Here is a 72,089-nt window from a genome sequence, read left to right as displayed (position 1 = left end):
ACCAATGCCATCCTGAGCTTCAACAACACGGTCACGAAGCTCAAACTCATCTTCTAAACCTACATCTGCTCTGACCACACAGGTGACAGTGTGCACTGATGTGATGCACATGAAATGTCTGTGGCCTGTCGGATGCAGCACTCCGAGCAGATCACCTTGACTCTTCCTATGCTCATCAGGCCTCTGTTGTGTTTCAAGGTTAGCGGGTGGTAGCTATATCAAAATGATGCTGGTACAGCCTCGCAAACCAAACTGTTAAAGCATGCAGTGCATCACATGAAAGCTGCTTCGTGACCTGCCTGACAACAAAACCTGCAATATAAACAGAGCAGTCTTAGTTTGGCAGCCAAAGCTAGTTGGCAGGTAGCTGTGGTCCAATGTCACGCAAACGACATTCCTCAAATGGAGAGCATGCAACGAGTCCTCAGCTGACAAAGTCACAGTGTCAGCCTGTGCTCGGACACTGAGAAATACCGCAGCGGAGCATGAGACGGCAGAAGTGAACCACGTTGGGTTGTTCCATCCACCTGGAATTTATACAAGTGATAACTTAGTCATGTGTTGTTGTTTTCAACCTAAATTTAAAATGGGAGCCTTGTCTCTTAACAGAATCGTGCTCTTAAACATCAGCTCTTACCTGAGGCCTTGATAGAATTTAAGAGCAGCTTCAAACAGCTCTGGCCGAAGCGGTATGTGCACACACAGCCTTATGGTATTAGACAGTTTTAAAGTAAATATTGCATGATTTGAATAAGGACATATAAATCAAACATGAGAGAAAACTGAACCCTGTTGAGAAGTGCCATGAAGTGGCCAACGTTTTCCAACTCCTGCACTGGACCAAGGTGCACAAAGAATACCACAGTGCAACAGAAAGCAGTGAGCTTGTTGCAGAAAATGAATCAAACGCAGAAATCAGCACCATATTATTATTTCATGTTGTCTCACTCGTCAAAGTTTACTGAATGTAAATATCTCTAATAAACTGTTCTTCTTATTCTTATTCTTCTTTCCTTGTTGTCATGTTTTTTGAAACATTTCCGGTTGTCATTATTAGAATATTAATATATAGTGTGGAGGGTATTGAAAAAAAAAAAAAGTCAGGATTCTGTTCATGAATCAGCTCATTTCAGTTAATGTAGCTCAATTCATGGATAACACACTTGTTGTAATGAAGGTACAAATAATAAATGTAGCAAAGTTTAATGTACAGGCCCAAAAATATAATACTTGAGTAAAAAGTAGTTTTAAAGGAACATGAAAAGTTTATGTTCCTAACTAAAAAAAAAAACTTTTTTTTTTACTCGTCTGCATTATATGTAAAGAGTTACTATCCACCCTGTCATCATATCATAGTTTAATCTAGCTGCTGAGAAAGCTCTGAGATGTTTGAAGCTAGAGAAGTGAAACATTCACCAACATGGAAAATCAACTCTGTAAATATTTCTCCTGGCACCAACTGGTGCTGATATTTAGGAAGATCTTTGCAGTATATTTAAGATTGTGACAGGCATCATAGTCATATTTACCTTAACTTACTTACTTACTTACTTACTTACTTACTTACTTGGATTTCTGCTGTTCATCACATCAGCCAAACACTTCGCACAAACAATGAAGTTACACACTTGCATTTTTACTTTGGAGACCTGCACACAAAACAAGTCTTCTGAACAGCACAGTGCAGTTCTGCATGCTTTGGTTGTTAATGCCGTGAAACAGATTGAACGATTTAGAAGAAAATGTAGGATTACACAGTAAAATACTGTAAAACAGCTCCTCACCTGTGAAATGTTTGGCTTTTTTTTTTTCATTAGGACATCCAAAAGCAGCACAAAAGTTTGGCAGTTTATAATATTTAAACTGAACAGAAGCCCGGAGCAAGACAGCAGTGACAGAGATGCATCTCACAAGCCAAAATGCAACATCTACAGTATATATCTATGATGAGGAAGCAGCTAATATGCCATGAATACTAAACACGAGCAAGTAGCTGACATGACTATATATCTAACGCGAGAAAGTTGCAGACATGACATAAAAAGAACAAACATTGTTTGAGGGTTTCTTTGAAGAAAGGAGGAAAAATGATGATCTGACTTTCATACTGGTCATAACTGAACTCCACAGAAGCTGGAGAGTCCAAACTTTGTCCCATCAAACCCAAACAAGTTTGCTTTTTGCTGGTGTAGTCGATATAGTGACAGTAATAATGAATGGCACATTGTCAACAAAGACAGAGTACATTCCTGTGTGGGTATTGCAGTTACTCATGCTGGTCCATGTGCACACATGTGCTTGTGTCGCCCCGTGTACCGGCCTGCCTCACGTACTCACTGCTGGAAGAGCTGATGAAACACTGACGTGGCAGACAGGAAACAAATCATGTCAACCCAGAAACTCAATGACAGACATGAAGCTGTCACACTCTAATGACTGCTAAAAAAAAATAGACTCCATGTCACAATTTCCTCTGAGAAGCTTTTTTTTTCCCATAGAACTGTGAGTACTGTTACTCTGCTGTTAGGAGAAAGGAGTCTGATGATGATGATGATGATGATGATGATGATAAAGACAAGTTCTTTAATAACTATGAATGTATTATTATTGAGTTTGGCACTTTTCCACAGGTATTACTCCAACACAATGAGATCAGACTACAAAACGTTAGCATGCTATTGTTAGCCCTCACACTGTCGGTGATGGGTTTCGCACACTGGAAGTGATTTATGAATGCTGACTGAGTGCATCATATTCTGTCAGAGTCTGGAGTGGTTGCAGACCGCAGCATCAGCTGGACACATAGAATATTAATGAAAAGATAAATGGCGACATAATGCCTGTCGCAGCCATGTGAGAGATGTGCATTAATATTACCACCTTTTCTCACACACTTTTACTATTTTATCATATTACTGTTCAAGAAATACTTTCTATTTTTCTTTGGACACACTGTTGTGTACAGCTAACCTGTACGGGTATCCTTGGGCAAGATACTGAACATCAAATCGCTCCTGATGTTGTGCCATCGGCGTGTGACTGTGTGCGAATGGTTAAAAGCACGTAATGAGCAGGTGGCCTAGCCACCATCATATGGACGTGTGTGTGAATGGTTGAATGCAGACTTGTGTTGTAGAAGGCGCTTTGAGTGTGCTGCAGCCTGCAGGCTGCTCCATTTAGGAATTCATAGCTGTAACAGTTGAGAATCCAAGCTACTTTTTCCTTTTAAGCCAATGGGAAGAATATCTAATACTGAAAAAAAAAACCATTTATGATATGATTTATTCTATTAGCAATTTAACCTTGTTGTAAGAACCAGATAGCAGGTATGTATGTGGCTGTAATGAGTAAAATAAGTTGCCTGGTTATCATAACTGACAAAGGCTCAGTCCTTTCTCTAGAAACAGACCATGGGGACCACTATGTGCGTGTGTTTGTGTGTGTGTGGGTGGATGGTTTGTGTAACAACTCCAAAGACAATGTATTTGTACAGGCATTACAAGCCCAAACAGTGTCGTGTAGATGGAACAGCTGCCAACAAACAAGCAGCTCTAACCTCATTCTCTGTATCCTTCTCTCCACAGCAACAGTCCTCGCCAAGACGATTGTGGGTGAAGGTGAAGGAGTCTCAGTGCATCGGCCAAACTTAACGTTCAAACCAGCGCCTCGCCAGACAGAGCAAGCAGCCGAGGCCGAATCTGAACAAATGAGACGTGGAGCAGGAACATGTTTCAGAAAAGCATGTCTTCATCAGAGTTATGCCAGGGACACACAGGGTGCCTGCTAATAGTGGGTACAGCTTACAGCATTATGAGATCCAATACAAAAACAACACACACACACATATATATATATATATATATATACACACACACACGCACAGCAAAGTGTGTGAGCAGTAGCCTGGCTGCTCAAACTAGAAGCGCATTTCTCCCCACTCCTCTGCTCTTTTCCAGTCACATGTACAGCTAATCAGTATCAGTATCAGTATAATAATCTCATGAATTTATGACATAAAGTTTTTCATATCCTATCCAGGATAAGTGATGCGTTCCCTCTTCTGCAGCTATGAAGTTAAAAGATCATCACATATGATGATGTGTGGAGAGAGGAGCTTCTCTCCTGTGTGTGTGTTTGTGTGAGTGTGCATGTGTGTCTGCTCATCTCTCTCACTCTCTGTTTAGGAACAATAATAAGCAATAATAAGTATGTCATTTACAAAACTCAATCACAAACAGCCATGATGCTATTTCTAATAACGGGCTAATTTTGATATTGAGAAGGGCAGGAAAATCAAAACAGCAGGCCAGCGTGGGATGTTTCATCATTCATCAGAGGCAGATCATTTAAATCATATGTACCGTTTCGAATAGAGTGTGTGTTTCTCTGCCAGGTTTGCAGGTTCTGGAAAGAACAGACCAGGCGCCGAAACTATCTCTGAAGATCTGGAGCTAGCTGCAGAGCTCTGCACCGCGGTGTGCTCTGTCTGAACAGCCCGACTGGTTAACATGGGCTCCAAAAGACAGCAGGCAGCACTTCAGCGTGTCCCTGTCTGCAAATATGGGATAGCGTAAACATTCATGTTTTATGTGTGTTTTTCTCCATGGAATAAATCTTCATATGACGATGATAACATCTGCAATTATGTTCCTGTGCACAAGACAGTCAAAACATTAGATACATCTCACAGCATATAATGAGATCCAATACAAAAACAACACACACACACACACACACACACACACACACACTACTCTTCAAGAGCTGAATTAACCCCGATGCTTCACAAAGATGCTATTCACAGCTTGTCTGTGGCTCACAAAGGTCTTGATGATATTGTGACCACCCCCAGTTATTGACACCTTCCGTTCCAGACTGTAAGTCATTGGAACTCCCTCTGTCTCATCCCTGGCTAAACGAGCCATTGTCCTCTCCATCACCTTTTATATGTCTGCCGTGTCATTTCCTGTAAACAAATTCATCCCCTGCCGCTGCCTCTAAGGGACTCTGCATTTTATGTAAAAAGCAGCAACGCCAGGACAGGAGCAGGGAGGGGGTGGCTCTTGAAATGTGCAAATGGAGGGAACTGGGCCTGCAGTCACACACACACGCACACGCACACACACACACACACACACACACATATATATATATACATGCATACAAGGAGACAAATGCTACACACACAGTGCCTCCCCCTCAGAGCCTGGCCTTACTCTCTATCACGATTCACCACCAGCCTGTGTGGGTTGTATCCTTTTCTAGTCTTTTCTTTCATTCCACCACCTGTCTCTGGTTCCCATTTCTCTCCCTCTAATTTCTCTTGCGTCCTCTCACTCAACTCTTTGCTCCTCTTTTTTTTTATCCATTGTCTTTCTCTCCAGTGCTGTGATCTGTTCTCACCTGTCTCTACCTTGCTCTTCTTTTTAATTTTCTTTCTTCTTTTCTTCTTTTTTGCATCACTGTGCTACCCAGTCCCTATCATTTGACTGTGCAAACAGACATTTCTCTTTAAACTTTTTCTGCTTCAACTGAACAGAAGACCAGCAGGATTAAGTTTTCCCAAAGGTAAATGGACAAAATTCAGCTAAGAAAGTATTCTTGTGTGTCTAAGTATCATCTAATCAATAGGTCGGACTGAAACCCAAAATAACAACTTAAAGCTGACAATCAGCAGCAAATGACCAACCATCCTACTACAGCTAAAACAGAAGCAGCAGTAGAAGTTGTTAGGAGCAGTTATGTTATTAATCATGTAAGTCATCTTACAACCTCTACGGCTGTGTCATGCTTATCCACATCCGCCAGTTTTGTGGCCACTGTGCAGTAGCTTTCTCATGGGTGCAGCTTAGTAGCTAGCTAGCTATGAAGAAAGATGCACCATTCTTTTCACTGGCAGAGATTTCTAGGCATGGAATCAGACTAAGACTTCATGACACTACTTTATTTAACCTATGCACAAAGGGAAGAGGATTGAAGAGAGATATTGGAAACAGAGTCGCTAACTTTAGGTACCTGGCCAGAGTGAGCTTTTGATAGCATATGTATATGTATGTGAACACGCATTTAACCACATGCACATATTTGGACTCACCATCAGCATGTAAAAAATATGCAGCTTCCAAATGTGGCGAGAGCGGGAGCTAAGGTCTAATGTAAGGATGTAGCCGGACGGGCCCACCCCAGGATTTCCACCCAAAGAAATATTCACAGTATTAGACATACACTAAGCCAATAAACAAGAAACAAACAAAGACAAGAAGCTATCCTACTGCAGACAAATAGCCAACACATGAACACATGCATACACACACATACAGCCAAATCTACACAGGACCACCCTTACTCACTTAGCCAAATATACATGAACACTCACTCACTCACTGCAGGCCCCCAGGAAGTGAGCCGTGCATCGAAGCCAATTTGACAAAGTGGCCAAACGGTGCAATTATGTCACAGGGCCATAAACTTCCCCGTGGACTGACTGGCCGCGGGAAAAAACACTTTGGCAGACATAACCCTAATATAGCACTGATATGTTTGCCTGTTCATCTCTGTTTCTGTCACAAAGTTTTGCCATGTGATTAGTTTGGGCAGCATGAGGAACAAATAACAAAAACTGGAGCTTCTGTTAAGTTTTGAGATCAGTGAAAGTCACACAAATACAACACACAGACACACTCCACAAACAAGGTCCGTGCATACATTGCTAGCTAGGTACAGCCTGCACCTATGAAGTCAGAGCATTTGGCTGTTTGTGGGAAATAAACAGACACTGCACAAACATTCCAGTGGTCACAAAAAAGAAGAGTGCGCAAATCAATGGGTAATTGAGTCATTCAGGCTTTTAAAGCTTTCCTGTCAAATTTCCAAACAGCACATATGAACTACTAGCTATGTACTAGGTGGAGCAATGAGTGATGACTGACGAGATGTGATACTGGGTCAGCATGGCAAATTAACCGACCCACCTTGTCATTTTCAACTACTTGTGGTTTCTAACAAGATCTCTGCCACATCGGCTTGGTCTTTGCTTTTCCCCATTATAACAATCAAAACTTCAGGTTCAAATTGAAAACTTGCTCGGGGTAAGGTAAGGTAAGTGCAAATATCCGGCCTTACCCAATTGACACTCATGATTTAAAGCAGAAGAAAGGTTGGCTGCTCCTGCTGTCAGGGAGCTTTTTCCGTTCCTTAATGAGAACATCTGAGGGAGAGGCAGACAGAGAGAGGGAGAGAGAGGGAGAGAGAGGGAGAGAGAGAGAGAGCATCACTGCATGCTTGTGGGCCCAACAGCTGGTATCACTAAGTACGGCAGCTCAGTTAGGCAGCATTGATGCTTCCTCCGTAACAAGACTAGAATAACGAGCTACTCCACCTTCTGCCCCCAATTCTCACAGTGTGAAAGTTAACACTCTTGTCCCCACGGAAATATTGTAAAAGTCCTCCTGTAGTCATCTTGAATTCAATCTCAGTAAATGCTTTATTTTTTATATATACAGATGTCTATGATTTCTTCTGAAAAATTGAAATGTGAATTGCCCTTTCTGTCACAGTGGGTGTGTTAGTTTTTAATTTACATATTTTGATGGGTTTGACACTATATGTTTACCACAAATTAACAATCATATGGTGTTTTTTTTATTTGTTTGTTTGTTTGATTTTTTTAAAGAGATAGGTTGTCTCTTTAAGGAAAGGAATGAACCCTGGGCACTTGTCAGACGTACAGGGGATCGAATCTACTGGACACCTAAGAAACATGTGTACAGCTGCAGTTATGGCTGCCAAGTCAACATATTATCTGGACTTAATTGAAAAATCATATTTGGACCTGGCCAACCCGGCAGTCAAAAACTCCTCGTCCTCCAAGTCTCAAACTTAATGGTTGCTTAGTGTCAGAACTGAATAGATATCTGTTCAGCTTTTAATAAACGTTTTGCTGCCACTGCCCACTCACTTAAGGATCGACCTATTGGGACCCCTTCCACAATTAATGATTGTCGGTTAGCCCAGAGATCTTGTTCTCCATTCAGCCTTTCCACATCAATCTTCTTCTAAAAACATTGCAGGCCATTGAAGTCAGTTGGTGAGGACAACTTCAATCCATTTTTCTTAAGATTGTCTGCACCTCTTAGTAAGGAACACATCACATATATTCAGTCTTCCTATCTCGTCAGGAATAGTCCAATAGTCACCAGTATATATTGCCCCACATGGTCCCTATGCACAGAAGTGGAGATGGTAATGATATTAACAACTATTTAACCCAATTTTAAAGTTGTCCTGTCCTGGAATCATCAGTGAAGAACTAGCTGAAATCATTCATCTTCAAGCATTCAATCAAATTCCACATCAATCTGCTTTGAGAGCTAATCGCAGCACCACCTCAGCTTTCACACAACTATTAAACAACCTGATTACTGGTTTAGACAGCAGAAAACATTGTGCTGCTAAATTCAAAGACTTAGCAAAAGCATTTTATACAGTTGATCATGCTCTACTTACAGATAGACTGCTCATTGCTGCCTTTGACAGGGATGCTTGCAGCTGGTTTCAGAATTACTTATGTGATAGAGATCTCTGTGTGGGGATGGGTGGAGCCCAGTCTGCATTTCTGCCAGTTACAAACGGTGTCCCGCAGGGATCTATTCTGGGCCCTGTCTTATTCACTGTTTATTTCAGTGAAATGATCTCTCTTGGTGGTCAAATTCATGTGTATGGAGACAATGCTATTTTGTACTGATTCTGTCCAATTAGACATCAAGAAACTGCAACTCTCCTTTCATACATTGCAACATTCTCAAAGTAACCTTCAGCTGATATGTAATGCATAGAAATTAAATTCATGGTTTTTCTCAAGATCCAAAATAGATCAATTGTTTAAATATTATAGAATACAAGTACCTTGGCATCTGGCTTGATGCCATAAATTTACATTTACAAACACAAATTATGACAAAAGATTATCTTTTATACAGATATAAAACCAGCTTTCCTTTGATTATACAAAAAGATATGTTGAAGTTGAATCAGCTTTAGTATTGGTTCTGGACAGTGGGGATGTAATGTGAAGACAGTGAGCCTCATGTTGAAGCTGAGTCCTGTTTGCAATGGCCTTTTTCATTTTTATCATATTTAATCAATTTTAAGTTGACTAAACACTGGACATTTTAGTCTTATCTTCGTCAAAAGAAAATTGTAACTATTTTAGTCTAGTTCATCTGTCAAACTCATTTTGATGGTAATGTGAAGTACAAATAAACACAGCATTTGCATGTCACTAAAACATGTCATACATACATCACTTAGTGAGCAGCTTAGGTGTTAGGTGCATGCTAGGCTGTTGTTTAGGATTGCAAGACATATGGCTTCTAGCAAGTTAGCTTGCTAGTTTTAGACTAATATCACTTTTACAACAAAATTAGCACATATATGCAGGTTTTTTAACAGCTGGTAGAACTGCTAAAAACAGGCAGTTGACTGCTTTCCCTTTGCCAGTAGGCGAGTTTGACTTTCTGCTTTTTTTCTGCTGTGTCAGGTTCTACATCATGTACAGAAAACAGAAAACAGTAGAAAGCAGCACAGCTGCTAATTATGGAGGTCAATCTGTGTTTTTCATCAGACAGTGATAAGCTTATGTGAAAAGCTTTGGCTGCAAGGACAAAAAATTATTGGTTTTGGTTAGACAAAATGTTCAATGTAATCTGATGACTAAAAAAGACTAAAATGTAACGGTAGACACAGTTTTCTTTAATTAAGATGAGACTAAACTACCAGACTTTTATTCAACTAAAACTTGACTTAAAAAATATACAAAAACACAGGATGACAAGTTGACTAAATATGATTAAAAATGAAGTACATTTGGCACAGGACTAAGACTAAGACTAAATAGGAAAGTAGCTGACTAATTAACACTGTTATATTGTAGCTGTAAACTGTAAAGCTACAATATAATAGTGGGATGTCCAGTTGAGACTCAAAAAACCCAGTGTGATTTAGATACATTTGAGCATAGGGGTTATGTTGTGTAAAGCTGAGTGCTGCTTTGGTGTGTTGCAGTAGCTCTCTCTAGCATCGTGTTTGTTGTAGTCTGCCACCTGTACGTCCTGTGTGCCACCTCACGCATGCTGAGGTGATCTTTTCTCAGTAAGTGAGAGTGCCATTCCTCTTCTTATAATCTTTCAAGGTTGGATAATGTAAGTTTTGTCTTCCGTTGTCTTGCCAACCTTACACCTGAAACTGACTCATCTGGTTTGTCATAGTTGCTGTGTGGTGTGTGGGTTTTTAATTTCAATGTCTTTGCTTATTCAGTGACGTTGATGTACTTCCATTATTCTTGCAATTTTTTGGTTGTATTCACATGGTTGAATGTACTTCTTGTAAGCTGCTTTGGATAAAACCACCAGCTAAACAAATGTATTGTAACAAAATGAAAAGGAGACTGAAAACTCCAGAATGCCTGTCCCCGCTGTTGAGCTTTTGATGGTCATTTATTTCTGCCTCAGGATGACACAGTCAGAAAAGTTCTGTTTCCCATCTTCACTTGCTGTGTCCTCACATCAGCAGCCCCTCTCTCATCCACTCTCTAGCTCTCTCAACTGCCGCTCCCCCTCTTAGTCATTTGGTCTTTACGTAACATTGTTTTTGAAGTTGTCATTTTAATGTTAAAAATATGCGACAGTTTGTAAATGCTAGTCCATGTTTTTCACTGACTGACGTCAAACAAAATCCAAATTTTGATTTCATATGGCTTTAAGAGAATTCCAATGGAAGAAGCAACAATTTTGCCGCATTGTCTGTCATGTGCAACATTATAAGTCTGTAAACTGACAGAAATATTCTGCCAGCAGAATCTATAAAAACCTTTGAGCTTCAGGTCAGCATTTTCTGTCTGTGATTAAACATGTGGGAGAGATTTCCCAGTGGCTTGAAGCATCACTGTTTTGTACTCATTGATGAAATTTTACTGACCCTTGTCTGCTTCAAATTTGACAGCTCATTCATACTGTCTGTAGATCTGTAGACTCAGATCCTGTGCATGTAATGTCTCTTTTTAATCAGCAGCGTTGTGATAACGAAAGATGTTGTGTTTCACTGCAGTGAATATGGAAGACTGTTAAGGTGGCAGTGCACCAAAAGAAGTATACTGTGAAAAGAACAGTCATGCTGTTCTTCTGAGGCTTAAAATTCCTTAATCCTTCCCCCCCACAAAATATCACATCTTCCTTCATTCAGCATCACTGGCAAAATAATTACAGATGAGTCTGCGCCAGGTGATTAGCATACAGCCCTAAAGCTGAATTGCAGCAGTCCAGCCGTTATGGCATTGTAAAATGGCGATCTGTGAGCTGCAGGTTGCAGCTTCTTGTGTGAGGATTTTACCGTATGGCGAGGGACTGTGCAGCGCACCCTTGAGAAAAGTATTTAACCTTTAACTGCTTCCCTTAATGTCACCCTGTCCCTGATAAGGGCCAAAACAGAGGGGAGGGTAAAATACTGTGGAGCTGTGCTACCCCCATCTGGTGACACTGAGAACAACACTGCCAAAAATGTTGCCAGGTCTTATAATGATGCTTTGCTTTGTTGCAGGAAATTAAAAATGTTATGACAAAAAAAAAAAAAAAAAAAAACAATCAGAGCTAAAATTCCGGTAATCTGCAGTAAAATGTAATGAACTATAAGAAAATTAAGGTACTGTTTCCAAGGAATGGACCAAACAGTTGAGGAGCCACTGTGTTAAGAAGCATATGAATAAGATTTATAGAAGGTGGTAAGTAACTAACTAAGTAAAACTTTATTTATATGGCACTTTTTAAAACAAATAAAACAGCACAATGAGAGAAGGACCAGACAGCAAAAACACAGAAAGATAAACAAAGCCCAGAGTGGAGATCTATAAAAAGGTTTGCCAAATAAAATTGCATTTTAGAAGCTGCTGGAAACAGTCCAAAAATTCAGCAAATCTGATCGAAGGGGAACACGGGTTGGGGCTAAAATAGCAATGGCATGAGTACTTTTTGATTTGCAGTTAGAGCAGGGGATGGATAAAAGGCCAATATTAGAGGACTGGAGTGTTTGAGAAGTGGAGAATGTAATGATGAAGTCAGAAATATATCTGGTGGAAAGGTCATCCAGCACTTTATAAGTAATCTCCAGGACCAGTTGTAATGTGGGACTATTGGCTAGTTCCGGCAAACAGCCTGGCAGCTGCATTCTGGGCTAACTGTAAATGGTTTACGGCAGCTCTACAAAGACACATGTAGGAGGAATTACAATAATCAAGGGAAGAGAAAATGCATGAGTGAATCATCTGTTCAACATCTGCAGATGACAACATACATCTTATTTTTGTGATACTTCTTAGCTGAAGAAAACTGGACTGAGCAAGCTTACTGATCAAAGATGATAAGATTCTTAGCAGTAGATTTGATGTTAGTGTGAAATGGACCAATAAACTGACCAACTGCAGTGGAAAAGTTATCAGGATCAATAAAAATAATTTCTGTTTTGTCAGGGTTTAGGTGGAGGAAATTAAGAGACATCAATACTTTGGTGGCAGCTCAGCAATCACGGAGGGAGGGCAGTTGAGTCAGGTTATCGGATTTAGCTGGAATTTGAACTGTGTATCATCAGCATAGCAGTGATATCACACGTCCTGAAAGCAGGTATACAAGTGACCCCGTGGAAGCATGTGCAATGAAAAAGGATTGGTCTGACCCTTGAGGGACACCACACAGCAGGAGAGTTGAGCAGGAGAGTTTGATGTCTGCTGATACAGACATCAAAATATCTATTTGCCAAATGGGATCAAAACCATTGTAAAGCTGTACCAGAAATGACAACACAGTTATGCAACCCATTAAATAAAATGACATGATCGATGGTGTCAAAGGCAGCAGTCAAAGCTAGTAGGATGAGAAGGGAGTGCTCACCTTTGTCTTCATGCATAAGAACATCATTGTTACTCTCAGTAAAGTAGTGTCAGCGACATGCTTGTCAGTCAGAAATGTTATGACCCTCAACCAACTTCAGGAGTTGATCAGTGACAATGTTTTTGAGGATTTTGGATAAAAAGAGTAGCTTGGAGATTGATCATTCTCTTTCTGGCCTGGGTCTAGAGAAGGCTTTTGAAGGAGTGGCTGAACACTGGCAATTCTAAAAAGTGTGGGACAGACCTGGATGTGAGAGAGCGGTTGAAAATAGAGAGCAAGCTGGGACCTAAGACAGGAAAGATGGATTTTAGGAATTTTGTAGGCAATTCTAGCGCATGGATTAGAGGAGGGAGGCCACAGTGTTTATAAGGATCGGCAGAGAGACAGGAGCAAATTCAGACCATAAGGTTGGACAGCTGAATGCTGTTGTTGTGTATAAATGATGCAGCGATGAAGTGAAGATGATGAAGAAGTTCTCTGCCGATACTGTCTTGTTCATATATAAAAAGGTTTATTAAAGCAAGTACAGCATCTCAGACAGCATGCTATGTCTGGGTGGTTTCAGCCAATAGAATCAACACACACATACAGCATCTCAGACTTGAATTATATAGGGGAGTTGTGTTCATACAGCTAACACAGAAGGGTTGAAGAAGACCTAATATGGTTATGGCAGAGCATATACTGCAAAACAAGAGAGGGCCCAATACGGTCATGGCCTCTCAACGTTTATGTTAAAGGTTTACATTATATACGAGTGGAAAGATCCTCAAGCCCAGGAGGTAAGAGTTTCCTGCAGAAGAGCAGATACTACACTGTGAATGGTAAAACAGAGTGAAAAACTGGACATCCCAGGCCACAAAAGCTTGATTGCTCACTCTCCTTGTTTCTCATTCCTGAAATACAGACAATTGCCACTAGCCTACAACCCTCTTCCGATTCATTCTTGAGATTAAAACTTTCACCGTGCAGATCTCCATCAGCGGAATTAAGTTCCTCATAAAATCATCCACAGGGGTGTCATGTCCCTTCTTGTCCCACTCTCACATCAGCTCATTAAGCAAAAGTCTCTGCTAGGCCAACCATGCCAATGCCTCAACGTTTGCCCCTCATGTCAGACCTCCTTGCTCATTGCAACAATACTCTTCACTCAAGGTATCTGTCTCTGTTCATAGACAAAGTCTCAGAATCCATGCTCCTACTGGCATTCTTTGACTTTCTACGCTGCTCAGACTTCACGGCCACTATCACAAAGCTACCTTCTGCTATCCTGAAGTCCTAGTCCCACTCCCACATCAGCACGTTAATCAAAGGTCTCTGCAAAGCCAAACCATGTTTACACCTAAACCTTTGCCCCTCACTTCAGACCTCTTTGCTTGCTGAAACACTGCAGTCTGCTCAGGTTATCTGTCTCTGTTCATACGTTTCCACTGGCATTCTTTGGCTTTTTATGCTGCTCAGACTTCACGGCCACTATCCTCTCCTACCAACCACCTTGACCCACAGCCATGTCTCCACAATTTCATCCATTCCTCTGACTCTTTCATACCACCTCTTATGCAGTAGGACTAACCAGTCCACTTTAATTCAATCCATCCACCTCTTTCGCATAGATTCATTCCTACATCAACACAAACTGATCAATGACTACATGAACAAAGACAAGCTAGTCAAGCTTCCCCCAACATCCTCTGAGGGTCTTAGAAATAGAAGCAGAGACAGCTGCCCCCACCCAGAGTCTCAACTCCCCCAGTTCCATCCCGTCTCCACACCGGCAGCTCACACTGGTCCATCACTGCACTCCATCCATTCATCCATGACCTGGATATCTCCCCTCATCCTCTCATCCCTCACCCTTCATCCCTGCCCACTTCATCCCTCGCTCTTCATTTCCTCATCCCTTCATCCCTACTTCTCTTCACCCCTTGACACTCATCTCTTCATCTCTCACCCCTCATCCCTCACTCCTCATCCTTCCTTCCCTACATCCCACTTTTTCTTCATCCCTCAACCCTCATCCTAAGATACTATCCATTATAAATCTGTATCTTATTGGCGTGGTATTTGTTAGTGGTGAACTTGGTCATGCATATTAATGAAGTGAGTTGGCCAATTGGCCACACTAGAAGAGTTGCTGGAAAAATGTGACTGCAGACTGCTCATTAAAGATGTAAGAGTGGATTGAATGTTTATGGATTATTGTAACAGGTACAAACCGTAATACATTTGTGGTCAGAGACAAAGTTGAGTTTAAAATGACTTTCAAAGATTTAAAAACATTTAAAAAATCTGTGGCAAACACGTGGGAGGACTTGTCAGTGTGAATGTTGTAGTGCTCTGCTAAAGGGGAGCAGGTTTAAGTCAGGTCTAAGGATCAGGTCTCCTGCAGTGGTGGTCGAACTAGACCAGGAGAGAGTGACGTCATTGGGTGCAACAGAGACTGAGCACCTGGTGAACTGGCTGGTGCCTTGTTGCAGGAGGACCCCAACAGAGAGTTGTCTGGCTTGGGCAGTAGTTACAGTTGAAAACCCCAGGATGGGCTCATCTTTGTCTCTGAGATGCTGCTTCAGCCGTCTGATGTCATCTTGCAACTGTGGGTATGGTGGCAGGCAGTGTCCACAAACAGCCATGATGAAGTTAACCTGTTTCAGAGACCAGCGACAGTAATAGCAACCAGGCTAAAAACAAATCTGGAGCTAGTTAAACTAGCCAGGCGAAGGAGCTGTAACTCACTGAAAAACAGTCCTGACTCAAGACTTCAGGAAGGAATCAATGGAAACGAAACAAAGGTTCAGTTTCAGCAGTGATCAGCCCTTATTATGTGGGTATACCCCAAGTCTTTTATTGGATATTTCCTTGCTCCTTTCTTGTGCCCTAAGTCATTCTGGTCTGCCATCTTGAATGCTGTCTGAAAGCTCTTATTTCTGCTCTGGAGAGTGAGAAGGGATCTCTGAGGAGCCATGGGCGAGGATACACAAGAACAGCTTTCACAGAAATGTTTTAGCAGCCAACATGCCCCCTTATTAAATATCAGTTACTGATTGGATGCTGCGGCTGACTGATGTGATGCATCACAGCATCACTGGAGTTTCATCCCAGAGTGGAGACAAATAACAGATAAAACTCAACTGTGTAATTCCCAAGTTTTCTATTTCATCTCTTTTCTGGTTCGCCGTCGAGTTACAAAACTGCTAATTGCAGGTCAGAACAACAAAATACCACAAACAACTTTCTCCACTGATGAGAAAGATTCTTGTTTTCATGTTCTGTTATTTCCTCCATTAACTTTTACTATGGATGCAGTTAAAGTCAGAGAGGGTAGGAGGGTCTGTCAGTCAGGAAGAAACACTTCTTATATCATTTATCATCATTTCCATTCAGTCACATGAGGCTAATGAGCATCTGGGATATGGGTGACATAATGTCAATTTCCCTGCAATATGTATCCTAATAAATGATTTCAAGTTCAAAAGACACCATACTCAAAGTCTGGTGTTAGTAAATAATGAATTCACACTCAGAATATCAATATAAATGATGTAAATCATGAATAAATAATATAAACACATTCTGCCAGTAGAAATGGTTCCTGTGCCTCTGAGCAGGACACAGTATAAATCCAGAATGCAGGTTGTTATTCATGTGCAGCTGTTTGTTAAACAGGTAACAAGCTGCAGAGAGAAAACACTGCTGCTCTGATAGCTGTGTGCTGTTACCAGTATGAGAACAGTGCACATGTGGAGACACCAATTCATCAAACATCTCCACAACTGTTAAAGCTGACTGACAGATGATCCAGCTGTGATCAGCAGCCGCCTCCATCTGAACCGGACGCAGATTTTACGTGACGCTTCAGAGGAAAGGACATTTCATTTCTCTAAAAGCATATTTCCTCCTCTCTCCTCTCCTCACATGCTTTCCTGCATCTCTCCATGCGTCATCACTGGGAGGGACTAAGACACAAGGAAAACATGCAAGTGAGGGATTCTGTTTGAATCATGTTTGTATAAATACATTTTTCTTTTCGCATGATACAATATGTCAATCGATCCAACCTGTCTTTTCGCCTGCTTTTACATCGAATTGCTCTTGGCAGAGTGCATGTGCTATTGGCAGTCAGCGATAACAAGTGAGAACAGAGCGTTTCTCACATCAAAAATCATTATAAGCTGCGTGCATACACTGGCCCTTAGTCACTACATGGTGAGATATCTCACATTCTGCAGCTTATTTCACACCAAGGTTAACAGTCCCTGTTCGGAAACACTCTCATGGAGCAGATATGATTTACGGTGGCACAGCCTGCAGCAATTTCAGCTCTGCACAGAAAGCTTATTGCAGCTTTCAATGGCAGCCCTATTAGTATCACAGCCCTGTTCAATAGAAGTGACTGAGGAATTCGAGCCTAGATGCAAACCGAGTTTCAGAATGCCAGACGTTGAGCCAGAGCAGACACATCAATATGACAGTTACAACAAAACCTGGCCAAACTTCTTTTATCAGCGGCACAACATTTCCCAAAGTTCACCTCAGTTAAAGTCATCACACCGGAAATATCTGAGCTCCCATGAACTGCTCTGAAGCCAAAAAAAAAAAAAAAAACTTTTAATTGATTTTTCCTTTACTCCATTCCCAGTTAAGACATACTGTGGCTTCCTGTGCACAGGGTCAAGCTCCACTGTGTTGGTTTGATTTGACAGAAATCAGTTATTTATCCAGTTCTAGCCTGGAAAGTGGTTTTCTACAAAACAGTACCCACTGACGTTTCAAATGATTGGCGCTAGACAGGAAATCTGAAATCCACTCTTTTGTTTCAAACTCTCCTATTAAAGAACAGTTTAAGGAAGGGAATGTTTCACTTGTCCCAAAAACGTAGTTCAATTTCATTTATTTCCTCCTCTTTCATTTAAATCAGTCAAGAGAAATTTTCTAAATTTTTCTTCCTCCTGTTCTTCTTCCTCTTGTTATTGAGCTGTCATTGTGGTCTTCTTCTTCTTTTGTATTTAGAATATGAATAACAGGGAGCAGGGATTTTTTAGGAGACTCAAGCTAAGACATATTAAAAAAGGTGATATGATGTGGCTTTTTCAGGTGCTGAACAACAATTATAACTATAACAATAAGAATTTGATCACTTAATTGATTACTTGATCACCAAAAAGTAGTCAACAATTTTAATGAATGATTCTCATTTATCAGAAAAACATTCCCTAACTGTGAGGATTTGATGTAAATAGATATAAAAATAAATAAATAACTAATGAATATGGATCACCAGAACTTCATTCCCAAAATAAAGAATAAATAACAATATTGACACATACAGTAGGCTGTGAGGGACAAGTTTACCACCAGATCTGCAATGCATAGACACACAAAATGCTGTCAAACCTTCCCAACTCCACAGCTGCAAAGATCTCTTGTGGCAGAACGAAAGTCAGCAGCATCGCGGAGTGTGTTTCAACCAGGAGGCACAGGAAGTCCTACTAAAACATTTACAAACCGTCTAGTTATTTTCTATTGGATTTGACATATGCAACAAAGGAAATGAAAATGCAGTCCACCTACCTTTGCCGTTCACCAGCTGAGAGAATTAAACAGGCTTGTTGCGTGTTTATGAAGATGACAACCAGACAAGCGAGGCTGCTGCGACGCACATCAGTGGAATTTTCAATGACAGTGATCTTGAAATAGACGATGTGTCTCCTTGTTTGGCTGACAGTGTGTCTGCAATCTTTGATAAACAAAAGAATCCCAAAACAGTGTAAAAGCTTTAGCTTTTGATGGAAAAACAGGTTCTACAAATGAAGCAATTATCCACAATAGTGCAGGTCTGCCAGAAATGGACCTTGTAACTTTTAATAGAAATGTTATTTTTGTCTTTTAAAGAAGGCTTTAATGGTCTGATATTTGACCTCAGTTCAATTCCCGTGTCTTCCAGAGAATATTAACCAAAGTACGTGTGTGTGTGTGTGTGTGTGTGTGTGTGTGTGTGTGTGTGTGTGTGTGATGAGTTCAGATGAGCATATCAAATCTTTATCAGCTCGGAGCTCTTATCCTTTGAATCATGGCAGCTGGACAGTAATAAAGGTGGAGAGAATAGTGAGAGGGTGTCCCTTTCCTCGGTGGACATTCTGCCCCTGGCTATCTGAGTGAAGTAGCTATTTCAGGCATTTGGTGCAAATGAAATCTTCAGATAAAGGTGCTCCACACTGCTCATACTGCAAGACCTGTCTGCATTGTTCAAGATGGTGACCCACCAGATCCTACTCTCAACTCTGCACACATCATATCTGAAGGGTGACATGAAAGGACCCACGCAGCCTGATAACAGCACACCTCTCCCACAACTGCTACGCAACGACACCCAACTATACTTATATTTTGAAGTGGAGAAGTGGATGTTGAGGCACCACCCAAAGTTCAACCTGGGAAAGACTGAGGGCTGTGTTCAGGGTGGAGGACTCCAGGATTAAACCTGGACATCAGACAAAGGCCTGGACATCACCACTGACAATACGGTGGTGGTGTCAGCTCAGACAGCGAGGAAGAGGAGGAGGAGGACCCAGAACAACAAAGAGACGTTTTCTGGAAACACTGCAGAAGTAGCCAGTCTTGTAGATGCTTCCTGTAAAACACCTGGAGGATCCACCCGTTCCTCAGGTCTGTGTAAAACAATGCAGCTCAGGTAAATTCTAATTCCATTTAAGTTTGGAGCATAATTTGTTTCTTACTTATTGAATGCAGTGCTTCTGAGCAGCATTGAGTCCAGCCACTGGTGGCTGAATGTATATTGCATGAGTTTTTTTTTTTTCTCCTGCATCAGTATTATTGAATTTTTTGCTTGCTAAAAGCCAAACAGCAGGTTCTTGTTAATGCTTTACAAATCTGACTGATTCTAAAATAGGATCAGGGCTTCAGATCAGACCTACACTATGAAAAATCTACACTGCCATTGTTTAAGTTGTACTCTGTATGGTACTTTATTGCCTGGCTGTTTTGAGCCCAATGCCTGTAATTTGGCAAATGTTAATGTTATACTGCTGCATTATGAACTGTGTGGGAGGTAGCTCAGCACTGCAGCTTCAGCACTTGCCAATTTAGATGCTTAAGCCTACCAAAGATCCTTGCAAGAAAAGCCATGGCAATTGACTGTTTGAAGTAGTCCCACACTTACATAGTCACATAGGTATAAGAACATATTATGTGGTATTATGGCGGCCAAGCTGCTCTCTTCTTTGGTCATGGTTCTAATTAACTGAAGCGCAGTGCTGTGGCATATATGCTGTTATCTGAACATGTATGTGTTACACATGTATTCTGGCATTTATAGTCCTGTCTGTCAGTATTAGAGCCAGTTAAAGTGCTGATTACATATTGAGGCGTCAGTCTGCCTCTGATATGTATTCACCCGTCAAGTCTCCTCATTTCTCAGTTTGTTCACTGACAGAAAGGTGGGAGGAGTGCTGTTGTACATAGAAATTGATGCAGCCTGTTTTGGATCCCAAACTATTGAACACACAGGAATCAAAAACTCGGCCAAAGATACTGATGGGCCAAAAAAAAACTAAATGTGCACCTGCCAAAATGTTTAGTAAAATAATGTGACATAAGCGCAGATATTAGAAAGAGCCTAACAGGAAGAAGGAAAACAAAAGAGGGAGATAGAAGAGGCAAAATGGAAAAACAAGGTGAGACTAGTATGTAAGCATCGAAGTAAAAAAAATAAAATAAAATAAATACGGAAGGTAAAATCAGGAAAAGCCAAAGAAATGGATTCTTTTTACAGATGGATGCACTGATGCACTGACTTATTCCTGAGACTTAGCACGTGGCTGTTCCATAGCCGAGCAGCACAGCAGCAAAATCATGATGACCGGCCATGTCATGCCTTGCATATCTAAAGTAAAATTTGAAAATCACTTCTAAAAGTGACAAAGAGATGCTAAAACTGGGCTAATGTGCCATTTAGATTTGGTTTTTGTTTTGTTTTCTAATAAAAACTTCACTGCAAAGGTCTGGACCAGCTAGAATTGAGGCACAGAAGATTTGTTATGGGAGATGAGCTCGGGGATACGGATGTAACGTAATAAAGCATGAGTTGACTTTTCCAAATCGTTAGGCTGACGGGCAAGCGGGCTGATTTTTACAGTGTTCCACTGTTGGAAAGAGCAATACTGACACAAAATGATCGCGGGAACAGGTTTAAAATTTGGGTGAAATGGGCCGTGTAAATTTCACAGTGTTCAGTTCAATAAATCATTTTGCTTTGATTGATTAGAGTTGCAGTCTCAAAGATTTCAGTCCAGGTTGGTTTGCTGGCACTCGTCAGCAAATGTGGTTTAATGCTGCAGGTCACACAATTCAGGGGAAGCAAGACAAACTATTGTTGTATTGATGAACAAGTTAGCCAATAATTGACCTTTTTCCATCACACTTTGAACTGATTTATGCTAGACATGGCACAGGTCAGCAGACAGCAGGCAGTCTGAAAGTGAAAGGAGTTTGTTACTTTGCTGAGAAGTTGGGGGTTTGCAGTCTGTCACCTGCAGCTCTTCATCACACAGCTCACCGTCGCTCCTCCATCTTTTTCCATTACACCCTGCAGGTAGATGTAGATGCATAGTGGTCTGTGTCATACATCACTGACAAAGACATTGCATTCCCTGTGACCACTTCACAGTGAAAGTCCTGCCATGTTTCACCAGTAAAATGCTTTTAATGTGAAGTTGCAGCCGTAGGACATGTTCAGTTTGCGTTAGCAGTAACTTAATACAGATTTTTTTCCAGGAATGTTGATACTAACACGCAGTTTGCAATACTGCAAATGTTCAAATATTTCAATGCTTTCATCAGTGGATCATCATTGTATTAGTTCATAGTAGTTCATAGTGACTTACCAGACATTTATTTCAATGACAATCTTTGAGATTATAACTTTGGAACATGTTGACAAATCATATCTTTTATGTGTCATCAAGTAAGAGATATCAGGGCAACAAATTATATAGCCAAGGGTCGGCATACATATATAGAATAGTACTGGACCAAGAATTATGTAGTATTATGAATGATGATGACAGGTGAGTGACAGGAGAGCAGAGCTCCATTGTGCTACAACAGTAGGCAGTGATGATAATGCACTTTAAGATTGCAGGAAAAAAAAAAAAAAACGTCTTAAGGCCATCCTCTACAGCCCTGCCAAATAAATTGATGATGCAAATTATTTTGGATTTATTGTTCAATGAGTTCTGTATAGCAGCAACAGAATAAGCTTCATGAATGCAGAATGCATTGCAGTGCAGTGCTGTGCAGTAGCTGTGTGTAAACGTCATTTCTTTAGTGTCCTACAGTCAGTCTGTGGTTTGGCATTGTTTGATTTATCATATGTAAACCATAAACTTACTCTCCCTTATTGATACACCAACACATTTTTTAGCAGAGTCATAGAGGTGATTTTCAGCTTGAGGATCAAAGTCTCTGACAGGGTGATGACTGTAACTATGGAAACTCATAATGGGAATGTATCAAAGAGTTGGATATTATAGCTAAGATATGTGACATGAGACGTGCTGTCAGTGTATGATGATGCTTCCTCACTGTTCACTCCTTCTGACATACATCAGCAGGTACATAAACATAAATCACACAAGCTTTCTACTGAGCTGTATAATGAGTGACAACATGCTTTTAAGTCCTGTAGCTGAAGGATTTCTGTGAAAAGACATTGAATTGTGGACTGGAATTTCCTCATCCAGACATTAAAAGAGTGAACAGTGAGCAGTCAGCAGTGTGACCCGGCCATTTCTAATGAATGATGACTACTTATCCTGACAGAAAGAATCACAGCAAATATGATGTCTAGTGTTCTTTGAGTTCATTACAGATGGGTTAAATCCCAATTTATTTGAATTACTACTGTCCTTTAATTGCCAGTGTGAAAGGCTTCATCATGTTGTGTATCGTGTAATTCAGCTAGAAACTGAATCTCAGTGGCTTTAGTAACCACAAAGCAGGAACTCTGCTGAGAGACAGCTGATTAAAGATCTCTAATTCATTCACAGTGTGTGTGTGTGTGTGTGTGTGTGTGTGTGTGTGTGTGTGTGTGTGTCCCACTAATTTAGGATCCTTATTATTTGTTTACCAGGGCAAGAGTCTATGATTGCAGTGCTAATAGAGAATGGGCTTCATATCCTCAGCCATAATGGAAAATAAGTGGTAGAGAATGCAGAGTCAATTCTTTTTAAAAAGACATGATTAAACTTTGTTCTGGTAATCAGAGTGTATTGAGATGCCTCTGTGTGCACAGCACAGGCAAAACATTTCTCTGTAAGCTGAAAATGAGTCTGGACCCAAAACCAAGGCATGTTTTGTTTACTTTCCTCAAGTTCTTAAATAGCACAGCACCAAAGTAAGCCGTCTCATAACTAAGAAATCCCACTCAAAACTTGATAAACACAGAGGCGTGTCAGAAGTGTCACCTGCTATTCGGCAAAGTGCTCTCACTTGTGAAATTCAATCAAAACTTTGGTGTCATCAAGTGCAGGAAAGTCTAAGCATGAACAAAGTGTTATGGTGTGATCGTGCCTCTGCCTCATCCCTTATGTTCCCGCTGGTTATCCCTTCCTTGTGTTTCTTGGTGGTCTCTTGCTAGATTGTCTGGTAATGGCTCTCTGTTCCCTCCTGCTGCCCAAGAACTGTCTCCTCCTGCCAGTCACACAGCACATCCAACAAACTTCTTCATGTGCTTGATCAAAAAACAGACTAAGAGGCAAGAATTAGACGAATATCTGCACTATGTCGCTCCCAGCAATTTTAAGTGAGCAACACTTTGATCTAAAGGAGATCTTCATCAGGCGTGATCAAATCACCATCACCAAGCAGAACACACAATATATAAACACAAACAGATTCATCACTGAGGTGACTGTGATCTGCATGATTGAGAATCAGACTACTTTCAAGCTGGACCAATCAGACCAGAGCTGGACAACACTATGGTTGCAATGTAATAGTCTCTTTTGCTTAGGAAGGTTTCTAACTGAGTGAAATAACCTGGAGGTATCTAAGCCCTTGTTTTTGGCATGTTGGCAGATTGCATTCAGATGGATTTAAGAAAGTCTGGACAGAAAAAAAAAACATGAAATGCAATTCTAGCAAATCACATTTAGAGGCTTTTTGAAATGTGATTCCACTCGGATTTCTACAGATGCATCTCAGTCCGGCCACTCTGGCCGCTCAAATTGGATTTCAAAGCCTCTTCAGCATCAGTGTGATACACAGTGACAACGTCAAACCCAGGGTGACAGAAGTAGATCAGGGTGGCTGAGCAGAATCCAGTATCATCAGTGTACAGCCGCCTCCTCCATCACTGAGCTTGTCTCCTGCGATGGAGGAGTTCTGCACCGTGGCTTGACAGCTCGATTATTTGGGGGGGGGGGCTGGGTGACATGATGGATCACCATTATTCACACTTCCATGTTGGAAAGCCGCATGTGTAGTTGCTAAAGCCTATGTTGTTACAACAGCAACCCATGCAGATAGGCTGGTGGTGTCTGGACACACAAATCTGATTTGATCACTTGCCATTAACAGTGTGGCCGTGATAAGAGCCGTTTGGATTCTCTAGATGCTAAGAAAAGGTGCTTCAGTGCTTCCTTTTTATCTCTTTTAGCATAGAGTACACTGGTCCATCCTATAAGAGAGGACAGGTGATAATGCTGTCACCCAGTTCCATTCGGCAACAAAATTTAAAGGGACGATCAGCATGTCATTACACATCCACAGCCTGTCAGCCATGACAACTTCAAAGCACAACCAAGGCAACATTTCAAGGTGTTTACTGAGTTGTGGTTCTTTAGCTATTATTACAGTAGCAGATCTGTTGGCCTTACACATTTCTGCCTATCTTGCATAGATTTCACTATTAATTTCAGACAGTCATGCTAATTTGAGAAGGTTTTACACTACAGCAGACAGCAAACTGTTTGTGAAAGCAGCCAGAGTCAACAATACAAAACTAATGCAGGAGAACTGCCTGGATGCAGGCGAGAGATGTGACCCACGACCAGAGTAACATGAAGCTTCATGATCAAAGAAAGGTGTTATATCACGTCAGCACTTCTGTCCATGTCCACATGCTCCCTCTTTCTCTGTCTGTCTCTCAGTCTACACCACCCTTTTTCAACAGTTGATTGGTTTTTATAATGCCTGGTTTTAGGTGCTGCTGCAGCTCCCTCAACGCCCCTACTTCCCACATACATAGCTGTATTCTTTTTCATCTGTATTCCAAACTGGTAATGAAGTCATATTTTTCACAACACTATAGTTTCACCACAGCAGACCCACGTCAATAATATCCGTTTAGTGTCGGTGCAGTTGGATTCTCAGCACTGCGAGGCTTTTTTCGTAAGCCCTTCTGAATTCTCCTGGACATCTTCCCTTGACCTCATGACATTTTCCATTGAAGTCAAGAAAAAGTATTTAAGAAGAGACATGGGATGTCATTTTTGTCTTTTTTTTTTTTTTTGGACTATTCAACTGAACTAAGACTCCCACATGGGACACAGAGCATGCCTCCGTGAAGTGGGCAAAGACTAAATTATCTGATGCAGGTACTGAGGATAATTATCTTGCATTTTGTTTAATGCACCATTTATTGTTGGACTGATTAGTTTGAAAGCATGAAACACATTTTGCAAACAGGAAAGAGGACACAGCTGACTGTGTGTATGAAAATGTACCTTACTCAGAAATATCTGACATTACATTTTAGCTGTGGGACAAAACCAGCCAGACATATGTGGCCCAAAATTCTAATTTGGCCCAAATACTACGCTCAACAACTGGCCCATATCTTGTTTGCCGGCTTAGACACGGTGCCACCTCTGCCACACATGGGCCATGTTCGCTTCATATGCCTCATGCCAGTGCCAACTGAATGCCAGCTGTGCCAGTGTCATGCCAAATCTGGGCCAAATATCTCTGCTATATTCTTCAAAATTTTCCACCAATGTTGTTATGTCTTCAGAGTGTGCTGCTGACCTTACTTCACACCCTGATGTACTGCGCTCACAGTTAATGTATTTAGTTGCATCATGCAGATGCATAGCCTGTGATTTCAGAGGATGTGAACAAACACTCTGAAGGAATGCCAGATATGCATGGTAGTTATCATGCATATGCATGTTAAAAACAAGTGTGTCAGGCTTAGCACCCACTCTACAAGCCACAGGTCAACCCGTCTTATCTGGATGTCTCAATTGCTAACAAACATACTTGTTATTTATCATCAAGAGGTAAAGGAGATGAATGTTACTGCACAACTGCAGCAAGGTCTATTCACAAACATCAACATTTTTTCTCTGAGAGCATTACATTTGCGATTTGCATCTTTAACATCTGTGCTGGCTTCATGTCTGCCAGTTACCTCAGATAGATACCATTTCAAGGCAGACAGTTCATCAAGATGACATAATGTGGGCAGAGTGCCTCAAGGTGAAGTGTTGCATATTGTAGCTTTAGGTCGTACGAGTCTGAGGGGATGAGTCACCGTGTGACCAATGTGCTCTTTTCTTGGGGATGTTATTTTTTGTGACTGTTTTTTCTTTTTTTTCTTTTTTTTTTTTAATATACTTAGAATACAAAATGAAATTAAGCATTAAAATTTGTGTTAATTATGGGCTCAAAATAAATTGAGTGTGTACAAAGACCATTTTAAATACAGCAGTTTAAATGATTAACATAATACAGGGGTCTGTGAAGTCTTATTCATCGCGTCAACTGCCTTTTGAATTTTCAGCTCTTCCATGTGAATTTTTCACTCTACAAATGGACACTTTAGAGTTCCTTTTTCGTATCATAAGTGTTGACCCCAACCAATTTGCAGCAGACTGTCTCTAAACTCTGATGAGAGCCCACTCCATAATCAGCATCTTATCATGATAATCAACACTCATCACTCAGTGACCTTCATGACGTTCTCGAAGAAAAGAAGACCTTGTCTGCAACAAATTGGCACCGATTAAAAAAAAAGCCTTGGTCAAAACTAAATTATACTTTTGCCTTCTTTAACCTTCACACTGTGTTTAACTTTACAAAGTCACCAAATAGCTATGCCCTGACACAGCAGAGAAAATTAGGATGCCTTCATACTGTACATACAGTAGAACTGAAGAGAGTCATATTGTGAAGAAATCCTGTCTTAGCTCAAGTTATCAGTAACAGTGGAAAGCAGGAGTGCTGGTAAAAAAGAAAAAAAAATGGGATAAAAAGATCTGACAAGTCCACTGCACTCTACCAAACACCAGATACCAGGAAAAGTTAACGTCTGCTAGTGGACATAGTATAACCTCAGAGCATTTGAACCAAACCAATAAAGTTGTTGGACACCAAGAGAGCTAATTAGGAGAGTAGATATTGGACCTACATTCACTGAGCAACCAGAAACACATGAACACTAACATCTGTGTCTGCTAGATGTGTAAATAGCACTCTTGCCACATCAATTTTACAAGGAGATCACACGAACATGTAGCTGAATCACACACGAGCATCTCTGCATTATGTAACTGAAAACACAAAATAACTTCAGCACTTGGTTTATTTATGTTTTACTTGAAGGATATGCACACATCACTTAGTCACATCACACAGTATATATAGGAGTAGTGAAGTATAAATGCATAGTATAATTAGAGTCATTGGTAGAGCACGTTTCTGGTCCTCTTAAGCACACTCGTTGCTTTTCCCTCTGTGTGATCCGCTAAAACCTGTGTGGCACATTTTACAAAAAGCATGACTCATGCCGACATGGCTCTTCAGTACGCACAGTAAGCCTCCTGCCATTTGGTGAGATACTTGCAAAAACTTTTAGCCTTTTTGGCAGATACTCCATCCCTCTGGGTGGCTGCAGTTTGACTGAATGACTCCTCGTCAGTAGATGTTAGAGGTAATGTTCTACATTAGAATGAATGTAGTGAAAAAATTTTTTTTTTTTTAGAAAGGTTAAAAATATGGGACATTTAAAAAGGAAGACAGTGGAGGGTAAAATATGGGAGAGTCCCAGGAAAAACAGCAGCGCTGACAGGTCTGGAATCAACACATCTTGTTTAATACTTCTTATATTACAATGACAGAAGTGGCAGACGTGTTGAATATGGACAAAATAATGAAAAGTATAATCTAGCGTAGTTTACTGCAGTCTTTGTCGAGAAATGTTGTTATACAGTTGCCTATTAATACATCCAGCAGGCATAAAACAAAATTTACAGTCATTTTTTAAAGTTATGTCTCTGTTCAAACAAAAAAAGTACCTGTTACACTAACTAGTTGCTCACTTTGTCTGTTTAGTGCAGGGCAAGTAGAGTAAAAGCTCAATACAATCACACTTCCTACAGAAGCCTAAAAATCCTTTTCTATTGGCTTGGTTATTTCTTGACAGATGACAAGAACAAGTTGAAGTGGCCTTAATGTGTTGGAGTAAACTGCCTGTGTCACATTTTCAACAAGAGAGCCATTTCAAAGGCTTGAGTCATTACAAAGTGCCTTCTCCATCCTCTGTATGAAGAGTTTAAGCTTCTCTACCCTCAACAGAAAGAGCACCAAAGGCTTTCAGACCGTCAAATGGTTATGAGTCAGCTAATGTTGTCCGTATCACAACTGGTTGGCGGTGATGCGATGATGTTTTAACCATTGGTGATGGTTGCAAGTACTCCATCTTTCATGTTACCTTGTCACAAATATTTAAGTATGTGTCTTTTGTGTTTCACCTGTAAAACAATTTCTCCCTTGCTGATAACAGAGTTCATACTGATGAAAATAGAGTTTTTTGAAAATGAGGCCATTCTGACACAAAAGATTGCCTCCTCATCAGGACTGTAGGCCTGGGTTGGTGTCCATTAGCCTTTACTGGGGAGCTATGACTACTGCTAACCTTCCTGCTTCTGTAGCTCACACCACAAGGGTGCTGCTGCTTTGCGTACAGCAGGCTTTGCTCATGGCCTGCTTCACCTTGAGCTGCTTCACCTGTAGCCGCTTTGCTTAACACTACAGTCGGCTTTCCTCCCTGCCACCAACCGGCTCCCTTTCTGTAGCTGATGCCGTTTTTGAATCACTGTTCAACTGTTACTGAACTGCTTATAATTTGTGGTGTGTGGACATAATAGCTATTAGTCACTTTCAGCCTAAGCCATCTTAATGTGTGCATGTGTGCTGTGAGTGGGGGTTTATTCTACTCTGTTTTGTTCATATATTCATTCATATTCAGTCACATTCATTGATATTGTTGGTGTAATTTATTTGATTTATTTTGTGTAAATCAAGTGATATAGTTTTTGTGTAGTGTTTGCTTGGTTTCTGTAGTTTCTTTTCTTTTCCCTAATTTGACACACCACTGGCAGGATGCTTTTTTATAGCTGCTGATAATCCTATATGCTTGGATGGAGAGGGTGACGCAAGGGGTATTCAGCTGGCTGCAACCTCATGGCTACAACATGACTCTACAAATCAAAATGCAAAAGCAGAATCTGTAGTGTGCCAAAAATCCCTGGATGTTGTACTGATTCAGCAAAAAATCTTCTGCATGGATACTGAACTTGAGTAGCTGTTGCCAAAGGGGAAATGTTCACAATATGACCAAGCTTGCATGGACAATAACAATAACTACTGGTGGTTTGCCATTAGCCATGTTATTTTTTACATCTGCTTTCCAAAACCAGAAACCAGCTAAGCCTGGCCGGGAATACTGCAAAATAAACCAATTCAACAGTTTCACACGGCATGCTACAATGAAAAACAGCCAGCAGTGTCTGATGCATACTACATTCATCAGTAGTATGTAGTTCGCATTTCTGAACAGCACTACAGGCTGGACTTTTAATGTCTCTTCTGTGCACAGCAGTCAAAGATAAACAGCATTTCAGTGTCTGTATCCATGACTCTGGACCATCACAGCAAATACTTCAAACACTTAATTTTCTCTCTCAGGTCAGTAAACTTGCTTTGCAAAAGTGTGCAAAACAAATATGCTGTTTAGCCAAAGAAGCAGTCCAACTAAGTAACAACATAAGATTGCAGATTTCAAATTTAGTGCAGTTCAGCCTAGTTAGCTTTTTTTCAGTGAACAAACATGGAGGTGCTCACATGCTGGGGAGGCAGGTAAAGCAGTGTTTCCAGTTTACAGACTTTTTTTTAAATAAGTTCCATAGGTCTATCTTGCAGATCCTCAGTACATTTTGACCTTTTGGACCGAACTGAAGAGAAGAAGTTTTCTTCATCTCATGAACGCTACCTGATGCGCTCCCATTCATCTCCTGTCATTTGGTCAAGGTGAAACCTCACATATTACAGACTAAGAAAAGTACATTTTGGCACCATAGTTTAAAGAAAGTGGCTTCCTGCAGCATACAGACCCAGGATATCACTATACATACAGTATGTATGACACTGCACTGAGAAAAAATTGGTATGATAAAGTAAGAAATAATTGTGGTTTGAGGAGTCACATAAAGTGCACATCCTTAGTATACTTTGAATGAAATGTGTAAATAGCTGCTCCAGTGACATTAGTGCTTTCTGTCGAAGTTATTCTAACCTTTAGCAGGAGCTCTGTTGCAGCCATTAGCTCATGGTTGTCCATCAACAAAGCACCTTTGGAGGCCATCCTGAATGAAATTGATGAGAGAGGGAAACTACGGAGGAAGCTTCTAGTTTACCAAGTTTTATTTGTAGCTAGTAGATCTCTGGAAGTAGCCATCCCATGTGAGTTCACCTCAGACTGAAGGATGTCCAAAGCCTTCACCATCACAGTGTTGTATTCTATGAAGAAAGCCAATAAATAAATTTGCTGTGTTCTTTGCTACACTGACAAGACATTGTCCCAAGTGAATGACTGATTTACTACACAGATTTATGCAATATTACTCATGATTGAAATAGGCTAGATAAGGGCTGTTACCAATCCTGCAATTAAATAAATAAATAAATAAAATTACTAACAGTTCGTGATGCACATAGCAGCCTATAACATTAGGTGGCAGGCTATTATTTTAGTTTATTTTATTTTTTACACTGGAGATCCTCCAAATACTTTATGTATGGTCAAATGCATTCTGGTAACTGGCACAGCCAAGGACCATTTTTCCTTACAGTACATCTATTAACTCCACTGCAGTCTGAAAGGAAATGAAGGTGAAAGGACAAGTTAAAACAGAAGAAAAGCAGAAATGTGTAAATTAGAAAAACACTGACATTTTCACCTTGAATTCCTCACAGACACTTCTGATGGGGTCTTCTCCAGCCTCATGTGACTCTCTCTGCAGCCATATATGTTGAGCCATACTGGGTTTGATTTGAATGAGGTGGAGCTGACATTTGTCTTCCACAATTTCTCTAGCTTATCTATGATGGATGTATGTGCATGCATCATTCTTCCCTTCTGCTTGGGCAGCATCTGTTGTGGCAATTAAGCAGGTGGCTTGCACACCTTTGATGAAGAGGGAATTGGTATTCAAGCCCACTGTCTTCTTCCTAGAGGTTAAATGTGTCCTGGTAGGACATTTGATACCCTTCCTCATTTGATTCAACTTCTTCAGACTGTTTCTGTTCACCTAACACAGTGAATGCCGCCATAGTTCTCGCCTCCCTGTGTGTGGTACTAAAAGTGAATGTCATCAAGGGCAGCTGACTGAGCATCAAAGGTGTTGGACGCTCTCACCTTTTGCAAGCAAAGATTTTTTTTTCCAGTGTTCTTCTGTCCAGTTGATGGTGACACCAATGCAGCTTCTCTGGTGCACTGTCCAACAGTCAGGGGTGGTGGCTTCATAGCTGACTTTACCGAAGCATGCCATCAAACTCTTTCATTCTGGTTGCAGCTTCTGGCATTATTTCCTGCGGAGTGGTTCTCAGAATTATCTTAGACTGTGAATTCAGGGCTGCAGAAGTTCCTTGAATGCCAGTTGCTCAACAACAAAAAATCAATGAAGACCATCACAAATGAAGTTAATGATGAACTTGTCAAACTGTTGCCTGGGAGACTCGTCTGGTTCCACATCTGTTCATCGTAACAGATCTCTGCCTGCTTGTTTGGGATATTTGAAAGAAGGTCAGTATTGGCTGCCAGCTTTGATGGATGTTTTGTCTGTGAACCAAATATTTATATATTTATGCACAGTATATAAATGTGTAAATTCCATCAGTCTAACCACACAGTTAGACAGCATTTAGTGCACTGAATAAGGTTAAATAAGAACAGAGCAGCTGTAAACAGAACAAGCAGTAAATCCTGAATTATCCCTATTTGCTGCAAACACCAATTATACCAGATCATACACAGGGTTATTTGAGTAAGTTAGGAAGTACTGGTTAACACCGCAACTGGATAAGTTTAGCTGTCCGAATGTATATGGGGTCATGACTGATGGTTAATTAGATATGGATTTGTTGACGCTTAACTCAGTCTGGTCCACCTGTCTGCTTTGGCCCCATTTTCAGCTCAATCACTGGCAATGCTAATTCGACATTAAAACAGCAGACTCTGCACAAGCAGTTGGATGGCACTGCAGGCAAATACCACCAAATGTGAAATATTATGATTGTTCTTGCTGTCCTTAAATAAAGACTTCACTTTCTTGTCTCACAGAAAGAAACTTTTTTTAAGATAACTGAAATATTGTGGCAACATATTACAGGCAGAGGAACCTCAGTAAAGACTAGCTTTCAATCATACAGTTTGTTCATGGACCGAATGATCAGTATTCATTTGATATGTCATATATCATGACAAAAAACAGGTTGTACTGGTTCTTCACAAAAGAAGTGTGGTGTATTATTCCAGTTGACGGTTTTCATGAATAACAAAAGACAAGATTTTAATTTAACCTTCACAGTTAGCCAGGATCATGGTTTATGCATCTAAATCCCATTAACACAGAAAGAGTGATCATCTTGCTACTCTGTTCTCTACACTTTGAATTTTTCTTAGATGTTTTTCAGCAGCACTTGATCAGATGACCATGCGAAAGTCCAACATATGCAGATCATTTCCTTGAAACAGAGATGCTTTTTCTCATCTTGGAGACGATGTAATCAATCTGACCAAGACAGTAAGTTATCTCATTTAACATTTAGTAATGATATGCAGCTCAACATGTAGATTCTCTTTCAGCTACACTAAAGTTGATGATGTGTGAAACAATGTTCAGTTCATCAGCATATATGCTGAGACGACATCGGCATTCTTAACAACATAAGGTACAGAATTTACAAAAAATGAATCTTAAAGTGGCCCCAGGTAACTCCCCTGTGGAACACCGCAAGATATTTTGAAAAACACTTGACTGTGTTCTGCCAGAGAGGTAACATCCAGGCAAGAGGTGAAAAACCACAACATTTGAGCTTGGCAATGAGAATACTGTATTCAATGACATTGAAAAGCTGAAATCCAAAACTCCACTTCCCTATCATCCATATGTTAACCATTGATCAGCCATGTGTACTAATGGAGTGCTTGTAGAGTGCCCCTGTCTATAAGCATGCTGTGCGGATGTAAATAGTCCATTTCTATATAAATAATTAAACATTTGATTAAAAAATATCTACTCAAGTATGCTTGCTCAGCACAGGGAGAATACTAATGGGTCTACAACTGGAATCAGTAAAACCTGCTTTTCCATCTCTGGGTAAAAGTGTGATTTCTGCCTGGGGATTGCAGAGGATACCCACTACTGCAGCTTAGCCATGGTTTGTCCTCATGGATGAGGCGCTTGGACAGAAGCATTTCACCACCGCACTATCACCAAGGACATGCCAAAGTACAGTAGTGGATGACCAGGGGGAAAGCCAGCTAGAGCCAGTAAAGAGAGAGAGAGAGGATGGTTCTGCAGCTGTTAAAGGAAGACAGGAGGTTCCAGAGAGAGCCAGAGAACACAGGAGAGCAGAGCAAATGAAAGGAAAAATGAATATAAATATTGAATGAATCAATCAAAATGAATATTGGATGAATTAAAATCAAATAATTGTTTAATGCATTATTTATTCATTTACAGCTTTCAGGAAATCCTGTAGACCAGACTGAAGTTCAGCCTCTGTGGTCTAAGAAGGTTACAGCTTTGTAGACTACGTCCTTCTACCGAAACAAGACATTCCTACCTCCTCTCTCCTCTGAGCTCAGCTAAACATAGAGGTCATAGCAGAACTGCCTTTCTGAGAGGTGGTCTGTCACCAAGCCATGATATCAGGCTTTTACATCTTGGTCATCATGTGACAATACTGCTGACAGAAATCTGTCACCATCGCAGTTATGATCTGTGTAAGACTGCATCTCATTACACTGCATTATGTGATTAAAACAAGAGGTTTAACCTTCTGTCCCCTGTGGTGACATTGATGTTTTTATTGTGGAATCTTATGAAACTGAACTTGAGTGATCTGCTGTTATTGGTTATATGACATGCTTTTTTGAATGTTAACATAACCACTATGCCATTTCATGTTTGCAGCCTGTGATGCACTGAGTGTGACTTATATTTGCTGGTTAAGAGAGATTAACAACCATTTTGAGAGAGGGATTTCAGCCAAAGGAAAGTTTAAGAATCTTTATTTTAATTGACCTCTTCTCATAGGCCTTTCTTTAAAGGTATACTATGCAGGATTTGTTGGTTGCTGTTTGAAAACAAACCATGCTCAACGGACAGAGAGAGCAGCAGTGCAAGTTAATGAAGAGAGGGAGCAGCGTTAGCAAGAACAAAGCAGTGAGTCATAGAAAATGTTATTTTGTGATTGTTTCATGGCGGTATAGTCCTAAAGCACAAATAAATATGCCCACACCTCTGCAGGAAGGCGCTGCACTGCCGGAGGTTGTGTGAATGCAACCGAAGTGCTGCTGCTCCCTGCTGTTTGCCTCTCTGCTCTGTGTGTGTGTGTGTGTGTGTGTGTGTGTGTGTGTGTGTGTGTGTGTGTGTGTATTTCAGACCCGCCATCAGTCAAACAGACACACAGGCCTGCAGCTCACGACACACACAGAGAAACAGAGACAGCGATGTAACCTGGTCACTACATTTTTATCAAGTCCCGACCTCACGCTGTTATTGGCTGAGGGCTCCACACTCACTGCCCATTGGCTGACACCCAGAATGTCCTGACTACAGCAAAATAAGTAGAGAGTAAAATAAGAAGAGAATAAAATCCAGGCAAAGGGTCACTGCAGGTAAATACACAACCATTATATATCTTTAAGTTCCTTGTCCTTTACTGAAAAGTACACATGCAATTGAACTTTTCCTAGACAAGCCACAAAGTTTTCCTCGAGCCAACAGAATTACACAAGATAACTGAAGAAGTCAGATTCAGTTTCTGCAGAACTGCAGCAACACAGAGATTCAGTTGGAGCTGTTTTGATGATCAGCTATTGGCCATGAAGGAGTTTAGTAACCTGCTTGGATCCAGTGCTCGGCGGCTCACTGTCTCAGCGTCACCTGGGAACTTAGTCACAAACGGCAGCACTGGAAACCTACAGCTCTGCACGCCAGTGGACCCAACACTTCAAAGTGTATCAAAGCGAACCTTCAATCAGGTGTGCACTGCTAATGTAACTTTTGCAGGTTGGATAGCTGGTTAGCTTGGCATTCATAGCACATCACAGACCCCCGCCAGTGAAAATCAAGTTTAAGTTACCACAAAATTTCTATGACGCTTTTCTATTTATTCCTGGAGACACAGCAAGTACGAGCCAACATGTTGGTCAGCCACTACGTTAGCCAAAGTTAGCCTGCCAGGTTCCACCATGATTCATGGCAAATGCTGACAGAACTTTTTATATGGCTGGATGCTGATGAAGAAGAGAGCAAACATTACTGAAAACAGTTTGTCAAGTAGATAAGCTGCTGATGAGGTTTGTGTGTTTGATGAGCAGTCGAAGCTACAGGTGAGCAAGAGAGAGCGAAGCAGGGACAACTTAGATCTGCAACCCTCCAATTTTTCCTGGGATTCTCTCATATTTTACTCTTTTTCCCACTGTCCTCTCATTTAAACACTTTCCCATATATCTTCTCCTTATTTCCAAATGCCAGTGTTAACAGGTATGGATGTGTGGAGTATACCTGAGCTAATGTAATGCATGAAGGGAGGTTTTTATGGAAAAATATTCTAAATATGTAATTTTGATGAGTTTTTAGGATTTTAATGAATGCCTGGAGAGGAACTTTAAAAAGTAACTTTGCAAAGTTCCTCTCCAGGCATTGATTAAAATCCTAAAACCTCATCTGTGTTCAGCATCAGTTCGTTCAGATGTTGATGTCGTCTCTTTGCTCCCCTGAGTTCAGCATGCCTGCTCTGCTGTCACGACCCTTCAGAGGCTCAGAGAAAAACAACATTTCTGCTATGTCCATTTTTTTTTTGCTTCTGTTTAATAATAAAAACTATTGAAGATCTGTGTAAAAATCAAACTTGCATCAGTTTTGACTGCATGTCAGAGCTTCAAGGAGTCTGACCAAATTTAGTTAAGCTAAATTCACTGGAGTGTACAGGGTTCAGCATAAGAAACTCTCACTGCTGCCCTTTGGCTCAGAAAATCTTGAGGCCACTAATGCTGCAGCTTACACTGGTTATTTATTATATGTAGGTACATTATATGGCCAGCCAGATGAATAAACAGAAACGTCGCCCTCTTAACAACATACCATTTCTCCTCTTATTGACAAGTTCCTCCACAGAGAATAGTTAATTAGTGGGCATTGGGCTGTATTTCTGGCTCAGTGTTTAGATTTTAACTGCCAAAGAGATGCTTTAAAAACCCCAGTGACACACACACACACACACACACACACATATATATATATATATATATATATACAGTATACATACTGGAGCATAAGCCAGCTCCAACTGAGTTCCAAACCAATGTAAGTGTATTTCAAATTGTTTGGAATCTTGCCCAGAGCAAAGTTTTCATGATTCAGTGTATATTTTAGGGTAAGGGTGTGTCTTCAGGGACTGATGCAGCGAGCAGGAGATTGCTCAGTAAAGAATAGCCTGCAGCCTTTGGCTCTGTGCACATTTATGAGACACTAAAATGAGAAAGTGATGGGAAAGAGAGAAAAAGTGGAAGTGAAACAGAAGAAGAGAGGTGCAGAGATGTGTGTACAATGAGTTCATGTCTTTTCTTCTGAGTTTGTGTTTGTAAGTGTGTGTGTGTGGTGTATGTCCACGCTTAGGTGCCTTGAGGAAACAGCAGAGCAGAGCATATAGAGAGCCTATTGGCATTTCACTGTTCGCTGCTTCCACTCATACCAAGCACAGCCTCGGCCTCAACAATGCAACGAAAAACCAAAGTTTGTTTAAAACAAAGCAGCTCCGGCTGTCCTCTTCCTCTGCTCCTCGCCAACCTTCTTTCACATAGTGTGGTTTAGTAAATGACTACAGGTGATGATGATGATGACGATGATGATGGGCACATGTAAGCTAATGCATGTAAGCCATGTAACAATGTTTTTTTAAGGGACTTTTTAAAACTCGTGCAAACATGGTGTTGGGTTTGTACCTCAGACAGGTTCTAATCACGTATTACTTCACATAAAATGTGATGGATGAAGTTTACTTTTTGCTCTATTAAATAACCATTTACTTTGTAGTCAATTGCTCGTCATTTATTTCCATCTATCCATGCATCCATCCATCTTTCATCAGTTATCCAGGCCTGGGTCATGGTGGTAGCAGGCTAAGCAAGGTAGTCCAGATGTCCATCTCCACGACACCATGTTCCAGCTCCCCCTGGGGGATCCTGGGTGCTCCCAGGCCACATGAGAAATACATGTATCATCCCTCCATCCTGGCTCTTTTCCATGCTCTCCTATCAGTTGGTATCTCCCAAGGATGGCACCCAGGAGGCGTCCTGATCAGATGTCTCAGCTGGTTATAGAGTCAGATCAGATCTTTACATGTGCATTAACACTGAGACTGATCTGACTCCCCAAACCGGACACTGTCCTCGCAGAGATCACAGGTATGATTCTCTGCACCTTGAGATTCTGTCCATGAAGATCACAAGTGACAGGAGACAAACCTGATGGAAACATAACTGTAATTATGTCATCAAGGTGATCTCCTGAACAGTGAATTGTTGTGCAGAGCGAGGCCTCTGGATTTTGACACCTCATCGGTTAAATTGGAATCACGTTGGGAAGGGATGTCTTCACAGTCCCTGTCGAAAGGAGGAATAACTACAGGTAACAAGAACTCTTTTAATGACAAGTGAACATTGTCTTAAAGTATCAGTCTCCTTTAAGACTGCTCATTACAGGCAAATTCTTGCAGTGTAAGACCTCCTCTCCAAAATTAAACTCTACTTTCACTTGAGCGTGCATGTGTGTAGACTTCACCAGCAGCCTCGTGTTTTGATGCCATAAATCCTTGTGTGTATCAGCTGCAGTGACTGTGACAGCATCTAAGTCGAATGGACGTACTCGGCTCCATGACGGGGAATATGTCTCCTTGTTATTCTTTTGCAGGCTGTAGCATCTTTTTCATGCTTGAAAGTAGAGAAGTTAATCCAGCAGGCTGCTAGGAAACATTCCCTGCGGTTCGTCCAAATGTCTTCAGCAATGGATTGGTGCTTTAAGCCCCCAGTGGTGTCCTTAAACTCAGCTTTCATACGGGTACATCACTGCAAAATGTAAGGCTTTCATTAGGATGCATCTGGGTGGATTTCTTTGAGGAGATATTTTTTGCTCTTTGCAATCTTAGATTTGAAAAATATTTCCACATTGTTTGGAGGCCAGCAGGAAGAAAACAGACCTTGAATGTATTTTTGTTATCTGATGTGAAACTGAAGTGAAAACTCACCAGGGGGAAATTCATTTTTTGGGGAGACAAGTTTGGCACAATAAGTTAGCTTTGTGTAAACAGCCTCCTGTCAAGCTGTCCCTGTCTGTCTTTCTACCCATCTGCTCATGCAGACACTGGGACACAGCATCTCCCAGTTAATGTCCATGCTTTTCTTGACAACATACTCTTCAATTAAGGATGCTTCATGGGCCTGGGATGGACAGAGATATGTTTGCCCTGTGGAGTTTTTGAGGACTAGCAGTGCTATTGAGGAACGTTCTTCAAATCACGGTGCACAGAGGGGAAGTAAGAGTAAAGGGGTGGTCCACTGATTTTTAAGGGCTGCTCTTTAATGGATCACAGCAGCACAAAAACCAAGCAGTTACATTGTGTCCTGTCTTAGGTCTTGAACAGGACATACAGAATGGACTCATGAAGCCCTTCCTGCTGTCAGCAACGGCATTGCACCAAAAGTACGGCAACTGGTTGCGGTAGGGGATTAATTCAAGGGTTTGAAATCAGACATGAGTCGCTCAAGTTATGTGATCTTTTATTTTGGTTTGTGTTTGATCCGTCAACTTGACCTGAGAAGAACTCCACTGTGAGAGAATGGATGCACTTAAAGCAAGCAGGGGGATGATTGGCAGCATCGTCTGTGTATGATTTGGTCTAAAAAGTAAAAACAAGCTCTCAAAATCCAAATCAAGCTGTTCATTTAGCACGCCCCCTAGAGGCCACGAGCACTTCCACTGAGTTGACTGCAGCATTTTTCTCTTGCATTTGTGGGTTTTTTTGTTTGTTTGTTTGTTTTTTTTTATTATTATTTTGCATTGTTTCTGTGTTTGCGGCATGGTTTCTTTTAATGTGTTTGTCTTGGCTTTCTGTAGCACATTTTCTTTCCACTTGCAGCACGTTTCCGTTGTTGTGTTTCTTTTGGATTTTTGCATTTCTTTTTGAATTGGCATCGTTTCTGAAGCTGCAGCACATTTCAGCTCATGGAAATGTTTTGGGCTTTTGCAGCGTGTTGGCCCTTGTCAGCCACCGTACAAAATGAAGGCCTTGTAATGCATTCAATATTTAAAAAGAATTTTCTTAAAACAATTGAAGATTACTTAAGTCTTAATAACATCAACAAGGCTACTTTCATGGATGTCTTGTTAAGTGTATTTAATTCAATTCCAGGGTAATTAATGTTATTCTTGTTTCTAGGTTACACACTCCAAACAGACAAGACCTCCATAGAGTCAGGTCCAACCACCTTTTAACCCTATGACCTGAGGTAAATTAGTTATTATTATCTGACACTATAGTTTGGTCATTGTCCAAGTGAATGGGTGTAAACCTTCTAAAACAGCATATTGTTATCGATAGAGTCTGACAGGTGGAAAAGATGAACTGGAAACTTGATAAGTTGTTTTTGTCTTGAACCTTCAGAGCTTAAAATAATTGTACCAACGTAGGAGTTAAGTGTGCAGTCACTGATAATATACATAAAATACGCATGAAATGGATGGACAGAGCTAATAAATGAAAGCCCATGTTAGAAGTGAGCAGAGGTAAGAAGTGTAACAACGTCTATGACTGACAGCGTGAACAGACTTCCTTCCCCTCCTCATCTCATTGGCTTAAATGCAGAACTTGACTAACTGTATGCAGAACTCTGCTCATGTTTAGTGTCAGCTGTCTGTTTCAGCTGTCTTGGCCTCACAGTCTAGCGGTTCAGACACACACCCTGTACCAATAAAGTCATCTGTTCAAAGCCAGCCTGGCACCAAACTGTGTGTGCCTCTTCCTCTTTCTTCCCATCTGTTGTCAACTCTTGTGGTTTAAAAGTTGACCTGCCATATCCTATGCTGCTTCCCCAAATTCCAAAGTCAAATGCCCAAATGGGTTGCAAATGCCACCCGCTCCTCAGGCACACACAATGACAGTCATTGACCTCAAAGTGATGCTGTAACAATCAAATTTAAGTTTTCTCAATTATCTCAAAAATGGCTTTTGTCATTTTAATCAAAATGTCAAATTTTCAAGTCTAATTGAACCTTGATTATTGCTGCTTACGCCTATATTTTTAATTTCTTTTATTCAGCTAACTGTTCAGTTATACTGTATTTTGATTTTATTGATGACTGACTTTGTGTGCTCTTAGAATAGTCGTTTGAGATGTTCCATAAAAATGTGTTACCTTTAAACATAGAGACATTATCCAATATCCAAGACAATTTACAATCTGTCAGAGTTGCAGGTACAACTTTCGTACTGGAAATAGAGCCCAGCAGTATCATAGACATAACACATCAATTACACTTTCTAGTGAATTAACTCTGAAACCCAGAGAATAAACAACACTTAATTACTGTAAGTGACCATCATCAGTCAGATATCATACTCAGCTTTTACTCGTTGTGGTCATTTTGCCAGCCCAAAGAAAATAAACATGAACAGTTTCTGCACAAACTGTAACCTAAAATACCACTTACAATTGAAATATTGCACTTCCTGTGGAGTTTTCCCTCTTTGTGGTGGAAACATTTGCTGCAGAGAAAGAAATTCATTTCCCTTTTCCCCCAAAATTCAATTCCACAGTAGCCCTCAAAGAATCTGACGCGTTTGTTTTCCCAGGGAAAAATTTAATCTTTGTCATAGTGAACATGGTGAGTCCAGAGCTGCTGAGGCTGTTTGATATATGAAAACAAACACCAGAGATCACAGCCATGTTTGGGTCACACGTTGGACATACTGCACAGAGGCTACTCAAAACAAGATACTGATTATAGGCTACTGACTGAACTCGACTTTTGTTCATCACTATTACAATGCATTATTAGTAGCTTACATGAGTAAAGGGAGACTCCACTCAGTTTGGGAGAACAAACACAGTATTACTGGTCGAACAGCCTAATCCATATGTGTTAAGTCAAATATCTCTCCCCAGGTTTCCCCGTGTCTTTGTGGGTTGAACAACAGCTCTACTCTTTAAGCTAAAGAAACCATTTAAAAACTCACTGGAGTTTATGTAAAATGCATCTTCACAAAGCTGAACACATGGTGTTTAGACTTTTATGGAGAGCTATTTAACGGAGACAGGCCTCGTCTCGAACCAAAGAAATAACATGGATGGACTCTTCAACTGAGTGGGGCTTCCCTTGAATTCTGTGGCAGTGACAAGTAGCAACAGATTCTTGGGAGAGTTTTCAAGGAGCAGGCATAAACAGTTGGCCACACTGCATCGTTTTTGTTCAGTGATAACATTTCTCTTCAGTGAAAACTATGCATTTAACACAGTCAGTATGAAAGAGCCTCTGTGTTCTCCGATGTCAACACTTAAGGACATTCCATGAAATATTTCATGTGCATGTGTGACAGCAAAACATCCACAAAACAAACATTTTCAACATATCGTCTTGCATGATCGGACAAACAGCCATCCTGCCGCTTGAAATCTCCCACTAGCATAGAAAACTAGACCCCACAAAAATCTACAGTTGCCATATCATTGAACATCAACACCAATATTCAGGTTAGGACCTGCTTGCTCATGAAAAGGTGTTTTTAAATAATACATAAAGAACCGCCTTGGATGTGCTGTCACTTGCCGGTCTTTACAGCAATTCATTTGTTGCACACACCATTTAAAGTGCAGAGTTGTGACGAACTGTGTGTGACACGAAGCAAGCGACGTGATGTGTTGCATCTGTGAAACAAATCTGTCCTTCCCAGTGTGACGCCTGAAATGTCTGATTCCCATGTGGATTTACTATGATTTGACATTTTTCCCCCCGTATCTGGAAAGCTGACCACCCATATAAAATACAATTAAAAAAAGATAATCACAGTGCAATAAATTCTGAGATTCGTCCAAACCAATTTCCCCTTCTACTCAAACTGTCTGTCTCGACTTTTGTCTCACACTGAGCTGAGATCAGCATGACAGGGAACCACTTAGGAAATTGCAAAAGGGGTTTTTTTTCTGTTATTCATATCAGTGCTGCACTTAAACTGTCCTCCAGCAGGTGGTGCCATTATACTGCGCTGCATACAAAGACATGAAAACAAGAAGGTTGGAACAATGAATGCAGAACTAAAAGGACCTGTGTCTCCAAACCCCAATGACGTGTGAACAAAAATATCAACCAATGACGACTGCAGAGGGAGGTGTTACTCCATTAATTCATATACAGTTAAGAAATGTACTAGTGTGGTCCATTCTTTTCATAACAAACTGGGATGAATACACTTCACTGCATTTGCCGTAGTCCACCGTCATGACAACTAGTCTGAGTTTGATGCTCGAGGTGTGAAGCATGTAACAGAAATCCAACTGGAGAAATTAGGTTTAATTCTCCTCCATTTAAATTTTTGTTATCAGGGATATCATTGAACTGTGTAAAACACAGAAATCCTCAGGTTTTCTATACTCTAAAATTGCTGAATTGACCCACTGTTAAACCCCTCCTCCTAACAGCAATTGTCCAATCATAGCTTTCAGTCAAACTTTCCATTTCCCTACATACTGATGCAGAGTGTATGAGGCTCTAAGAAGAGCAATACTCAGTATCTCAACAGTTTTAAACCTGGTGTCTTTTTTGTAGACTTTGAAAAACCAAAATGAAGGAGGAGTGGATTGAACGTCGTCTTTATCTGCTCTGATGTAAGCTGCGAAGGTTAGCATGTCTGGCTAACTGACTGCATACAGCAGTCACAAAGTGTTGTGTTACTAGCTTTCTACATCATTTTGTGGGGTTACAGGATACGTTTGAAAAAAACCTGTCCAGGACTGATACAAGCACTGTTTGTGGATATGTCAACCTGTGAGCCAAGAAGCAACAGGATCAGAATTTAATGACAGCAGCTCAGCCCTGCTCCTTGTTTGTCCTAGGGATGTTCACTCTCCAGCTACAGCCTAACATAAGATAGATACCACTACATCTGCCAATCGCATGGCTTATTCCTCATATCCTCAAATCCTTCCCTCTTGTAAAAGGTGAAGCAGACTTTCTGAAAATACAAAGAATAGCCTTAATCTAACCACTGCGGGAAACGTCAGCTGCACACGGAGCAGCTAGAAATGAGAAGGGTGCTTTGTTTTCCTTCTGTGAGGAATCACAGACCTGGTGTTTCATAGATTACTGTACATTTCAATCACAAATCTGTCACCATTATCACTGTAAACGAACAAAAAGCCTGACAGGCCTCGCAACAGCACCTAAGCATGGCGGGGCTTAACACAGGGTCAAATGTGAAATATCATTTGGCTAGAGAACGCTTCCCCATCCAACATGTTCATAAATGAGAGTCCAAAAGTTTCTATTAATGTTTCTAAACTGAACTTGGGCCTTGGTGATGCCCAGGTTTTGGTAAATCTATCACCCAGATGTGATCAGCTTCTTAAATGGATGGCTGAAAAGTTGCTTCGGTTCTGCAATAAATACTTATTTACAATGTTCCTAAATGTTTAGGCTAACACTGGACTTATTTCTTGCATCATGGAATTGAGCCTTGCTGCCCCTCGGTTCAGCCAGGCCACACCTCTGACAGTGCATTCAGGACAAAGGTATATCAGATTTCTCTTCTAGCTTGACTTTGGTAAAGGAAGTTAGTTTACTTTATGCATACTATTATGAGACACGTGCACAAAAATCATCTTTGCCCAAAGTAGATCACTGGCTGTAGTGTTTAAAGTTAAAACATAAGGGATTTTATGACCCAGGCTATCGACACACAATTTGCCATATTTGTGGAAAAAGGGAAAGTAATCTTATATTTTAAAGCAGAATGTTTGCATTGCTTTTCAATTTCCAATAGATGATATTCTTATTGTCAACAAACCTGACGTGACCCAAACGGACAATGAACGTATCTACAGAGTGCTGTGCATGTATCCTTATCCCTCTGTACACTGAGCTCCACTGCTGTCTAAAAACGTCTAAAAACACATCAATGAGCCACATTGTTGCACTGGGTGACATGTTCCTTCATTTACCATGAACACACTCACTGTGGGTTACTTTGACTCAGTTTCACCTACACCGTCCTGCTGCACAAATGCTCACTAGAGCACCAAATGTGGATTAATCCACCACTGAAAATAGTCCCCAACAAATGCACTATTTCTTCCTGTTCGAGTACTGTTTGCAACTGCAACAACTGCGGTTGTTGTAGCTGCACCAGCTGTTTTAGGTCATGACTCAGCTTTTTTTTATTAGACAATAGATTTGTATGTGTTTTCAGTGATTTAAAGACATCAGTGGGAATGAATGGCCTTGAAGCTGAGCACCACACACAGCCTTGGAAAGCTACAAGTACTGAGAGACGGCTAACAAATTGTTGGTTTTGATATTTTTGTGAGATTTGTTGGCAAAAACAAAAATAGAGAATATCATTTGCACCTTTGACATAAAGCTAGCCCCATATAGTACTAACAAATGCAATATAGGACACTGTTAAGGTGTCAGTATGCTTCAAACAAAGTGCTTATCAGATCATCTAACAGCCTAAACTAGAATCCAGAGAACATTTTTTGTAACTTTTTGGAGCAGAATGTATGACAATCATACCCACGTTATACTTAATGATTGACTAGGTGTGTGAATGTGTGAAAGAAGGCAGGCTTTGAACTTTAAATCTTTCTTTCTTCAAAAAAAACATTAGAATGTACATCTGAGTGCAACAACATAACTGCCTTTGAAGAGACAATCTGCCCAAAAATGCCCATTTGTGTGCTTACTTTATCGTGTCGAGACTACAAAGATACGCAAAAGCAAAGAACTGTTGAAGAAACATGGGACAGATGGTGTGATGTAGTCATGTGGCAGCTATGACAGCAGGGCGCTAAGAAAGCACAACATCTCAGCGGTCAGTGAGCAAAAAAATTGTATTTCTATTATTGTTCCCATAATGGAATTCCGGCCAATAGTTATGTCTGATAGTGCAAAGCCTTGAGCTTGTTTAAAGCATACTGAGGCCTCCATGATTCAGCAACACACTAGACATAGACAGATGATTTTGGTGTCCAAGTTCTTCCCACCCAGGGGTTAAGTTCACTAACAGGCCATGTTCCTTTAACCATACCGTCAGCTCTGAACTGAAATCTTCAAACATCCAAGGCAGTAAACGACACCAGCAGCCTCCTGTAAAGTGCAGCAGCAGAGCCCCGTTCAACAACAGTAAGTTGGGGAGAAAATGTTGAGTAGCAGTGACTCTTCTCATGCCACCCATCTTCCCCGGTGCCCATTATTGGTAAAATAAATTAGGTTTTTCCTCTCTGGGTATCCAGCCAAAACGTATCGAAGCCTTCAGGAGATAACTGCCTGACAGCTATCGACTGTTTAATGCTACACACGAGGCCCAGAGACATAACAGCCACAGCTCAGACGTATGCTTTGAAGCCTAAAGCAAAGTACAAAATGAGTGAGAGATTTACCTCCGACAGTCAGTACGCAATGCTGCATCTCCAGGAAACAATCGATTTCACACAATGAACAGAGGGTCTGCTGTCCTGCTGGCTGTTTTTAACTCGCTGAGGGGGGGTGACCAGTAGCCTGAATTTGGTGGCTGGTGTTTTAGGACGAGGGAAAGTGATGGAGGCTTTCACAGTTGGAAGACTGAAAAAACCCTCTTCCAGTGACCTGATGCTTTTGAACTTGTTAAACCTCAGAAATGTAAGCTAATCTCCCCAAGTTGAGTTCCGTCCATCACACACGCCAAAACCAAATGTCCCAGACGGAAAAGGCTTGGAGGATAAAACCTCGGAGAGGTCACAGGAGAAGGACTGTCCTCTCCAAACTGGAAGCTTAATGGTTCTTGGTAGACTTCTGCTCTCAGTGCACTTCATGGTGGCTGCGGTCAATCAATGATAGCAGGGTAATCCAAAGTCAGTGACCTCAGAGTGGGGTGGGGGATGAACTAGAGTTCAAAGTTTCTTCCTCTTTCCGTCTCGTCTCCCCCCACCGTTTCCTCATCCTCGCATTAATTACAGCGTCTCTTTTGGAGGCACGAGAGTTGGTGAAAAGAGGCATCCATTGCAACGTGATGAGAAGCGTGTGAGTGTGTGTGTGTGTATGTGTATGTGTGTGTGTGTGTATGTGTGGTGGCGGGGTTGGTGTTACCATATGTGGGATTCACAGTGAGTCATTTTAATGACACCCACCCCTCCACCTAGCCGGCGGTAGTTCATTCCTCCGTACAACCTGGAAAGAGTGAGTGACAAGCAAATGATGAGGGAGAGCAAGTTCAATGTTCTTTTGTGCAGTAGAAATGACAAACCTAAAAGACCCTGCTCTGCTACTCCTGAATGTGAACACGGCTGAATAGAAGAGGAAGAGGACGAGCAAGATTTAGAAAGTGAAAACTAATTGGGGCCTCTGTGATGGACAGTTTAATAGGCCTGTTTAATGGCTTCTTCTCAAGCGTGTGTAATACCACCCCATCGAACTAAGTCTAGAGTTGTGTCGTGGCGTGTACTGTGACTTTCTATCTTAATGTGTTTATGAAATAATTTCTATGCTGTTTCATGATGATAAGGAGGATGCAATGATCAACTTTTCTGCAGCTGAAGAAATATTTGTCCACCCACAGTGGTCAGTGATGATATCCAATATGCTTGGCGGGCATGACGAGACTTGTCTTGACATCTCAAATTCTGTAAAAATCTCTTTACGGAAACAGTGCCTCTGTTATTTTGGATGATCCAAAGATCTCAGTGAAGTGTTTTTTTTGAGTTTGTGCATTAAGTGTTGATAGTGAGGTCATCAGAAGAATGTGGACGTGGATGTTGCTGCTGGAGCACCACCAATAAAAATCCATTCACTTTAGATGTACAGGGGTGGTACTGTTATCCCTCACTGCTTTCAGACGTGTCAGACAAGTTGCATTTAGTGATTTACTCTTGGAAAAACACAACTCACGAGCATGCTAACTTTAGACTCTTAATACACAGTTAAAACAGTGTCAGACAAATTGGATGTTGCTTTTTGACAGATGATATCACCAGATATCAAGACCATGCTAATTTACTGCTGCATCTCTGGGTATGAAATGAAAATGAAAAATGTTGGGGGATGTAACACCCACCCTCTGCTCCATTCCATAGAAACTACTGACTGCAAACGAGAGCAGTCTGTGAAAGGGCATGACAAAGGTTGGATATGTGACACAGCAGGTGGATGTCACACCAGGAAGTCATTTGCCGATGTGAATTACATGCACATCGACAAACAGTCAACTTTACTAGTACTGAGTAAAATTACCCACAGCAAAAGGAAAGCTGCAGCTTTATTTTAGCTGGCTGACCCTACAGCTACAGCAAATAGCATATCATATTACAAAGCTAATAATCTTGCTAATCACTCCTAAACATCAATTAATAGAAATATGTTTGAGGTTCAACAGGTTAACTATCGTTGTATGTTTTAGCATGTATTAGACAAAAGGTGTTCTATGTGATCTTGCTGTGCTGTTTCCAATATTTGCAGGTATAAAAGGTCTGACTAAGGGTCAAAATTATTGAAATCTCAACATAGCCAAGTGCAACATCCAAATCACAAGAGCTGCAGTTTATTGCTAAAGGTCAAACATGTCACCACGTCATCATAAATGAAACACTGTGGTGCCCGGCCTACAGGTCATATTCTCCAGATGTAAGGGAACATGCTTGTTCTCTTGAACAAGTTCTGCACTAACATCATGACAACTTCAATAACATTAAGTGTTACACTTTTAAAGGCTGGCACTTACCTCCACGTGTTGGCGTCAGGATCATAGACTTCTATAGTTTTCAGATACGTCGTCCCATCAAAGCCTCCCACTGCCATCAGCTGACCATTCACCACAGCCAGTCCCACCTACAGACACACACATACACACACACTTCAGCGTCGTGCACAGATTAAAGCTTTTGATGAGCAGCAGAACAGTGACACGTAATAAAACCTTTTACGAATGAAATGCAGTCAATCTAAGAATCAAAATCTGACTGTGAAGCAGTAACTAAAATGATACAAAAACAAGCTTCATATTTCAACCACACAAAATCCCAACACTCACCCCGCTCCGTCTGGACGTCATGGCCACTACAGGAGACCACTGGTTGGTCCTGGGGTTGTATCGCTCTGCACTGCTCAGTTCTGTGGTGTCGTCTCTCCCTCCAACAGAGTAAATCATGTCCTGGTAGACAGCACAGCCGAGGTGCTTCCTCCTGGTTCCCATGGGTGACACAGTGTGCCAGCGGTTCTCTTGAGGGTTGTAACGTTCCACTGAAAAGGAGGGAAAGATCACAAGAAAAAGGAGAAAGGAGGGGGGAATTAAATGACGGCAAAAAAGAAAATAATTACAGTCAACTTCTTGACAGTGGACAGACAGCTGAGGAAGAACTATGGTCATTTTTACTTCCTGTTTACAGTGTTAATACTGCACTTCAAGGCAGATGAATTACTCCAACCAGTGAAACTGTCCTTTTATTTCTAACTAAAATGCTATTGTGTTGCAGTTTTGAATGAATGGTCCCAGCCTGTATGATGTCTCACATTCCACTCCCCGCAGATGTTTCACACCTCTCTTCAGGAGCAGCCTCAACTTCATCTCGCCTTGACTTTGTCATTATCAAATATCACAGACAAAAGATGGAAAACCTGGATAACATTCAGCTGACTGAGGCTGATTTGGCAAACCCAAAGCAGAGAGCCATGACGTGTTCACTTTCTGGTGCATATAAACACCAGATAAACATTAAACTTTAATGTGTTTTGACGCGTTTGTACTTTCCTAATTATCACTGTTGTCACAGCCCTGGGTCAGTTTAAGATTGTACTTATCACATGACTGACAATCATACCTGTATTTAATGGTGACGTCCCATCAGACCCTCCTACAGCGTAAAGGAACCCCCCCAGCACAGCCACAGCTACACCCAGTCGTCTGGTGCTCATGGAGGCCACACGAGTCCATTTGTTCTCCTTTGGATCATACCTAAAGTATTAGAAGGATTCTATTAGATAAAGCTGCATAACATTATCACCAATGACAGAATCAATACAAACAAGGATGTCTTTTTTCTAGCTCTGACAAATAAATGATTGTTCAAACATTAAGTTTCTGGGAAGCTTCTAGAATTTAGCCGGCTCATCGTGATGAACAACAAGTTACAGGATGGAGGTTTGAGTTTGGTGGTTTCATTTCAGATCTAAAACAACAAACACTAGAAGATGGTTACATGGACAGTTTGTCATAGACACGAGAGTTCTGGTAGATACCTTTCTACAATGTTCAGACAGGAAACGCCATCCTGTCCCCCTACAGCATACAGATAACCACCGAGGACAGCCACTCCCACACTGGTACGACAAGTGCTAGTGGGGGCCACGTCACTGCTCCACTGATTGGTTTTCGGATCATATCTAGACAGGGGAAGAAAGAGAAACTATAGTTTTACATCTAGATCTTTTTGATTTAGCAAAGTGGGAAAAAGGGAAAGAAGAACGAAAATGTTCAGGCAAAGCTTGAGTGATCATGCCACACCTCTCCACCGAATTGAGGTATGATGAGCCATCATGACCTCCCACCGCATACAGCAAGTCATCCAGAACACTGACACCGACTCCACAACGCCGTTTACTCATGGACGCTACCATCCGCCATTCATTGGTCTGGGGGTCGTAACGCTCCACACTGGAAATGGCATCACCGCTGCACCAACCACCAACTACAAGACCAGGAGACATAGAGGAAGAACAACGGACAGTACACAGTATTAAATTTGCACAGAAATGATTGGCTCAGCCAGATACATGTTTCCAATCCTCCTCACCCGTAGTTGTGTCTGCATACAGTTGCATATTTGATGCAAGGGAAACCCTGGTTTTAATCTATTGATTAAAGGTACTGACCTGCAAAGAGTACCTCTCCGCAGCGGATGGGTTTCCTCGGCCGTGTTCTGGGGCCCTGCATCAGCGGCCTTTCCTGCGGCAGCAGCAGGTAATTCTTAGCTTCATCAACCAGGTCTCTGAAACAACAGAAACACAAGCATATGATCCATAGTACAGTACGTAATGAGGTAAATGTGCCTTCTCACAGTGTCTGTAATCCAAAATTTAGACGTAAATAGAAAAATGTAGAAATGTTCAAAAAAAAAAATGTCTGGCAATTTAAAGAAATCTAACAAAGTCCTGGATCCAGATCAGCCCCAGCCACATTTTACCACCAAAAACACAAAATGGTTGACAAACAAACCCACCTGCACTCCTCGTCACTCTTAATGAGAGGGTCTGACCCAACGGTGCCCACCAGGAACTTGGGGCTGAGCAGTGGCAGACGGACATGCTGCAGGACCTGCAGAACACAGAAAACCCACATCAGTTCCAAAGTGTTCTTCAGCTCCAACAGAAGTCTGAAGCAACGTTACGTGTTGTATGGGAGTGTGTTGTACACAAATAAGAGAACTGGCCACAGAAGCATTATCTGTTGTAAGAGATTTCTTCGGCCACACACCTGGGGCAGCTGTGGTCTGCGTTCCTGGATGCTGTATTTCACCCAGGCCATCACAGCGTTGAAAACCTGCTCCTCACTGCGTACATTGAGCTCATCACTGGAAATGATGTCAATCAACTGGTTGGCAGGCAGCAGCATGAACTCTTCACTCTCCATAACCTAAGACAAGAGAGCAGGAGAGTCAGACAGCAGGTCTGCCACAAAGAGAGAACAGTCAATTCTAATTCTCCACAACCACTAAATCCATCAAAACCGAGCCATAACTACAGTGTTGGCATCATCACAAGGCTAACTGCTTTCCTCTTTCTTCAGCATTTTAAATTCATCACTTAAAAATCATGCTCTACAAATCCTGTGTGCAGTTAAATGAAAGACAGACATCTGGACAAGGACTAGCAAGGAACACAGGTGCAGTTAATAACACTAATGATACTGGCTGCATCCTATTTAGCTTGACCAATTCCAGGGCTGTGGTATTAAGCTGGCTGGCTCTGACTGACTGGGACACATAATAGAACACAGTCATCCTTAACAATAATTAGTTCCACATTTGTTGTGAAAGGTCAAAACTATCTGCCCAGAAAAAGGTCTAATTCAAAGGTCAACAGTCACTGTGCCACTCTTTAACAGAAAATGTAATGATATCTATTGTCCACCAGATGTACCTGTTAAACCTGTTGATACTGGCTGAATGCAGGCACATCTGCCCCTTGTATTTGACTCCACCAGCATGTTTGATCATCAAAATAGTTTCTTCTGTCCATCGACTAAATGATTAATCGGCTAATTGCTGCAGCCCTTGAACTGTTTTCATATTATTACAGTTTAGTTCCTCATGTAGCCAGACTGACAAACACTGAATTATCGTTGAATTTAGAATGACTGCTGGCTGCAGACACGTCTCTACTGAGACAATACTGACAGGTACATTCAGGCTACCACCGCTCCATCTGTGTTGGGGCTACAATTCCACTTTTGCACCTAAAATAAAACAGTGTTTATAATGTATATCACATGTACGGCATCTTAAATATAAGGTGACACATTTTCCATCCAAAGCCATCAGTCTGCCTGCTTTAACAAGAGATCCAATCAGATAACATAAGTGACAACACTTGCATGGACAGACCATGGCTGTGGAGATCCTGTTAAGTTCTACTGATTAAGTTTAATTGAAGCTATATGCACAAATACTGTTCTGTACTTAATATAAACACTTTATGAGTGTCAACATCCTCAACACACCTTCAATATGAAGTGTTTGAGAATACTCCACATATTCTGTTCATAGGAGAACATCAACAAATCCTCACTTTCCATTCCATCTTTCCACAGCATTTATAGCTTGGGTTACGCTGTCTCCTGGTGGAGATCCAAATATATTACAAAGAATTTAAACTGTTGCATAAAACTGCTGAAACCAAACCAAACAAAAACAAACAGTATCAGACAATACACAGCCAATATGACCCACAGATGATCAGTATTAGCTGCCAAAAACACTGATTGGGGCATCGTAGTGCACAAAACGAAAGTAAAGCTCTGACAGCTGTGTGGTGAGATTAAAGGAAAGGAAAGGTGACTTCTTACCTCCTGAAAATTGTGCTGGGTGAACTTGTCTGCAATGCGGAGCAGCTCTCGGCAGGAGTGTGTGTCTGCGAACGCCCTAATGCCCAGACAGTTAGAGGGATCCAGCTGTCTCTTGAGGAACTCACAGCAGGCCTCCTGGATCTCAGCCAGCTGAAGAAGGCAGGCAGCAGGAAGCAGCGTCTGGACGTTTCCCTCCTCTACAGTCACCTAGGAGCAGGGAGGTCAACACATCAGAGACTCTTCACACAAAGTCATACAGTCATATAGCCATGAAGCTGTTGAGTATCTCCCCTCAGCTGTAGAACCCTGCAGCTCCTTGTCAGTCTCTACAGGCCTCCTCACCTCCACCCAGTTTGAGGACTCTCTAGCTGGATTTATTGCTGCACCATGGTTGTATTTTTCATGACAGACCTTATTGTACCATGAAGGATATACAGTGTGGTCTTCAATAACCATGTTGTGGATTTGTATGTAGTGTTCTTTTGTATCCAAGATGGTAGTTTTTGCCAGAAAACTGACTAACCAGCAGACTGTTCCAAGCCTGGTGTTTTTGATCTAAAATCACTTGCCAAAACTACCTTGACCTCACCAAGGTCATCTCAACACGTGCAACTAAAAACAACTGGCTATACCAGTGACGAGTTGGGTGCTTCATAACAATATATGTAAAGACATATGCAGTTATTAATTGTGCAGAGTTTGGGTCAATTTGTTGAAAATGAAGTTTGTTTTTTGAAGTTTTTATGCTGAATTTAAAGTAACACTGAGGCACATTGCACTGGAGACCCTGTTTATCCTGCCTGATGCCCCAGGTCATGAATGCAGATTTGATTCAATAAACGTAAACTTCTGCACTTTCTGTCACTGATTTACAGCAGATTTGAAAAGCTCCTGTTCTTGTTAGCACTTGTTCAAATGCAGCGTGTGATACCGACCAATGAAACACGGTTCATCGCTACTGTTGTTACCTGTGAAGTGTAGGCAAAGTCAATGAGCAGCTCCATGGCTCTCTCATCGATGTCGCGGATGACCACTTCAGTCTGCCTGCTCTCAGCCAGCTCTCCAGTGAACATCGCCCTGAAGAGAACATGGAAATCAAGAGATATCACTCAAAGTACTGCATCTGCACTTTGATGTTAATTTGTTGGCCAGTGGATTCATTTCCAGATAGTTTTACTTTATAAAATATAACTTGAGAACAAGGTTTGTGTCTCTGTACCTGAAGTATGGGCTGCAGGCAGACAGGATCACACGGTGAGCGTAAATCTTTTTGGCGCCCACCACCAGCACCACGTCACAGAGCTCACGGTGTTTTCTCAACAGGTTGATCACCTCCAGGGTCTGCCGTGGGTGTTTGTCCGAGACATAGGGCATGCGTGCAGGCTGGGGGACCCCTTCAGGGAGCTTGTTGGGGTCCCCCAGAGTACAGCGGCTGGTAATGTCCATTCCAGTGGCGTCTTGGCGTGCGCTGGTGGCCCTGAAAATCAACCAGATGGACAGTGATTAAGAGAGGAAATTCATCTTAACAACTCATCTTGTGAAGTCATCTGCTAGTTTAACACAAGAGTGAACATGATGATGCAGTGTGGAAACATTTGGGCAGAATACTGTGATCTTCAAATGACTGAGCAGTCAGGCTTTTAAGAGACTATTATAGATTATTTATACTTTATTATCACTTGAATGTTTTATTATTTTACCTCACTTTTCTTTTTATGAACTATTAGTCATTTTACTTCCTTCCTGTATTTGAAAATGCATTGACTGCAAATATCAGTGCATGTAATTGCTTTACTATTGTTAGCGTTGTTGTTATTAGCATTATTATTATGAGAGAGCTGAGAGAAATTCAGGGTTTAAAAAAGCAGAAGTCAAAACAGGTATTAGTCTTTTTTTCATTAAATCGTTTTTTTTATTTATTTCAGAATGGAGTGTGACGGTCTGTTTTCCTTCGTCCTGTCTGTAAGTTGAGCTGCAAAACAGAGCAGAGTCTGTCACACTATATTCTACAACTGGAACGCATTTGGTGTACTTGTTAGCCAAACAGGTAGTTATGTTTGGGTTCTTGTGAGTAAATGACATCTGTTGACATGTGCAGTGTACCTGTGAATCCAAAGGCCCCAAATCATTACACACTCCTGATCTACTGTCTCAGTCTGTGGTATCAGCTGAGCCAAACACAGTAGGGTCATTTGGCCCACTAGATAGACAGTGTAAACTTGTCTACAGCATTCAGCTCCACCAGTGTACTCTGACATGCTTTCAGAGCTGTGAGCACCAAAAGCTTCAACCCACATATTCACACAAAGTATTTACATGTTACAAAAGTGTTTTTTTTTTTTTTTTAACATATTGAGTACTGCAGGTTGCATGTTGAAATTAGCTCAGTTTTCACAGATATACAATATATTGAATCCACTACAACAGACCTTCAGTAAATCAAGATTTGTGTCTGACAGGTTGTAAGACAACTCAGCAGTGATATTAAAGGACACTACTGTCTTACACGTGAAGATCAGTCTACTCATCACAAGGACTACTATTTAGCCTGTGACAGCTGTTGTACAATGTTGGTAGTTCTGGACGGAGCTTTCTGAAGTTAAAGAAAAGTCTGACATCATCAGGCTTGGGTTAAACCAGGGATGGGGAACCTCCAGTTTCAGGGCCGCATATGTCCCGCAAGATCATTTGTTCTGGCCTGCGAGGCACTTCAATACAAAAAAGCAGTTACTTTTTTCAGTAATAAAGAAAAGAACATAAAATAGTAAACTAAAATGCTGTGGAGCTGCTAGCACCACACAAAGTAAAACTGTTCCAAAGTGTCTGTCTATCTGTCTGGAATAATTCATAGAGATGAAGGAAAACCTAAAGTGGAAACTCAGTGATAGCAAGCGTCTGTGTAATTTGCCTTTCACGGTGGACATTACCAAACCTCTCAGTGCTGAACCTCAAGCTCCAGCCAGCTTCTCAGCTCTCTGCTTTCAAATGTGAAATCATTTGAAGTAAAATTAAAGCTGTGGCAAGTTCAACTGGAAAGAGGAAACCTGTCTCTGGAAATATCTGCGAGTGAAGTAGCAGTGGTGGAGGAAGTATTCAGATCCTTTACTTAAGTACTAATACCACACTGTGAAAGTACTCCACAAGTAACAGTTGTGTATTCAAATCTAAGTAAAAGTATGTAAGTATTATCAGCAAAAGGTACTCAAAGTATCAAAAGTAAAAGTACTCATTGGACAGTAAAATGGTCCCTTTCACCCGCTGTGTTTGAGCTGCATATGGAGGTTGTCCAACAGAGGATCCATTTGATAAAAAATAGTGCAATGTTACATCAAATTGATTCAACATTCACTGCATTTTGAATATTCTCTTATTGAATTGTTGGAATTTTATTCATCCACCACACAATTAGACACTCTTTCTGATGACAAAATGTGCTTCAATCCAGAAACACAGAAAAATCGAAATAGAATTTGCATGTCTTTCGCCCACTCAAATGCCAGCTTCCAGTATAACTAATTGGCACAAGCTAACCTTGTCAGAGCCTTATAACAAATCCAGACTTCAAAAGCCAAACAATCATTAGCTGCTGCTGGCAGGGGCCTCTCAAATGATGAGTGCCCCATCTTCTGTCAGGTCTGAAGACAGACGATGACCTGTGGACACATTTATATTCAAACAGACAGAAAAACTGGGTACAAACACTGGGCGCTTTATGGATTCAAGATGGGCAGAAAAAACACAACCAACTTGAAAAGACGCCTTAAGACACACCATACCGCAGTGTCTCCCATGGTAAAAATCAATTATGTATGCTGATTGGTTTCATAACATGTATATGTGTTAATTTCCTTTTAAGACTAAATTTATAACTCAAAGTTTTTTGTGGATTCAAGGTGTGTGAGCAATTAGTTTGCCTTGCTACAATAACGTATTGTTAATTTGAAGGAGCTTACTCATAAGAGCAAGCTCTATCCTCAAGGACTGAAAAATTAAGCCAATGCAAAAGTACCAAACATGCAGCTCTTTGAAAGGTGACAGCTCGCCGCTTGGTTTCAGCAGCCAAGCTTCATTCAGCCCGCCTAAGCTCTACCCACACTCCACCTCTTTGCCTATTTTTGGATTAGGTATGCTAACTTCTCATTGCATTGTTTACGGCTAGGAGAAATGTCCATCAGCAAAATACATTACAATATCACAAAACTGCCTGGGAAAACAAAACCAAAAAGACCGGTCTTATCAAAATTAACACTTTTTTGGGATTTGTCTGCCTTGAAGACAAGCTTATTTGGCGACAAAACAGGAAGGTGCCAGTGAGTCATGGGGGGTTCACACCAGTTCTCTAAATAAGACTCATTCTGAGCCTTCTTCATTGTAGTGAATATTTTTTTCCTTGTCTGGTACAAAGGATTTTCCTCGAGGAAGGAAGGAAATTCAACACCTGCCTGAGTGGTGACATTTAATCTTTGATTAAGACCATTCTTGTACAAAGAGTGTGAACTTAATACACACAGAGATTTAATTCTACACAATCTTTGGCACTTTAATACCTCACCTACCTGCGCATTGGCTTTGCGTCCATGCACTGAAGAATAATGCTTGGTCCCACACCTTGAGGTTAACCTACAAAGACAACAAAACAAATTGACTACAGAGTCAGATTTGTCATCACCACAAGCAGAACAGAAGGACTTTAGAAACTGCATGTGAATGTAGCAGTGTTTACCAGAGAGCCTCTCCACAATTTCCCTGTTGTCCATTTAGATTTTGGTATCTAGTTCTATGTCTCTTTTGGGGAAATGTGCTCAGTTTGCTGCCGAAAAGGCTTTTACTAACTAATTGCTTTTTAATTGTAGTTTGTGCCACACTTCTGTCCTGCTACCCTCCAAATGTAATCTGTAGCCATTTCTGAAAGCAAGGCTGAGATCGGATTGATGCATTTGCATGCACCGAGTGACTAGTTTATTACACACACCTGTGCAATTGCTCTGTACACCTGTTGGATTGCAATCAAATACCTCCACCCTGCCTCTGTAAACTTTATGATATACACTGCGTATGATGTGTTGACACTATCTCAAGCAAGTATTTAATTACCTCAGTGGTTAATTGGTGACTATAATCATGTAGTGACATTTTTGCTTTTCTGTTACCCCGACACATACGTAAATGAGGTTGGATGTAAAACTATAACGCAGTACCAGACAACATTACCACAACAGGTTCAAAGCGATCACTGATACAGTATTTACAAAATCAATTTATACTACAAGCTCCACAAAGGTAGCATTTACTGAAAGTAGGGGTGTTAAAGGTACATGTATTCATCTCAATCTTCGATGACGCTTCCACGATTCAGTATGCCCTGTGACTCAAACAATTACTGTCAAAATAGTCTATTTATGTCTACCACTCACACATGCCAGACAGAAATGGTAGACTATAAGTTTTAACCAGAAATCTTTGGCAGTGCACCAGTTGTTGTCTACCAGCTGTAACATGCCAGTCGGCTTGGCTCAGCCAGTCAATCTAATGCAGTGCTGCAGTCATTCGAATGACAAGCACAAAGGAGAGGCCAGAGCTGGAGGATCTCCCCATGACATCTCATGATCTACCGTATGGGAGCATTATGGTTTCCTGTTTATCTGCAGCAAAATGGACAATCATTACTAGACTAATGCCATATGAGTATTCATCTCTGCAGCTATGTGACCATACACAGTCTAAAGAATACAGGATATGGGATTTAGGATTCCCCTTGTATAAGACACTTGGAAGTGCAGTATTTCCATACAACTGTGGTTGTTCTATTCTGGTATCAGTGAGGCTGTGCTCTATGTGTGCGTGTGTGTGGGCGTGTGTGTGTGTGTGTGTGTGTATGTGGATAGGTTAATCAAAGTCCTCCTTTCCTGTCTTATTATAACAGACTTCATTTGTTGTTAAAGTAATTACAAATTGCATACTGAAATCAGTTTGTGGGTTTGCTAATCAGCTGTCACAGAATAGATGGAGCAGTTTACAGATAAGGTTAACAACGTCTGTGTAATCTTATCACAGACCAGGGTTAATTAGTGGGAAAACAGCAAGCCAAAACTGATTCTGTTGCACGGGATCAGTAAGAAAGTGGCTCGGATGTTCACATACCATTTACCTCATGTTTATGCCAAAACATGCCCAGTATCAGTGTTGTCCCTTCATATAACGTTAACACACGGTCGTTCCCGTTAGTGATTTGTTTCATGCTGCATTCTTCGCACGACTGTCAAGTAGTTAAGACTTGGGCTAACTGTTTGTTTTTCGCAGCTTCAGCAGATAGACTGATCCGGATGCGAAGTCAGCTAGCTAGCTGGCTCAAAATTTCCAATAGTATGTCGGAAAGTAGGTTCGTGTGAAGCTTACCGATAATAGTTGCAGAAAGCAGTGATGTAGACGGAGAGAACTCGTGCTTCCAGGACAATTCTTAATTGCGCAGAACTATAAAAATCAATGAGCTAGCTAACAAGTCAGTCCATTTCCCGAGGATGTCTGGGAATGCTATGTGCTATGCTAGCACTGTGGTAGGGAATCTACAGACGATAATTCAAACGCAGAACGTTAAAGTGAATCGATATAAGCAAAGAAAATGAAATGTAACGACAACGCAGACATTCCCTACATGTAGGGTGTCTGTGGCGGCTGGAGAGTCAATCTCAGCATCAGGTCGGATCGGATGTAATAAATGTAATGCTAGCGATAACTAAGTTAACGTGAACGCTTTCAAAACGGCATTTGCTGACATTTTTGACATTGACAACTATCTGACACAAACTAGACACGTTTAACAAAAACTTTACCTTATATTTCCATCCCAACGACAGAGAAAAGTCGCCCAGGTTGCTAATGTTTACAATTTAATGCCGTCGGTTAAACACTGGTGCTTTTCTTCCTCGGTATTATTATGCGCATGCCAAATGCAAAGCGCCACTTCCGGACAGTGTGTTTTCAAAATAAAAGTTGGAGATTACGTCATTGTAAATATACTGTACAGATACGCAATGTGTAAAATAATTGGTTTCTTAATAAGGAAGTGTGTACAGTTGCCTATAATAATACACTCTTGTGCGCTATCCAGTGTTGGGGATAACGTTAACGTATTATACAGCAACATATTACTCGTTTGCAATAAAGAAGTAATACAACACATAACAATGAGATATCTGTCATATTGCGACAATTAGTAAATCATGTAACGCATTATCGTCAACTTTTAAGGGTTCAGCAGTGATCAACAATGTCAACCCTAATGCCATTCAACACAGGAAACGGGAGCGTGAGTCACAATCTTCTTCTGTTGAGTTTTAAGGCTATTGGTATCCATATATGGCACATTACTGCTACCTACTGGAATGTCTATTGCAGCGTCGACGCAAAGTGACCACGTTCATTACGTTGCCAATTCGATGATCCAGACCCAGTCGTCTGAGTTGGTGCAAATTTAGTGTAGCCTCTGGATCTTCTCCAAATATGTCCACAACGTTTCAGAATCTCCTGGCAGCATCCAGCACCATCTTGGTCCTTTCTGACTTGCCCTGCATTTTAACGGCACACTAAGTGATGGCAGTAGATGCCAAATATTTGTCCATGCGGATATTCTGATCAGCTCCATTTTGTTTTTGCTCCAATTCCTTTTGCACGATAACCATTTCATTATTTCTCTACATTCTCTCCATAGTTTTAGCAAATGACATACAGTACTTTGCTCTGATTTTAGTCTGTATGATTCCGTCCCCTCATCTTCTGTGCACCCCCAGTATATACCGTTGTACTCATAAATTTGCATACCTCTAGGCAGAATTTGCAAGATGTGTACCATGCTCATTAAAAATGAGTGATGAATCAATATACATTTCTTTTATTTTTAATGGAATTTAAATTAAACTGTGAGCCATCACAGAATTGTACCATCATTAAATAAAATATAGCAATAAGGAAAATACTATCGTCCTCATTCAAAAGTTTGCACACCCTTAGATCTTAACACTGCCCACTTTAGCATCCAAAATGACTTGCAGTCCTTTGTGAAAGTTGTGAGTGAGCCCTTTCTTTTCTCAGACGTCACAGCTGCCCATTCTTCTAAGCAAAAAGCCTCCAGGTCATTCAATGCAAGTTTCCAGTTTTATTAGACACAATTTTCTAAAATACTTTGACATTTCATCATTTTGGCTGGGATATGAGTATTCACAAGGACAACCCGCAGCTCCACATCTCCCACACCATTAACACATGAGGGTGAAATATAGCTATTGTAGCTAATGCTTTATTTTATGCTGAAGATGATAATGGAGGTCTCTACCAAATGATGAGGAGAGATTCACAAACCCAGGATGTCTTGAAGCTTGTTTATTCAATAAGGCCAACTCTCAGAATTTAACACAAAAAAGTCTTGTCCTAAATACAGAAGAAAAAATGATTGAAGGACCAAAGACCAACTTCATTCTCTTGAAGGGACTTTGGTCTCAGAGGGAGTCCTTATTTGATCAAATGGAGTCTCTCAGTCAGCAAACTAGATATCAGGCTGCAAACAACATAATGGCAGAATACTGATACCTTGAGTCAGTGTGGGGTTTGTAGTTGGTGGACTTACAGATTCCTGGTTATCATTGGAAGTGCCTGTGTCCATCCTGAGGTGTGCAGAGGGATCAGCACCATGGATAGCATGTTGCAGAGGAACAAATGAAGTCATGCTGCTGCGTTATTGGCTCTGAAGGATGACATGTGCTGTGTGTTTGTGTAACTGATGTGCTCAGAACAATGACAAGGGCACGCAGGCACCTCTGAGCAGTGCACAAGCTTCCACTTCCAGGACAAAAAGACTCTGGCCTTGTATTAGTGAAAGCATATTCTACATTGTTCTTGCCCAGAGGATGCTGCATGTAGTGTGTGAAGAGTGCTCAACAGTGTGATCCACAATTTGGTATGAAACTTAAAATTGGAGGAAGGCAACTGGGCAGAGGAATGGGAGCTCCACAGGTGATTCAACCTCATTATCACTGGATTCATTCTCATCAGAGGACTTATGATCTCATCATGAAAGTTTTATTGTAACTGATTGTTGGCTGAAGCTCTTCTCTGAACAATTATCCAGGCAAACACCAGATCTATGCATGTCAGGTCTGTCAAGCTTTGGATTTCCAAAACCAAAAACACAAGAGCAGACGTGTAAGGAAACATGCTTGAAACAACGTTTTACCTGCTTTACTGTAAGCTGCAAATGTTAGCATTTCTGGCTAACCATCTTACTACCTGCAGTTGTAACAGAGTGTTGCTTTTTCACTCAATTCCAAAGCCAAAGAGCACATCATTAACTAATTCTTCATTGGATTTGAGGAAGTTCACACTACACTTCAGCAACTCGATCCTGTGGGAAACACTGAAGATACACTGTACATTAGAGGGTAAGTAATCTCATATACCGGTCATCATTAGCTAATTTAGCCTCACACATCTCTGATTCAGACTGAATTCTCATAACTCTCCTATCCCAGATCTATGTAAAGAGCAGTTGAGACAGACAGAATACAACAAATAACACTGAAAACTTGCTGCTGAAATCCAAAGCCCTGTTTTATGAGCACAGTGACAAAGCAAGCAAACTGCTAGTACATCAGCTCTGCCAGTCAGCAACATCTCAGCAAATAACCCAAATCAGGTAAATAGCCTGGACCAGACAGGCTCCCAAAGCTGTACTTCAGTACATGAGTAAATGTACACAGTTAGATTCCATCATTCCAAGTTTTGTGGTGTAACCATGAACTTTAATTTCCAATATCTCAAACATGTCATGTGAAAGTCCATCCATTCCCAGTGTGCAGTTCATACATGGCTTCTTAAGTCATCTAACATTTACAACCTTAAGAAAAAAATGACACTTTGCATTGCTTTTTGTCTGCGTTTAACATGCTCAACTGAGAAATGTTTTAAGACATGTTTCTCCAAAATTAGACAAGGGATGTTTTGAGACAACACATTTGGACACTACAAGAACACACATTTCTTGTCAATTATGGCATGGAACAGGAGAATCTCGGTGTGATCTCCTGCGGTTTTAATTTGCTGTATAAATCAATCCTGAATGCTCTGTAGATTTTTCTTTTGTAAGTGCCCAAACTGTCTTTTCTCTAATCCTCAAGCACATCCCTACACTCTTAAGTCTAAATATAACTGAAAACCGAATCTATTCTCAGTTTTACATCATTTTCCAACAAAGTGCCTTATCTCATCATATTCTCCAAATAAATTAAATACAAAGAAGGTCATAACACATACACATAAACATGTTTCATCTCACATACACCCATATTTTACTGGACATTCCCACCTGTGAATCTGTCTGTGTGTGACTGACTGAAATGAATTCAGTGACTTAACAAGTTGATTTTTGTGTGTCTGCTCACACATTCGGCAGTAAAACAAATAGTTAAATGTAACTGCTCCTGGACGTTTTATGAATGAAGTCATCCAATCCTCACAGGACTTATCTCATTAAAGAGTAATGATTTGCTCTCCATCTTCCCATCAGCCAGTCATTGTCTTCAGTTTTCCAGAGGCTGGCTGTAGCTCAGGCATGGCTGACTGGCAGTTGTGTCAATGAATGGGAAATTAGCGGCTGCAGCATAAGTGGGTCTGGAGTTTGGTCTGAGGAAGTTAAAAAAGAAAAATTATGAGTCAACCACAAAGAGATTATTGATTAAAATCAGCAAGTTGTTGTTTTTCTAAAAAAAAAAAAGAAAAAAAGAAAAAAAAATGTTAGTGCAGTGAAAATGGGATTCCTTCACATATGTGCCAAGCAGCCATACAAACTACACAAAGCTTTTATTATGAATGTTTTACATGAACACAGAGTATATGTATGGCCAGTGGAGGTGTTTGTTCTGTTACTGTAAAAGTATACAGTCATGTTTGTTACCATCCATATAAGTCAGTGTAGTGAGGAGGGGTGCATCTGGGGACACATAGCTGGTGTACTGCAGATCCTCCATCAAAGGTGGTGTCAGCTGACCAGGAGCAAGTAAAGTCATCATGGCTGAGGAAGCAGGATTCGGGCTGACGTATTTCTTCTGACGAGCTCGACAGTTCTGAAACCAAACCTGGATGCAGGGAGAATGGATTGATAACCGGTCTGAAAGTAATATTCCTCACTTCTACAGAAACTCCTCTCGAGGCAGCAACAGCTGCTTTACCTGAATCACCCTGCGGCTGAGGCCAGTCCTCTCTGCCAGTTTCTGGAGAGTCTGGGCATCTGGGTTGTTATCTTTAGCAAAGTGAGTCTGCATCACCTGCACATGTACAGATGACAGATGGGACTCGTTTACAAGGCTGAAAGTTTATTTGAGTTTGATAATGTTAGTATGACAGTTTACAAGAGTCGACAGAAGTGGCACAGAGAGCGCTCGGTGTGTGTTCAAATACAATGTATTAACTACCACTGCCACTAGAGGGCAGAAAACAACTAAACAAATGTCACTGGCTGACATTTCTTCAACTAAAACTGCCTGTTCACACATTGAGCAGACACAGAACGACAGCTGCATTCAGGAGTCAAGTTTCTGGTCAAACATTCACTCTCTTTTTAACGCTGTCTTGGTGGTCACATATTCATTACTAGTAACAGTGTAATCTGATCAAACTATTAATTTAGGGGGAAACAACAGCAACTGACAGGACTGCTGAGTGTTTGCTCAGGGCAGAGTTTTCATCAACACACACACACACACACACAGTGGTGCAGTACCTGTAACTGGTCGACAGTGAAGCTGGTCCTCGCCCTCTTAGCAGGTCTGGGCATAGTGCTGGACTCATCTTTGTTTCCCACCTCTTCTTCCTCTTTTGGTTCCTCTTTAAGACAAAACATGGGACACATTACAAAGGTCATTTGACATTTTGAAATCTCAGCCCTGTTTCAGATGGGGTCCTCCTGGACATCCTCCAAGTCTGAGCTGCTGACATCAAAGATGCATACCTGTAGAAAGACCGCTTTGTGTGGTGTAATATCAGGTTGTATTGTTTTCCAATACATGTGTGTTAGAATTGTTTCATTAACTTTGTCATACACAGCAGTGATGGGAAGATTTCCAGAGTGAAAAAACTATACTTAAACTATATTAAATATTGTAAAATATGTTTCCAGTACATTTACATAAATGTGTACTTTAAATAGATTGAAAACATACATTTAAGACATATACTACAGCAAAATCTATTTAGTAACCTTAACTTTTTTGAAATGCACTTTTGAAGATAATTGCTGTCAAATACTTGATAGTATATTTTCAGAAAGTGTATTAAAACACTTTGTATAATAGTGTACTTAAAATAAACTTATACAGATTAAAAGTATATTAATTTTATGCTGTCAAAGTATATTTTTACTCACTGATCTGTATATACAGTATCTATTTGCCATTCAGTGTAGCACATACAGATACACAAAAACATGTCCATATAAGGCCGACCTCATATATCAACTTTTTTTCAAGTGTGTTGAAAATGCTTAAGAAGTATGTAAAAAGTGCACTAGTTGCCTAATTTTAGAATTATAATTTTACATTTAAGATGTACTGGTAATGCTCAAGCAATATATAAATATACTAGTGTAGATGTATTTGTAATCCATTAGTAGTACATTACATGTACATTATAAGTGCAATACATTTAAAAAAAATTGTTAGTACACTTTAAATCTTCATTTACAATAAATTTTTAGTTTTCAACTACATTTAAAGTGTATTGAAAATGTTTTAGTATGTAAAAATACATTAGTATCCCAATGTTGATGTATTTGTATTCAATTGTTAGATTTTATGCACACTCAAAGTACAACTTACATTACATTAAAATGCATTTCAGTTGTACTATAAACTGAAGAATAACATGAACAAGTATAATTCATATTTTTGCAGTTTATTAAGTATACTTAGAATTGTCCCATTTTAGCAGTCAAATACACTCAATACAACTTCAGTTGGACATTTGTACAACTTCAATACTGTTTAAGTGTAATAATTAGTTGTTCCAATTTACCACACCAACAGTGCACTATTTAATAGTCTGGGTGCAACTACACTTCAGTATGTCCAGTATAGTAATATTTAGTATATTTTAGTGTATTTTTTCCCTATGACTGACTGACTCACTAATGAACTGGAGATTACTGCCATATTGCTGTTTATAGTTGTTCATGATAGAGAGCAGAACAGTCGTGGTGTGGAGAAGGTTTGCACTGGAGATGGCTTTTCTAGATGTGTATTACTGTAAAAGGAGACTCTTTCTCCATCTTCCGTAGTGTTGTCTTCACTATCAACTTAAAGAGAACGCCGCTGTAGCCCCGACCTGTACTGTAGTTATATTAATGCAGAGAAATACTTCAGTAGTTACAGCAGCTACAGGCGTGGCCAGGCTGTTTACCATGTTCATGTATTTGCACATATGATGGTTGTTTTCTCTACAGCCCTGTGGGCCTCATAGTTATGCTGTTTAAGTTGAGACATGTTGAGGCAAAGACAAACTGAAGCAGTCTTCAAATCCCTGTTCATCATCATTGTATAAGGTTTACTGATGAAGATTCAAAGGACTGTAAAATTCACACTAGCTGGGAAATTACTGTAGCACCATTAAATGATGGAGGCACTAAATGATCAGAAATAGTTTGATTTAAGCTAACTGGTTACTTGGGTGTCTAATTTCAATTCTAAAGATAAACGTCGTGATGTAGTTTAACATGAGGTTGTCACAGACAGTTTTTTACTGTCATGATCCTCCAGATTAGTTTTCTCACCAAACACATCATTAATAAGGTACTTTCATTAGAAATTACTTGTGCTTTGGCACACGCCTCCAGTTTTAGCTATCAATGATTTGATATCAAAAATCTAAACTGCTGCCTGCAATTAACCACAGGATCATACACTGGGTTAATAACAAAAGCTGAATTATTCTGATTCCTTGGGGCACTTTGGTTGGCTCCACCTGCACAGTGCTCGAGTGGCAGCACAAACCTGAGGCACATAACTCAAAACCTCCACAGATAAAAACCTGAGATATCTTCATTAACGATTAAATACTCTATCAGGCGACTTGTTCTGTAGTGTGTCAGACTTGACTATAAACACATTTTTCCTGTCATCTGTCTCATTCTCTTACTCACCATTTTCCTTAGCACGTTTGATATTCTCCATCATAATTTCATAGTGTGGCCTGCAGAAGACCCTGTTCTCTAGCAGTCCACATTCCTCCCCAGTGGACAGCTGGCGCTTACAGGAGCTGCAGGAGAAACAGGCCAGGTGGAAGGTGCTGCCGCGGGCCCGGCGCACCCAGTCACTGGAATGGATGTTACGGCCACAGCGAGCACAACGGGTCCCATATCTCCTGAAGACAGACAGGAAGCAGGAGGAGAGGTTGCGTGTGACTCAGTGATTGACCAGTGATATTTCAGTAATATTCAGTAATTAAGCCATCTGTACAAGGAGATGCTCTGACCAAGTCAAACCCATTTCCCCCCTCCTGACAAGTGCACTCCATTTTGCCACTAATGACACAGAACCTGCAGTCTGTGCTGGTGCACAATCCATTAAAACCTCTCACCTCATCATATTGACAGAAACTGTGGGTTTCTCCTGCCTACATGTGTCAGAATGTGTTGCATCTGAAGCTATCAGCACGTAAACACTGATCTCGGCCTGGCCTGGCACGAGGACAGGGTGTGTGCCCCTAATGTGACAGAATCATTAGAATGTGTCTGAAATGAAAACGTATGATAAGGCACCTGAATGCAGATGTGGATGTGAACAGACAATCATGTGAACAAAAGCATCTGTTTTGGAGCAATAACATTCATTTTACCCAGAGGACAAAGCTCCAGTACAGTCCTTCTTATCCTGTATGGACGCACATGTCATGATGGGTCACGCTGTTCAATATCAGCCGTGTCTGTGTGAAAGCTATTCTCTTTCCCATGAGTCATCACGCATTCATATTCCATTCAGAGACTTACTGACCTACTTGTTAACTGTAAGTCAAAAAAAAAAAAAAATCAAAACACTTCACAAAGTGAAAGAACAGAGATGAAGGCCTGCTGACAGCAATTCCTCACATGGAGAGTTCTATTAAATTTGGCAAAATGTGCAGAGGCATGATTGATCAAACATTCAGATCCTTTCATTCAGTGATCATGCACCTCAAACAGGAAGCACACACAAACAGCAGGACACAGTCCTCATGCTCCCTTATTAAGAGAGCACGTGGAATACATCATATGTCCCCTCCTCCCTCTGTTTAGTCCACTGATGGCCAAAAAGCACATCTCCATGATACCAAATTTTCCCTTGTATTCTTCCCCTTCCTCAAACACAAACCATATGAAATGTTCACTTTCACATGGACCACGTCAACATTTTTCTGCTTTCTGACTGAGGCAGCACGGTCCCTGGAGAGAAAGCTGTTAGATACCTGAAGTAATCGAGTTTGCAGAAAACTTGTTTATCCTTGATGTAGCAGCTCACGTGTCGTCCCAGTGACGCCTTACACACACTGCATGAGAGGCAGCGCACGTGCCAGCACAAGTTGTTCACCTGAGGTGGAGAAAAAGAGACATTTGAACAAAATATGGATTACAGGTCTCCATCTAAACATCCCTGAATAGCAAACTTAATACTAGCCTTATAACTGAAGGCAACAGGGGCTGCTCAGGTAGATTATCCTGCTGGTTATTCACCATAACCACTGTTCTTATCAGCTACTTAGCCCATAATTGCCATTATATTAGCCCAAAGGTTATTTTACCACCAAGAAATGTAATTATAACAGTCCAACATGAACCCAAAATGATTTGATTGCAGGTTTTGAACCCTCTGATATGCTGCAGTGTAAAGTGCAGGCAGCCTGTCCTCACGTGAGTCTGACCTTGAGCAGGTATCTGTCCACGATCTCCAGGCCGCAGGAGGTGCACAGAGAATTCCCCTGCAGGGTGGCCACCGTGGGGACGGACGAGGAGGAGGACGAGGACAGGGAGGACGGAGAGTTGCAGTCGTCATCGAAATCAGGCCCAGAGGAGCCCTGTCAGAAGCGACACTGATGATGGAACAGCTTCCAACACTTTTTACACCTCAACATTTCTGCGCTCACAGTGTCTCTGTCACAAAATGCGAGTTCTACCGCCTGACAGGAAGCCAAGCAAGGTGAGACTCTGACACTGGAAGAAAACTACAAGCTTTTCAAACGAGGCTCTTAAAACCTAAACTGTCTGACTTTAGATTTATTTAGCTGCACTTGAAGTGCGCACACACGCGTTTTATATTAACTCTTCACACTCCGTGTCGACGCTTGACCTCACGTCTATAAGCGGAGCCCAGAGTCCTTCACTGCTCCTATAGGAGAACACCTACTGTGTCCGCAAAAAGGTTCGCTGTTTGGAGCTGAGCCGGCCGCCTTCCTCCCTCCGACATGGCGCCCAGAGTGATGAGCAGGCACAGTGACGGCCCAGAAGGCTGGAGTCCCGCTCATAGTGACATGACAGCCGCAGCCTTTACCCCGAAAGGTCACAAACGAAAACAAATGTCGCCTCAAAAGTGTCGTACGAATTCTTGTGCTTTAAGTTATTTCTGCGCGGCCATGGGCCCAGTGCGTCCTGGAGGTGTGTCGGCAGTTTCACGGCTACGCTTTGCCTCCGTGTGTCCAGCTGTCAGTCAAAGCGCGGCCTCCATCACAGCTGAACGGCATCCTCACTGATTGGGTTCACGTGCGCGCCGGCCGCACACCCTGGCGCGCGCCACATGTGTTCACCTGCGCCTTGTCAAACTCTGGTTTGAGCCCACATTTCAGTGAAATCACAGCTTCATCATCATCACCGTCACACGCTGACGTCTGTTTTGAAGAGGCCGTTGGAATAACTGAGTTTTATGACAATGTGCGTAAATAGGCAGCTTTGATGGCTGGATGATGAACACATGAATGCAGGTACATTTACAAAGGCCGCGACCAGGCCTGGAATACTGAAAAGAGCTTTCATTAAGAGAGAATAATGCTGCATTCAAAGGGTGAATGAAGGAATGAATTCCTGTAATCCTGTTGTCATATCAATTTTTTTGTTTTCTGCAAATAAATGTCAGATTTTGCTTGCTAAATACAGTAATTCTTCATTGTCACTTTAATTTTAAGGCCTCGCCTACAAGCTGTCAACACTTTTCGGGTATGTGGGAACAGTGATGAGAGATTTCCATTTCTTTATTAGCAGAAAATAACGGACCTTACTGCGTCTGTTAGAGCGCATACGCTTTATAAACATGATCCGAGAAAATCAATCGAAAATCTGCTTGTACAAAATCTGCTTGTATGAAAGTAGGCTAAGTATTTAGTTTTGCGTCATTCATATGAAGGAAAATGAATCAGAGTGTTGTGAAGTTAATTGCGTTACGGCCTCCAATATCTTTGACGTGAGAAAAACTTTGGGTTTCACTGGAGTGAAATAAAAGCAGGCCTGTTTGCTTTAGATATGATCTTCTGTAGGAGCGATAATGATAATGACAGCCACAGAAAACTGTCTGAATTGTTTTCCTCCAGTTTACTCACCAGGCTGTTAGAGGCAGAGTGGAACATTGTCAGCGGCTCCTCGGGTCCATCCCCGCTCGGCCAGATGTTTTAGTCCCCAGCAGCAGCCCGGGAGTCCGGCGTGCGTCAGCCCGCTGTCCTCCGGCCTGTCAGCCCAGTCGCTTCAGCCTCGCCTCTTGTTCTTGAGGAGACTTTGTTGACTCTCCACAGAGCTCCAGCTTTGTTCTGGTCATTTTAAGCAGCCTTGAAATGAACCTCCCACTGACGGCCTCGACCCGCCCGCCGCAGCGCAGGGTCTTTATTCTGAGGATGATGAAGATTCTGAGTCTGTCTTTTCTTTGTACATTGGAAAATAAACAGAGGCTACAGATCTGATAGTTAAAAGCAGAAGAAAAGAGCAGATGGTTTAAGGCTGTAAACTCTTTTCATTACTGTCAGGGTGAAAACTTTAATTCAGGCTCATCAATTAAAAAATCAATCAGTAAATATTAAAGAATCAACCTAACAGGACTTATGTTTCTATTACTATTCTGTCCAAAGCCAACTAAGACTGCAAAGCTTTCGGAAACCCAAATCTTAACAACTTTCAAAGATCTTTTCCTGTGAGAAACATTTCCATTCTGTTCGCTCAGTGGGACTCTATCAGTATTCCTCATCTTTTCCTCTCTTGCCATCAGGGACATAATGAACACAGCACAGGTCAGACCCGGGGACCGAATTATAGACTATTTATTTAGACATCCACACCTTCTGACCAGCAGCACTCTCAGGGCAGCTCACCAGCACAGCAAAGCCCATTTAACTCCGCAGACCTGCTCAGAGTAGATGGGAACACAGTTTCATGCATTGAATTACTCGAGGGAGAAACTGTTTTACACTGAAGTTATGTTCCAGGTAAATACACTCAACACGTACAATTTCCATAACCTCTATGTTTTAAGACTTTTGAACTAATATATATCCCTGCTGAGAATTAGATTTTCTTCCTGTTTTATCTTTTTCATCCTTAAGGAACTGTTTCATAATCTAATAGCAACATGCAGGGGGGCCGTCTGGCAGTGTTAAGTGGTCTCCCCCTCTTTAGAAAACAGTGAGTGCTTTTGATTGTGCTGGGCTCCCCCTCTTCTATGATTACCTTGTCAGACTTTAAGTGAGGACGACGGCTAACCAAAGACTGCGGTGTAAAAGGCCTGAATGAAAACATTTTCTCAGGGGGCACTTTGTGAATGACAGAGCAAGAATCCCTGAACATCTGCGACCTGATACCTCCGTCACCCAGACTTCTAAACTGGATGTTTAGGACATGATTTAATGGCATAGATGTGGAGGGTAGACTGGATTCGACCTCCAACAGAAAAGTGTAACGCAGGCTTTTCAAACTAATCTCAAAACTGTAAGACTCACAAAAAAATGATGCCATCAAATCCTGATTTTACAAATATATCTACCTCAAGACTGATCTGATTCTTCTTCTGAATTAGATTGAGAATGAGAGAGAATTAGATTTAGTATTATGTAACGCTCCACCAGATTATAATTGTTAAATATGTCTTTTAATTTTGGAACCAATAAAACTAAAGCAGGCATTCCTCTGTCTGCTGTCCAGAACCTTTGTTTCTGCATGAACTTGACAAAAAGTATGGACTTACATGAATTTCCCTGTTTTGTGGTGTGAAATAATTATGA

At 41.1% G+C, this 72,089-nt stretch overlaps 2 protein-coding genes across 3 annotated transcripts; both read right to left on the bottom strand.

The window, feature by feature from the left end:
• Window positions 1-40,741: 40,741 nt before the first annotated feature.
• Window positions 40,742-59,777, bottom strand: klhl20 (kelch-like family member 20). 2 transcript variants are annotated; one of them, XR_013077873.1, is made up of 15 exons: window positions 59,657-59,777; window positions 57,383-57,446; window positions 54,046-54,303; window positions 53,795-53,903; window positions 52,827-53,033; window positions 51,237-51,395; window positions 50,983-51,077; window positions 50,636-50,751; window positions 50,268-50,451; window positions 50,003-50,146; window positions 49,585-49,718; window positions 48,798-49,006; window positions 48,489-48,595; window positions 44,221-46,942; window positions 40,742-44,184 (listed from the first exon to the last, which is right to left on the bottom strand). XR_013077873.1 is itself a non-coding variant. In XM_076744978.1 (14 exons), the coding sequence occupies exons 2-14, from the start codon at window positions 57,403-57,405 to the stop codon at window positions 46,858-46,860; spliced, it is 1,830 nt and encodes a 609-aa protein (XP_076601093.1). In that variant the 5' UTR covers window positions 57,406-57,446; window positions 59,657-59,777; the 3' UTR covers window positions 40,743-46,857. The 2 variants fall into 2 exon arrangements, 1 of the variants encoding a protein (XP_076601093.1); XM_076744978.1 differs by having other exon boundaries at window positions 40,743-46,942.
• Window positions 59,778-61,255: 1,478 nt separating this feature from the next.
• LOC143329379 (LIM/homeobox protein Lhx8-like) lies at window positions 61,256-70,596 on the bottom strand. The gene is made up of 8 exons (XM_076745235.1): window positions 70,425-70,596; window positions 68,760-68,912; window positions 68,307-68,428; window positions 67,006-67,226; window positions 64,594-64,697; window positions 64,043-64,138; window positions 63,769-63,949; window positions 61,256-63,497 (listed from the first exon to the last, which is right to left on the bottom strand). The coding sequence occupies exons 1-8, from the start codon at window positions 70,449-70,451 to the stop codon at window positions 63,421-63,423; spliced, it is 981 nt and encodes a 326-aa protein (XP_076601350.1). The 5' UTR covers window positions 70,452-70,596; the 3' UTR covers window positions 61,256-63,420.
• Between the last annotated feature and the right edge of the window lie 1,493 nt (window positions 70,597-72,089).

The sequence above is a fragment of the Chaetodon auriga genome, chromosome 12 (genome assembly GCF_051107435.1).
Source record: "Chaetodon auriga isolate fChaAug3 chromosome 12, fChaAug3.hap1, whole genome shotgun sequence".
NCBI lineage: Eukaryota > Metazoa > Chordata > Actinopteri > Chaetodontiformes > Chaetodontidae > Chaetodon > Chaetodon auriga.
This window is presented reverse-complemented; position numbering and strand designations above follow the sequence as displayed.

Bases quoted from the DNA above. Each gene is read 5' to 3' on its own strand.
- klhl20 (XM_076744978.1), bottom strand. From the start codon at position 57,405: ATGGACGCAAAGCCAATGCGCAG. The intron at 53,904-54,045 runs GTACAGAGACAC...TGTTCTCTTCAG, and splicing joins GCCTGCAGCCCATACTTCAG to GGCGATGTTCACTGGAGAGC. The intron at 49,007-49,584 runs GTATGATTGTCA...CCTCCTTTTCAG, and splicing joins GACGTCACCATTAAATACAG to TGGAACGTTACAACCCTCAA.
- LOC143329379 (XM_076745235.1), bottom strand. From the start codon at position 70,451: ATGTTCCACTCTGCCTCTAACAGCCTG. The intron at 68,913-70,424 runs GTGAGTAAACTG...CGCTTCTGACAG, and splicing joins ACTCTGCCTCTAACAGCCTG to GGCTCCTCTGGGCCTGATTT. The intron at 64,698-67,005 runs GTGAGTAAGAGA...TTTGTCTTAAAG, and splicing joins CAAACGTGCTAAGGAAAATG to AGGAACCAAAAGAGGAAGAA.